The sequence below is a fragment of the Phyllostomus discolor genome, chromosome 8 (genome assembly GCF_004126475.2).
Source record: "Phyllostomus discolor isolate MPI-MPIP mPhyDis1 chromosome 8, mPhyDis1.pri.v3, whole genome shotgun sequence".
In the NCBI taxonomy this organism is placed as follows: Eukaryota; Metazoa; Chordata; class Mammalia; order Chiroptera; family Phyllostomidae; genus Phyllostomus; species Phyllostomus discolor.
This window is the reverse complement of record NC_040910.2, coordinates 41,774,666-41,835,613: the sequence shown is the minus strand read 5'-3', so window position 1 is coordinate 41,835,613 and position 60,948 is coordinate 41,774,666. Positions and strand designations below refer to the sequence as shown.

At 40.9% G+C, this 60,948-nt stretch overlaps 4 protein-coding genes and 1 pseudogene across 4 annotated transcripts; 3 read left to right on the top strand and 2 right to left on the bottom strand.

The window, feature by feature from the left end:
* The first annotated feature begins 3,010 nt into the window (after window positions 1-3,010).
* LOC114503637 (olfactory receptor 7D4-like) lies at window positions 3,011-6,967 on the top strand. The gene has a single exon (XM_036032292.1). The coding sequence runs from the start codon at window positions 3,370-3,372 to the stop codon at window positions 4,306-4,308; it is 939 nt and encodes a 312-aa protein (XP_035888185.1). The 5' UTR covers window positions 3,011-3,369; the 3' UTR covers window positions 4,309-6,967.
* A 5,859-nt stretch (window positions 6,968-12,826) lies between these two features.
* Window positions 12,827-14,691, top strand: LOC114504183 (annotated as a pseudogene).
* Window positions 14,692-18,576: 3,885 nt separating this feature from the next.
* On the bottom strand, window positions 18,577-29,849 carry ZNF317 (zinc finger protein 317). The gene is made up of 7 exons (XM_028520047.2): window positions 29,645-29,849; window positions 24,602-24,724; window positions 23,959-24,098; window positions 23,354-23,480; window positions 22,747-22,842; window positions 22,177-22,262; window positions 18,577-21,700 (listed from the first exon to the last, which is right to left on the bottom strand). Exons 2-7 carry the CDS (start codon window positions 24,630-24,632, stop codon window positions 20,384-20,386), a joined length of 1,797 nt encoding a protein of 598 aa, XP_028375848.1. The 5' UTR covers window positions 24,633-24,724; window positions 29,645-29,849; the 3' UTR covers window positions 18,577-20,383.
* Window positions 29,850-35,958: 6,109 nt separating this feature from the next.
* LOC114503317 (olfactory receptor 7G3-like) lies at window positions 35,959-38,819 on the bottom strand. The gene is made up of 2 exons (XM_036032291.1): window positions 38,571-38,819; window positions 35,959-37,433 (listed from the first exon to the last, which is right to left on the bottom strand). Exons 1-2 carry the CDS (start codon window positions 38,576-38,578, stop codon window positions 36,479-36,481), a joined length of 963 nt encoding a protein of 320 aa, XP_035888184.1. The 5' UTR covers window positions 38,579-38,819; the 3' UTR covers window positions 35,959-36,478.
* A 4,854-nt stretch (window positions 38,820-43,673) lies between these two features.
* LOC114503540 (olfactory receptor 7G3-like) lies at window positions 43,674-51,484 on the top strand. The gene is given in 3 exon segments (XM_028521181.2): window positions 43,674-43,833; window positions 50,367-50,494; window positions 50,497-51,484. Coding segments are annotated over 2 exon segments (936 nt in total). The 5' UTR covers window positions 43,674-43,833; window positions 50,367-50,379; the 3' UTR covers window positions 51,318-51,484.
* The last annotated feature ends 9,464 nt before the right edge of the window (window positions 51,485-60,948 follow it).

The following is a 60,948-nucleotide window of genomic DNA, read 5'->3' as shown; positions in this document are numbered from 1 at the left end:
CTTCAGAGTGATAGCCATCTTCTTGCCTCACTGAAAAGTTTTGGGGAATTTCCTGCTCAATACAAAGGATGGATTAGAAGCCAGGATGAGGGTGGTGGAGTGGGAGAGGAAGACAGCTCAATAGGACAGGGGCCAGGTCGTGGAGGGCTCTGGAGTTTAGGTTCTCTCCTGGAGGAACATGGAGCCACTGAGTAATTTTTAAGATGCATACAATGCTGTCTTTGGAACTATTCTGACATACCCCTCAGAATGGACTAGAAGGGTGCCAGACTATCTGGAGCACAGGTGAGAGGTTAGCAGGACCTGAATTAAAGTGGCATTGGTGAGTGAAGAACATGTCCACTGGTGGTTTATTTTGCTATTTTGATACCAAAGACAGTAAGTTTCTTCCTAAATAATAATGTTCACTTATTCATCTATTTTATGAAAAACTATTGTAGCAACAGCCATCCTCACCCATTTCTTACTTCCCCCATCCTACTGTGGAGCTGCATTTATATCTATCATGGTTTTAAAAGTTGCCTACCGTCATCATTAACCTTCTTTTACAAACTTTCTTTGATTTCCAGCTAAGTTAATGTTCCTTAACTTTGATCAGGTAATATTTCTGATCACTTTCCTCAAGCAGATCATAAGGATCTTAATTAGGATAATTAGTGCAGAGGAGTCAAAGGAAGCAATGTTTCCATGGTACTCAAAGCTACAGGAAGGCAGAGCTCTTGCCTCTTTCCTTTCTATACCAAGTCCGCACTCAGATCTTGGCATACAGTAGGCACTCAAATAACTGTGGAATAAATGAAAAATGAGGAGACAGAATCTTCCAGATGTCCACAAAATATTTAAAGATGATCATGGTAAAGAGAAATGACCCTCAGAGGGAGGAACTAAGACCACATAATTTATAATAGAGACATATTTCAACTCAAAGGAAGGGACTTTTTCTTACATGTGTAAAAAATTAGAGACAGCTGCCCTGGCTGGTGTGGCTCAGTTGGTAGAAGCATCTGTCCTGTAAACTGAAGGATAGCAGGTTCAATTCCCAGTCAGGGAATATACTTAGGTTGCAGGTTTTATCTCCAATTGGGGTGTATATGGGAGGCAATTGATGCTTCTTTCCCTCTCACTCTCTCCCTTTCCCTTTCTCAAAAGTCAATGATCATGTCCTCAGGTGAGGATAAAAAATAAAAATAAAATTGAAGACCGCTGTCTCTGAGTTTATAAATTCCCTCCTATGGCAGCAACCTAATATTTGAACAATGGTCCCCCTTTTTTAATGGAGTGAAATAAAAGATAGAAAGCTCTCATTCTCTTTCTGTTCAATCAAAATACCTTTATAATAAATGGTGTCTTTATTTGTGGTTAAGGGATTTTGATAAGGAATTGCCTCTACCTAGTCCCTGAAATTTTCTTTTAACATATTTATTGTTTCTTTTTAAATTTAATTTAAGTTTTATTGTATTTAAATACATATTTATAGAGCACCTGTTATGCTCTATATAACAGGGTTGGCCCAAAAGTCTGTTCAGTTTCTTCTGTAAAATGAAAGACACATTTTTTAATTTTCACCAATAATTTTATTGATTTAGATATTTTGAATATGTCAGCCATCTTCTGCATGGTAGAAAATTGCTTGTTCTCAATTACCATCTCAATTGCATCTTCCAGTGAGAAATCTTCAGCATGAAACTTTGCAAACCACTTTTGACACATATGATCATTCACAGCACCTTCTCCATACACTGCACAAATCTTTTTTTTTTTTTTGCATTTCAGCTGCATTTTACTTTTCTTGAAATAATAAAACACAATATGCCAAAATGTTGTATATTTCATTCCAGCTTCAATATTAAAATGGTTGCACAAAAATTCACCAATTTTGATAAGGTGTTTTAAATGCACACTGATGACAGCTGTCACAATTAGATCTAACAAAATTGTTTTGAATGAAGTTAAAGACAACTAAGTGCTACTAGAGCCATCATACAGAAAAAAACCAAATGAACTTTTTGGCCAACCCAGTACCAGGTACTGTCCTAAATGCTTGGCATAGAAAATGAAAATGAAATAGAAAAGGTATAGTTCTTCCATCTGAAGAAATTTAAAGAACTACAATGCAAACATTCAGGACACAATGAGAATGAATGGTAGGGGAGTCTGATTGGTCTTTGGCATGGAGGTTCATCGTGGTCATTACAATGGCACAGGGCTAAATCAGGATAGCAATGAATTATCTGTAAAATCATTTCCCAATAACGTTCTCTGAGTCAAACTTGAGACAGAGAATGGTCTATTTCAAGATATTGGTAAATGACATGAGGGCAAACAAAGCACAACATTAGCTCTTTTCTCTCTCCCCCCTTACCCCTCGAGTGTGTGTTCCTAAACTCCAAGGGCCCTTCTTTTGCTTCTGCAACTTGTTTCCTAAGTCTATGTCATATACTGCTCACTTTTACTACCTCTGTAACTTTTTAAATAAACTTTTTAAAATTATGTAAAGTTTTTCTTTATATCTGTGAAAATGTGATATTTTTTCTCTAGTTCTCTACCTACTTTTTCTTTTCTTTTTTTATTGTTGCTCAAGTACAGTTGTCTCCATTTTTACCCTACCACAGTCCTCCGTGCCCCACCTCTCCCTGCCTCCCACCCTCAAACTCACCCCCTTTGGCTTTGTCCATGTGTCTTTTATATAAGTTACTTGACGGACCTTCCTCTGTATTCCCCCATTATCCCTCTCCACTCTCCCCTCTGGTTACTGTCCGTTTGTTCTTTATTTCAGTGTTTCTGGTTATATTTTGCTTGCTTGCTTGTTTTGTTGATTGTACCCTTCATGACAACATGGATGGAACTGGAGACCATTATGCTAAGTGAAATAAGCCAGGTGGTGAAAGAAAAATAGCATATTATCTCACCTATAAGTGGAACCTAATCAACAAAACAAACAAGAAAGCTAAATAAACTTTCTTTTAGAAAAAAAATCACTAAATTCTGCAACTGCCAGTGATTTCCCCATCCTCTACTTTTCCCTGGGACCCAAAGACACCACAGCTACCAGGCAGAAAGGAGATGCTGAGGAGGCTGATTGTCCTTTTACAGGAATTACAAAGAAGTGGACTAGCCAGGAGTCAGGGATAATGCAAAGGAGACCCCTGAATGGCGTGGGACATTCATTTTAAAGAGAAAGTATTCCAGGTAGTAGTGGTGGAAGCATGATAGGGAAGGTACTATTGACGAGATTTTCATCAAATAAAGAAAACAAAACTCTTAGATAAAACATAAAACTTAATGAGCGAGGGAGTTTGAAATGGATGGCACATTCCTGTTTTGTTAGTTTTAACATTATTCTTGCCTCTTTCCAGGCAATTCCCATAAATGTATACGGAAACAGGGAATCAAACAGCTACTTCAAAATTAATCCTTCTGGGACTTTCAGAAGATATGGACCTGCAGGCCTTCCTCTTTGGGTTGTTACTTTACATGTACCTAGTCTGTGTTACAGGAAACCTGCTCATCATCCTGGCCATCATCTCTGACTCCCACCTCCACACGCCCATGTACTTCTTTCTCTCCAACTTGTCCTTTGTTGACATCTGTTTCACCTCCACCACCATCCTGAAGATGCTGGTGAACATCCAGACACAGAGCCAAGATTTCACGTATGAAGGCTGCCTTACCCAAATGTATTTCTTCATGATTTTTGCTGGGCTTGATAATTTGCTACTGACCATCATGGCCTATGACCAGTTTGTGGCCATCTGTTACCCCCTGCACTACTCAGTCATCATGAACCCTTGCCTTTGTAGTCTCCTGCTTGTGCTTCCTTGGCTAATCTGCCTGACATATTCTTTGTTGCAAAGTTTGATGGTATTGAGGGTATCCTTTTGCAAAGAGACAGAAATCCTCCACTTCTTCTGTGAACTTGTTCAGATCCTCAAGCTTGTTGTTACCCTTGCCAGCAACATCCTACAGTATTTTGTAATGGGTCTGCTGGGTGTTATTCCCCTGGCTGGGTTTCTCTTTTCTTATTCTAGAATTATCTCCTCATTAATGGGCATTTCATATGTTGGAGGTAAGTATAAATTCTTTTCCACCTATGGGTCTCACCTCTCTGTTGTCTCCTTGTTCTGTGGTGCTGGCCTTGGGGTCTACCTCACTTCTGGAACAGCCCATCCCTCCAGAAGGGGTTCAATAGCCTCAGTGATATACACAGTGGTTGCCCCCATGCCAAACCCCTTCATCTACAGTCTGAGGAACAGGAACATGAAAGAGGCTCTCAGGAGACTTTTCAGCAGAGGAGCTCACTCTTGGTGAAGTCATGCAAGTTAAGGCAACAGAGATCCAAAGTGCTGATAACTAGTGTTCCTGAATATGTAGTCCAAAGACAGAGAAGAAATGCTATTCATGATATACTAGAAGACATTGGTGAACCAATGACAAACTTGAAGGAGGACACCCAAAAGCCCACCATTCACCAAGGAAAAAGAATGATTCACCAATAACTAAACTTGTGAAAATAAACTATTTTAAAAATGCAGACTCCTGCAAGCATCAAGAGAGGAGAAAACAAGCCAAGGAATGCAGTGGGGGAGAACAGAAAAAGAGTGACAACAAATGTGTAGACAGTATTGACTCATCTTTATCCCCAGGTTATGTTCTAGCTGGAACAAAGCACCATGGACCATGTCTTCCCTGGTCTGTCTGGAACTGTTATCTGGGCTATCATACTGACCTCCTTGACCCCATAAAATTTTACTTACTGTATCCTGCTTTGGTAGTGGCAACTGACTTATTCTTCAGACTTTAATAAGAAGCTTCTTTGTAGTGTCTACTTTAAGAGAGAGAAAACTCTGAACTTTGTTGATCCCTATTCACCAGCAGATCTGAAACAAGAGTCCAAAGCAATCCACTCTCTCTCTTCCTGGCCTGGTTCATGTTTCACCAGATCTTGACATGCCTGGCTTCTTCTCACAAGCTAGGCTTCAAGTCAAAACTGTCAGCTCTTCAGAGGCCCACCCTGGCCATCACCCCCTACTCATTCCAGTTTTCACAGTATCTATCATATTTTGAGGGGCAGCAGAACACAGTGGCTAAGAGGGCTCTGGATTCAGATATTTTCATCACTCACTAATCTTACCCACAGTTACTTCTCTGCACCTCCATACCCTCATCCATAATAATAAGGATGACAATACATCTCCTAAACAGTTCTGGGGAGAGATTAAATGTCACACATGAGGGCGCCCAGAACAGTGTCTGATTCAATAATTGCTAGCCACCACAAGATCCAGGAGGGCCACTAAGGTCTCTGTTGACCACACAAATGTGCAGAGATTGTGAACAATCAGTAGAGTCCAGAAGAGAACTTCCCTGGGCCCAGAGACTAAGGATTGGACCCAGAAAGGACCCCAGACATGGACTCCCTACAACAGGGAACTGGGAAAACAAAGCGTCCTTTATACTGGTTCAGGCCCATGGGGAAAATCTCTTAAACTGTGAGCAAAAATTAAAAACTTACTTAAAAAAATCTGTCCTGGGTTGTCTGGATGACTGTGGAACCCTCTTGGTGATCACTGGATTCAGACTAGGCAGATTCTGATATTTGAATCCTCCCTTAACCATTAGCATAATGACCATCTCTAAGCAGCCTCCAATTCTTTATGAATAAATAGTTGTCAGGGTAAAAACAGAAAATTAGTGTTAAGTGTCTAATATACAAAACATAGTGGGCATCATATTATGAACACAGCATTTAATTATTTGTGCCCCCACCTTGTGCCAGAAATAGGCAGATCGGGATGCTGGAACCCAGAAAGCCCTGCCCAGCCTCATTCTCCAGCAGATGTCTGAGGGTGAGGCAGGTACAAGCTGATTGCTTCTGGGAAAAACAAATCACTTTATTAGGTGCAATATGGTCTTCCTACCAACCATTCTACAGAGTACCTGGCCCCAGTGACCTGGGCAGATCAGATGAAGCCAAGAGATTAAGACCATACTAATGAGCTTAGAGCACTGCCTGATTTGGCCTCCATCTTTCAATTCGCCCCTGGTACAGAAAATTAATTACTCTATCAATTTTTTACCTGGGTATTGTTATCATTTGAGGCCGGATAATTCTTTATGGTGGGGTTATCCTGTGCATCATAGAAAATGTAGCAGCATCTGTGGCCTTTACACTATAGGCCACAGCTTCCCCCACCCTCTCGCCTCAGTCATTCACACGCTAAAACATGTGCAGACATTGCTGATGTCCCTAAGGGGCACAATCACTTCTGAATGGTAACCACCAGTCTACCATGACTCAGCAGAACCAAGGAAAGGAAAATGCAGGGAAAATGAAGTGAGGGGAAGACCCTGGTTTCCCCGAGGCCCAGAACAGACTGGAACTAAGCTACCAGTCTCTAGTCAAGACTGTCCTTGCATGGAGGAAGCCTCAGGTCTGCAACAGAAGCATCAGTGCCATTTGCTGAATAACCAGATGAATAAATTTTAGTGCCCCAAAACTCCGGAGGACGAGACCCTTGCTGGCTCACTGCCTGGGGAATGATTGGGATTCCAAAAGAATATGAGGGAACTTTGGGACTTCACCAACTTGGTTGTGGTGATGGCTTCACAAGTGTACACAGAGGTCAAAACTAATCAAACTGTGTATTTTAAGAGTATAACTTTATTGCATGTCAATTTCATCTATATAAAGTTATTCCCTCTCCACTGGACACTTGCAATACAAACACTGGCCCTGTGGCAACTGCAAAAATAGCTGCCGTTCCTTCACTTGCCTGTGACCCCACCCCTTCTGGGTGACTGAGTACCTGCCCACTTGGGGCTTACTCATGAGTTGCACTGGGCAGTGGAGCACAAGGCACACCTGACACGAGCAGGACTGGACAAACACTCGCACAGTAGAGCCTGTGCTCTTCTGAACCTTCCTGCAGCATGTATCCAGGACTCTCTGGACAGTTGTTGGACGCAACCTGAGTGAGCAGCAAGTAACCCCCACGCCAAACCAGCAGCCAATGGCGGACACGAGTGAGCCCAGCTAAGCACAGCCCAAACTGTCAACCAACAGAATTGTAAAGTAAATAAACCCTGGTTGCATCAAACCACTGTGTTTTGGGTAGGTCGCTATGCAGCAAATATAAATGGGACCCCTTTATTCCAATCTAGTGTGGGGCACAGGTTAACTTTCTCAGCTGCAAAGCTCATCAAATGTCAATGGATTTCCATCAACTTCAATTAACATTTATTTTTTAAATATAAACAATGACTTTTATTTATGACATGAATCACACTGTAAAAAAAATAAAGGGAAAAAACTTTTTAAAAGTCATAGAGGGGGAAGAAAACAAATTCTAGTGGGACAGAAAGCACAGGTTCAATAAGTGGCCCTACGTGTAGCCCTGAGACACGCTCTAGAGTCAGCCTCTCCAGCAGGGAGGCGCGGGTTCTCCAGGCAGGGTCACTGCTCTTATCTGAGGAGATGCTCAGGGCAGGGGACAGGCAATGACCTCACTTCCAGACAACAGAGCCACACAGAACTTGGAACCCTGGTAACCAGGTAGCCATATTCTGAAACTGCCCCTCCCTGGCACACGTAAGTAGAGGTATTTCAGCCAGCAGGATGTTTCTTGTTGTCTGCCTATATCCTGAGGCCAAGGCCTCAAAAGAAGGAGCGGTGACAGCATGTTCTGCCATGGCCGCCCACATCCCCTAGGTCCAGACTCAACCTAGATGCCTGTGGCCCTTTTCAAGCGGAACCCAGAGGTAACACATGGGAAAGCCCAGGGCAGTTTTGTTTGGGACAGGCCAACACTCTGATCCCACCTGAGCAGTCCTATGTTACCTACTTGTATGTGTGTGTAAGGGGATTCAGGTGAACAGGCCCTTCCCTCAGTAGGAATGGACAGAGGAGGGTGAGAAGCCTGGTGGGCCAGTCACATTCCACCCCAGGTCAAGGCTGCCTGGGTGGACATGGAGTATGGGTGGCAGCCCCTGCCCGAGGTTCATCCCAAGCCCAGGAGGTGAATCTCATTTCCCCTGGGCAGAGGTCTGTGCAGACACAGGTCTGGGCCTGATCCTGGAGTAGAAGGTACAGGGGGCAGAAGCAGCAGCAACTAGGGCCCAGCAGGGATTTAGGCCTTGCGACTGGCTGTGAGTCACTGTCATTACAGAGCTCAGCCCAGGTCCTGGAGGAGCAACAGGTGGTTGCCAAAGACCCTGGCCCTGTCTCCACCACTGAGGGGCAGGTGTGCCACACCAGCGAGGGCCAGAGAAGGCCTGTTGTAACAGTAGCCACACAGGGTTCTGGGGGTCTGGTACCCATGGATGGCCAAAAAAAAAAAAAAAAAAAAAAGACTTTTCCTGAAGCCATCCAGGCTCCACAGGCAGCTCAAGATTTCAGAATCCATCTTGGAGCATAGTGGCCATCTTACTGCAAGTGGCCAAATGATGTGGAGGCCAAGGGCGAGAGGGTGGAAGAGGGGGGTGTGAATTGGAGGTACAAGCAAGCATGTGGGAAGGGGTGGTGCCAGACACACAGGAAGCCCCCACAGAGGCTGCCCAGGGGCAAAGCCCCAGCCTCACACCACCATCTTCTGGTCTGTCCATGGGAAGGACATCCTGCAGTGGGTCCTGGGCTGTGGCTTCTCTGGAAGGCTCTGGCTGTGTTTTATCTGTGGGGGACATGGAAATCCAGGCCCGTGGGTGATTTTTCTTGCAACTCCAGTAGGGGCTCAGGAGGCAAAGCCTGCTTTTGCTTCAGCACTTGTCCTACATCTGGAAGAGCTGGATGCAGGGTCAGACCAGGAGGGGTGCCCATCTCCAGTGGTCATGCCACCTCCAACAGCTGCTACAGCTCCAGCGCTGGTGCCCAAGCCGGGCTGTGCAGCATCTGCTGATCTGACTGAGGCCCCACCCTACCTGCCGTGGTTCCCATCACAGGGGAGGAGCTGTCCCTGCAAAATGCACCAGGGCCAATTCTAGAGCCGTGTGTTATTGAACCAGCCCTCCTACACCCACCAGAAGTTGTTTTATCACCCATTTCACCTTTTCCTTTTATATTGTAATACTTCCCCTTTCTCTACAGCATGATTAAGTATTAAATATCGTTCATATTGTAAATTGGGCTATCTCTGAGCATGATGGGCATTCACAACACTGGGCAAGCATCACCACAGTCTAGCTGCTGGATGTCCCATCCCCAAAAAGGAAACCCTGCACTAAAAATGCTCACTCCCCACTCCTCCTGCTCCTGGCAACCCCTGATGAGCTGTCTCTCTCTTTTTAACTTATTTGGGACATTTCCTTAAGTGGGATCTTACAATAGGTGTCTCCTTCTGTTTGCTCACATATTTTTGTGTATTAAGAGGGGAATCCCAGAGGTATCAGAGATGATATAGAGAAAAAGAAGCCCTTTTGGTAAGTTTGTATGTAATCTCAGGGTAGAGACTGCTGTGCTGAGTGTGAGGTGAGGGCCAGAAGCAAAATAGGCAATGGCTGGCTCATCCTGTGCCCAGATGAAATGAAAGAATGCAGAAATCTGGGAGGACAAACCACAAGCTGGACAGCATTCCTCACAACACAAGGCCAGAGGGAAGCGTCACATGCCTGCAGTGCGGCAAACTCTTGCAAGTCTGTTTTCTAAAGGGACAGCGGCGAGCACATGCACTTCCACCGTGAGGCAGTGCACACGTCTCTGCATGTCAGAGATGCCCAACCTCCCAGATGGGGACACACCCACTGTCACCAATGGAGACAGAGCACTGTCTCCCTCAGACTGGCAGGATTCTGTCCTGGTGGCTACCAGCCCTGGAGACACAGTGAGGTAGCAGAAGCCCCAGCTTATCCCCTGCAGAGAAGGGGGAAAGGCCCTCCCCTTGGGAGAACAGTGTGCAGGACCCATCCCAGTTCCACAGATGCACAACTTCACCTGGTATTGTTCATCCAAGAGGTCCCCCCACAGCAAGTCTTGCACAATTTTTCAAAGGTGTATTTTCAAGGTTCCCCATCAGAGCACTGATGAAACTTCCAGGAACTGGGAAGAGCGCTAATGTCTACTGAGAGAGGATGGGATCCACTAATCCTGGTCCACGTGGACGAGGGAAGCTGAGTGGCTGCTAACGTGGATGCAGAGGTCTCTGCATGCCGACAGATAAAGACCTCAGGAGTCTTCTCCGGTGAGACATGTGGACCAGTGGTGTGCATCCAGGGTCCTACCTGTTAGATTACATACATGTAATTTCCTCAGGCAGACACACATGTGACAATTATTCTTCCTGAATAGCTGCTTTTGGGTACTTTTTTTCTCAAGCATCAATGGTTCCTCTCCATCCTCCAAACTGTAGTTCTCAGGCTTAGAAACTGGAAACCACAGGGCGGCCAGGTTCCTATAGTTTTCCAGCATCACACACATCCCTTTGTGCAGGATCCAGCCCACTCCTCTGGGGTGGAGTCCATGGCCACATCCTTGAATATCACGGATGCCTGGGATTTGGCTGTGAGGCACTTCTCCCACTTCTTGCCACTTCTCCCTTTTCTGTGCTCATCTCTTGGGAAAAGGAAGAATCCTGGGAAGACATAGCTCTCTTCTTAGGCATTTTGGCCCAGTCTCTCTCCATGATCACCAATCTTTCTGGTTCTGAAGATCCTGATCTCCTTGCCCTTTCAGTTCAGACCTCTGGACAGGGCGCCTCCTGGCCCTCCTTCCTGCCTTCCCTCTGGGGGATCTGGGGAAAGGCCTGGATCAGGTCGGGTCCCGTTTCTTCCTCAGTCCTATGAGGGTGGCACCTGGAAGCCTGGGGCCGGCATCCCTGACACTGGATCCTCAGATGCCTGCTCCTGCAGCTTGGAGCTGTACCTCCCATCCAGGCTTGACAAAGGCTATGAACTTCTTGGGCCAGCTTGGAGCCCCAACTAACATTTAAATTGAGACTGTTATGTAAAATATTAATGTACGTCGGTGTGTGTTATATAACCTATCTCATTTACCCCTCCAGCTTTACCTCATACTTCTAAGACTGTCCTTTTACATGTCAAAGAATGTGATGCATTTTGTCTGTGCCTTACACACAGGACTGTCATGCTCATTCAACATTACATATAAGCCTTCTACACTTGGCTTGCATCACCTTTTCCATATGGCTTTCCTTGACCGCTCCAAGTTCAACAACCTATCCTGGAGACTTCCTGAATGAATTAACTGTTTCTCCTCCTTGACCTCTACTCCTTTAAGGACAGTACCATGTCATATTGTCTTTCTTCCCAAAGCCTAATTCCATGCAAGGCACTTAGCTGACAGTCACTAGTTCTCTAGAGAGGAAAAAATCCTGAGTGAATTGGCATTATTCAGACACTACACAAGACAGAGCTGCTTACTGCTGAGAGGCCCCAAGAATTGAAAGCCATAGTGAGACAAGACTAGGTAAGAGTATAATTAGAAGTTCCCTCCAGAGAGATTGTGTAAGATATATCTGTGCCAAGAACTGGCAAGGAAGTACAATAAGATTCAAGAGCAATGGAATACTTAGGTGGAGCTGGGAATTCACTTTCCTTCTGTGCTAATTAATGTGACAGAGGGACTAGGCACAGAGGGCATAATCACACTGGATTGCAAGGCTCCTAATTAAGAAATACCAACTTTGACTCAGTGCTGAGAGGCATGCTTTCCTCCCCGTAGGCCTGGCCTCTAGGGCATACACAGTTATTTTTTTCCACACTAGACAAGAGCCAAGCAATGAATGCTATTCCTTCACTAATGAGCCTGGGAAAAGTATGGACCAAGGCCTGCAGAACACTCAGCACCCTTCAAGGATGTAAAAGTACTCCCACGACACCCAAACACCTGCACAGCAGCATTCCGAGTGCAAAGGAAGGGTGGAGGTGTCAGGAAGGCTAATGACAGACAGAATCCCAGTGGCCATACGCCCCCTCCCATCAGGCCCCATCAGCCCAAGTGACTCATCCTTTGGTGTAGGCAGGAAAGGCGGAGCAGTCTGAACTGTCAGCACTGACAAAGGGTCAGACCAGAGTTGATAAGCTGATTCTTCTCACCTGTGTCTTGCACAGGCTAATGACTACCTTACTGTGGTGTGTGGAAGACTGTTATTAACCTACCTAGAAAATATTTAAATCTACCTTGTGTGAGGCAGAAAAACTAGTTTTTAAAAAATAATGATAAATATTAAGTCAGAGCAATTGTTGAGGGTGTGAGTCTGAAACCTGTCTTTGGAAGCAGATATATTTATTTAGATTCCCAAGGAGCATTTGGGTAGGTCTGAAAAAACAATCAGCTTTTATTCTGAATTTAGGAAAGTAGCACTGGGCTAAAGACATAACTTGTGTTCCAGGTGTTGCTTACACTAAAGGGTGAGAATAATTTTCTAGGCCTTCTGTATAGTGGGAATACAATGAAAAGAACTGCTCATCTTGGCCCTTATACAAAGAGTCTGTAGAGGGACCCAAAGAAAACAGGGGAGACAAAAACAAGGACACTAGAGAAAGCTTTAGCCTCTGACCCAATAGCTACAGCAACCAGTAAAAGACTAACTTCTAGCTAGGAAAAAATAAAAATATACCACTAAAGGCCTATCTATCTACTGCCATTCCCTTTTCTCAACACATTATGACAAGCTTTCAACAAAAAAAACTGCAAGACATGTTAAAAGGCAAGAAAGAAACATCTAAAATGAGAAAGCAAGCATCAGAAAGAGTGGAATATAACAGAGATTTGGGGATACTCAGATGGGGAATTTAAAATAACTATGATCAATGTTAAGGATTCTAGTGGAAAAAGTGAACATACAAAAACAAAAGGGTAAATGTAAGCAAGCAAAGGAAATGCTGGAAATTGAAAAAGAAAATGCAAGGAGGAAAAAAACAGAGTATCTGAGAACTGTGGGACAATTACAAAAGGTGTAACATGTAATGGGAGTACTAGGAAAAGAATGAAAGAATCAGAATATTTGAGGTAATGATGAGAATTTTCCAAAGTGAATGAATGAATGGCAGACACCAAACCATGATCCAGGAAGCTAAGAGATCATCAAGCAGGATTAATACCAAAGAAAATCTACATCAAGACATATTATGTTTAATTTGAAGAAAAATCAACATACAATACACCTAACAAAAACAAAAAAAAAAGGCTACCTGGGTAACTAGGTAACTTCTGCACAAAAGGAGAAATACAAACTTCAATTAGATTCTTAAAGAAATGATTATAAAGATATATATATTAGAATCTACGGAATGCATTTTAAAGCAGAGATCGGAGGAAAATTCACTGCACAAAACACTTGTCAATAAAATTAATGATTAAGAAGAAATTAATTACAGGTTAAGAAAAATAGAAAAGCAAAATAAAACAAAAGAAAGCATAAAGAGAAATGGAGATAACAGTAGAAATTAATGGGGAAGGTGCTCGGCACTCAGAAACTTGGTGGGAGCCACCTGCCAGACCATGCCTCTGTCACCCCACCATGGGCACCTCCCTCCATGGAGGGTCCCCAGACCCACACCAATCATGCTATTTACATCAACAACCTCAAGAAGGATGAGCTGAAGAAGTCTCTATATGCCACCTTCTCCCAGTCTGGCCAGATCCTGCATATCCTGGTGTCACGGAGCTGAAGATGAGGGCCAGGCCTTTGTCACCTTCAAGGAGGTCAGCAGCACCACCAAAGCCCTGTGCTCCATGCAGGGTTTCCCCTTCTATGACAAGCCCATGCACACCCAGTATACCAAGACCAATTTGGGTATCATTGCCAAGATGAAGGGTACCTTCGTGAAGCAGGATGGTAAATGGGAGAAGAGGGAAACCAAGAGACCCTGGCTGCTAAGAAGGTTGTGCAGGGTGGGACAGTTGCCCTCCTAGTAGGGCCTGTCCCCAGGGCCTGTCCCAGGCATGCTGCCAATGACTTAGGCTCCCTGCACCATGCACCACATGTTGGATCAGCCTCCCTACATGCCATCCCCTGGCATGATCCTACCTCCAGGCCTCAACCCCCAGCAGACACCACCAGGGTCCATGCCCCCACAGCGGCTTATGCCGGGCCACATGCTACCTACCAGCCTCTTTTAGAATACCTACAGGATCACATCTTGTTCCTCCCCAACCTGCCAGGAGACTAATGAGCTCACACTGTCCATATTTTTCAACCAGTTCCCTGGCTTCAAGGAGGTCTGGTTGGTCCCAGAGTGGTATGACATGGCCTTCATGGAATTTGACAATGAGGCGCAGGCAGGGGCTCCTAGGGACTGGCCACAGGGCTTAAAGATTACCCAGAACAACCCTATGAAGATCTCCTTTGCCAAGAAGTAGTGCCTTTTCCCCCTGCCTGCCCCCATTCTATTGCAGGACTCCTCTTTTCCCCTTGGCTTAGCCCCTTGAAGGTAAATTCCCTGGGGCAGGGGCACCACTTCTTGGAGCCACATGTGAGTGGTCACACAGCACTGTACCTAATCTGTCTGCAGCTATTGTACCTGGCACTGTTAGGCTGGAATTAAAGTTTGGTTTTAAGGTTGGTTTGTTTTTTTATGTTTTGAAAAAAATAATGAGGAAAAGAGAACAACAGATCTAACTAGTCAAAATTCCATTAAAAACAACAACAACAAACCACTAGTTCATTTGATTCAGGAAAAGAAAAAACAAATATACAAAAAAATAGGTGTTGACCATTGAATCAGAAAGCATTTTTAAAATCGTGAGATGATTTTAAAATCATCTTTGACCTCTACACTAGATGAATTGGACAATTTCCTAGGAAAATAGATTACCAACACTAATGCCATTCAAGTTAGAAAGCTTAACACAGAGCAATGTCCATAAAAGAAATAAAAGTTCCTAAGGAAATATCCCATTAAAAAACCACTTGACCCAGACGGTTTCACAGGAAGTTCTACTAAATCTTCCAAAACCAGAGTACTAATGCTGTATAAATTACTCCAGAGCATTGAAAAGGAAATTAAGAAACCTTAATTCCTCTTATGAAGCAAATATAATACCTAAACCAGATAAAGTATAGAGAAAACTACACACCATTTATCACTCATGCATACCATGCAAAATTCAAACAAAATACTAGCAGATTCTAAAACCACATTAATAATACACCATGACCAAGTGAAATTCATTCAAAATGCAAGACTTTTTTTTATTGTTGATGCTATTACAGATGTCCCACATGTCATTCTCCGTTTGCCCCCCTCCACCCAGCCCCTGCCCCCACCATAGCCTTCACCACATTGTTTGTGTCCATGGCTATGCATATATGCATATATGCTCTTTGGCTAATCTCTTTAAGTCATATATTAACACATGAAGAGACAAAGAATCATGATCTTCATAGATGCTCAGAAAAACTGACAAAATTCAAAACCCATTCACGGTAAAAACTTTCAAGAATATAAAATACCTTCACAATATGATAAAATAAACATTTACCTTAGTTCTAAAAAGCATTGTCTTAATTAACAGAAAAACAATAGGGGCCTTAACCCTAGGACAAGGCCAGAATGCCCACTATTTATCACTGCTACTATTTATTACTGTACTAGAGGTACTAGCCAATGCAATTAGGCAAGCAAAAGTAATTACAGGCTTAAAAACTGGTAAACAATTTCCAGATGATACAACAGTATGCCTGGAAAACCCCAGAAAAGCAATAATAAAACTTAAAAAGTAAAAGAATTCAGTAAAATAACAAGTTATAAAACTAAGATACAAAGTTAGTAGCTTTCTTATACAGAAACTATGAAAAAAGTCATAATGGTAATGAAAAATCTCATTACAATAAAAGATTAAATACTTCAGGAAAACAATGAAAACGTGTTATAAGGAAAATTTGTGTAAGAAAAATTTTTGAACATTCCTGACAAACATCAACTAGGCAAACAAATGGAAAGGCATTCCCTGTTCCTGGATAAGACAACTTAACATTATCAAGATGTAGTTCTCCCATCATGAACTTATACATTCAAGGCAATGACAATAAAAATACCAACAAGCTAATTTTAAGAGTTGGACAAGATAATAGGAAAGTATAAATATAAAAAAAAAATACCTAGGGAAATATTTAAAAAGAAAAATCATAAGGGGAAACCAGTCCATACAGACATTAAAAATTATAATAAAGTCTCTTACAACTTAAACATTGTAACAAAAGAATAAAGTTTAGAATAAGGCCAAAGACACATAAAGCTTAGTATATGACAAAGGTGACAGCTCAAATCCCTAGGGTAAAGATGTACTTTTTAAATAAATGATCCAGATTAATGTGAAAAAAATAAAACTCAATCCTACCTCACACAATACACAAAGAAATCAATTCTATGTGGATCAGAAGTGCAAATGTATATATTAAAACAATAGAACTTGTAGAAGAAAACATAGAATATCTTCTTGCCTTCAAGGTAGGCAAATATTTCTACTCAGGAAAAGAGCGCTGTCCGTTAAGATTAAATGACATTAAAATTAAGAACTCATTTCATCAAAAAATACCAATTAAAACACTGAAGACACAAGCTACAGGGTGGGAGAAAAGTATTTGCAAAGCATATCCAATCACAGGGCTCTGGAACGGATATCTGAAATACACAAATTAGTAAGAAAAAAACAGGCAACTTCAGTATCTTATCCAACTCAACAAAATAGCTTCTTGGAAAGCAAATTTGCATAACCACTTTGGAAAAATGAACATATGCATCCCATGTGACCCACAGGTTTCAGTAAAGAGCTCACACCCAAAAGAAATGCCTACACTTGTACACTATCAGAAATATTAAAATATGCTCATAGTAACATTATTCACAATAGAACTAAACTGAAATATCTAATACCCGTCCATCATCACAAACTGCTTAAACGAATTGTGGAATATTCAAAACAATGGAACACAATGAAATGTGCTACTTAGAAATACTCAAAACAATATGCCTCCATTTCGCAAAAATATTAGGGAAAATTAAGACAGACACACACACACACTCTGGCTGGTGTAGCTCAATGGACTGAGTGCCAATCTGCAAACCCAAATGTCTTGGGTTCAATTCCCAGTCAGGGCAAATGCCTGGGTTGTGGGTCAGGTCCCCAGTGCAGGGCACATGAGAGGCAACTGCACATTGATGTTTCTCTCCCTTCCCTTCTAAAAAATAGAAAAAAAAAAAACAGATAGGCAGAAACATAAGAACATATACTGTATGGTTCCATTTTTATAGGGATAAGAAAGAAAAAATCCAAACCATGTTGGCTTTTTCATCTAGAGATAAGGAAGGGTTTGTCATGAGGGTTTGACATGAGACAAGAAGGGGTATCAGGAATGCTGGTAATACTCTTTCCTGCCTGATTACATGTATTCACATGATAATTTTCCTCTACATGTGTGATTTAAGCATTTTTCTGCATTTCCCTACAACCCGTTTTAAATATTATCACACACACACAAATAATCAACACTGTAGGAATGACTTAGACATTACTAATAAACAGAACATGTACAGACTTCATGACCCAGCAATCCCACACTGTGGAAATAACTCACCAGTGCTCCGGGAGACATGTACAAAATTTCATAAAGCAGCATTGCTCATAACTGGGAAAATGGAAACAGTCCAGTAACTAATTATACATCAGCAGTTGAAAAGGTAAACTGGGGGACAATACATAATCTGAAAGTGAAAATGAAACTACATATGTAGTCATTACTGTGACTCTCAAATCACTGCTAATCTGACCACCATGATATGTAACTTGACTTCTGCAATGACCTAACAGGTTTGTTTTAACCTGTCCCTCTACTTAGCCTATAAACCCAGAAGCCACTGTAATCCTTTAAGATCATCAACTGTATAGTTGCCACTCCTCTGTTCAAAACCTTCTACATTGAGAATGAAAGGCAAAGTCCTCCCACTTAAGCCACAGGATGTGCCCATGGATCAGGACCCTCATGTAGCTCTGACCTCATCATCTTCTGTAGCTCTCAAGCTTGATCCACTCCAGTCACACTGGCCCCTTTATCCTATGCACATTTTTTCATGGCCTTTGAACTCCTGAGGGTGCTCTTCTCCACATTATATGACCCACACTTACAGGTCATTTACATCTCTGCTCAAATGTCTCCTGTAACAGGCTCCCCCTACCCACTCCATAGCTCCCCTGAAGGCCACATTTCTCTCCATCATCACCATGCTTAATTTTTCCTCCACTGCACTGCCCACCATCAGACACACAATATATTTACTAATTTTCCAGGTGCCACAACCCTACATAGAATGGAAGCAACTTGAAGGCAAATATCCTAATGCACTCTATAGACCTGGGGCACGGAACAAGCCCTGACATAAAGAGGGGCCTGGAACCAGACACCAGGGCTTAGATACAAGCACTACTCTTATATCAATGTTTCTCTCCCTCTCCTCCCTCCCTTCCTATATCTCTAAAAAATAAATAAGATCTTAAAAAAAAAAGCAAACCTCACCAATGACCAGGTGAATGGTTTAGATAGCATTCACCTGGATGAAGCAGAACCCTCCTTCCACCAATTAAAAAAACAACTAGTAAATAGAAAAAAAAAATGAAACATCCAAAGCAGCTTAAACCAATTACCAATTTTATTTTTTTTTATGTAGTAGGAACTCAGGAAATAACAAATCCAGGGTTGTTAGAGACACTCAAAGAAGCCACAGGGAAGGCCAGACTCATTTGTGAATTTGCTACATGATCCTCCCTAATCTGTGCATTGCATCCTTTTGGTCACAAAATGTATCTTTTAACACTAGATACTGGATGACCTGGGAAGGTAAGAAGTAGGGAGAAAACAAAACAAACATGTGGAGAAGAATTCAGGTAGGAAAGACCTCTTTTTCAAGAGTATTTTCAGAGCCTATACAGTAACATCTGCTTATCTGTTAGTGGCCAGGTTTTGGAACGTGGACAGTACTAGATGTGAGGAAACGTTTTAAGAGATTTAAAAAACAGTATACCTGACAAAGGTACTAACCTGACAAAAAATGGGTTTTCTTGATATAGAAAATAGATACTGGGGAAGCAACTACAAGTATATGCCACATTGGCTGACATCCCAAAGGACACACCTAATGAAGACATCATGCTCTTACCGCAATGCATTCAATTTGGAAAACCATAACAAAAAGGCATTTTTCTAAAATACCCATGTTACACAGTACATAAGATTTTATAGAGTCTACTGGTCAAGTCATCCAGAAGAAAATTAACACATTATTAAGAATAAAATTATAAGATTACTACATACAAACCTTTTGTGATATTAGGGAAATTTAGAGCATAATCTTAAAAACGAACACTAAAAATTTATGAGCTAGTCTGTGTTCATGATGAAAGACAAACACAATCTCCTATTCACTAGAAAAATTCAATCGGGGTGTGAATGAATTCTCATAAGCTCAAGTGGGGGGGCTGTGGCTGAATCATCTCCACAACAGGATTGTATTTTTGAAGTTTTAAACATTCTACTGTAAATACTCAAATTGCATAAAAATTGAGGGGCTGCTATAGGCCAAGGTTTCTCAACCTTGGCAATATCAACATTTGGGACACGTAAGTCTTTGTTCTGGGAGGCTCCTTCCTCTGCATTGTAGGATGTTTAGCAGCATCCTTGATGTCTTCCAACCTCATCAGTAACACTTCCCCCAGTTTTAACACCCAAATTGTCCCCAGAAACTGCAAAATGTCTCCTGGGGAGCAAAACTAGCTCATTGAGAACCACTGCTGTGCAATGGGGGCTAGCAGACTTTTTCTGTAAAGGGCTACACAGCAAGTATGTTAGACTTTGTGGGCCACATACAGTCTCTGTCACATATTTTTCCTTACAAATGTAAACTGTTCTTGAGAACTGTACATAAATAGACAGCTGGCTGTAGCTAGCTGACCTATTACTGACTTTCCCATGTTTATTATTTTATAGGTGTTTCTCTTTTGTGTTACTTCTCTCATGAGGAATACAGTAGGACCAGAAATTGTTTGCCCATTTGATGAATTTACATATTCTCCCTAGTGTGCTTACTCATGTGCCCAGTAGGTACCAGGTGATACTGTAGTCATTTTAACTTTAAACAGCAGGCTAAAGTTTCTCTCCTTAAGTTGTCATGTCTGTGAAGTGTTCGATGTACACTGATGGCTTCTCCACACCACAGATACACATTTTCTCCCTCAGCAGGAATTCTCACAGATCTCCAAAGTGATGAGAAAAAAACTCAGGTCTTTCCAGTCATTACAAAAACTGTATTTCTTCCAAGTTTCATGTCTTCCAAGTTTCATGAACTTGTCTAGTAAGACGAGTTCAGAAAGGCTCTCCTGCCTTCCTTACACTCACGAGGTTTCCTTCCAGTCTGAGCTCCCATGTTTCTTAAAGGTGTGTCATTGGAGCCTTTTCCACACTGACGACACTAAGAGCTTCTCTCCCCGATGAGTTTTCACATGACTCCGAAGAGATGAATGATCACTGAAGGCTTTCCCACAGGCCAGGCACTCGTAAGGCTTCTCCCCAGTGTGTATTCTCCTGTGCACATTAAGGTTTGAGCCTATGCTGAAGGCCTTCCCACAGTGATCACACTCGTACGGCTTCTCTCCTGTGTGGCTCCTCATGTGCGTTTTAAGAGTTGATTGGTTTCTGAAGGCTTTCCCACACTGCCTGCATTCGACACGTTTCTTTACAAGATGAATGCTCATGTGCCTCCTACGAGATAAGTAATCACCAAAGACTTTCCCACAGGCAGCACACTCATAGCGTCTCTCTTGGGTGTGTATCTTCCTGTGTGCAGTTAGGTTTGAGCTTGCGCTGAAGGCTTTCCCACACAGGTCACACCCGTATGGCTTCTCTCCAGTGTGAGAATTCATGTGTGTCTTAAGGATGGACTGGTTTCTGAATGTTTTCCCACACTGCCTACATTCAATAGGTTTCTTTACAATATGAATTCTCATGTGTTTTCTCCGTGATAAGAGATCACCAAAGGATTTCCCGCATTCTTTACACTCATATGTTTTCTCTACCATGTGGTTCTTCTTGTGCAAATTAAAATTAGACTTCCATCGAAAGGCTTTTCCACACAGGGAGCATTCATAGGGTTTCTCCCCAGTGTGATTCCTGACATGCTCTTTGAGATGTGAGGGGTGCTGGAAAGCTTTCCCACAGTCTTGACATTCATAGGGTCTCTCTCCAGTGTGGGTTCTTTTGTGAGCAATGAGGTGGCAGCTCCTGCCATACGCCTTCCCACACTCATCACATTTGTAAGGTCTCTCCCCAGTGTGCACTCGCATGTGTATCTTCAGGGAGGAGAGCGTTCGGAATGCATTTCCACACTGACTGCAGTCGAATGGCTTCTCTGTGAGGTGAGTTCTCGCATGACTCCTAAGTGCTGAGGGGTCATTGAAAGCTTTCCCACAGGCACTGCACTCATAGGGCTTTTCCCCAGTGTGAATTCTCCTGTGCCGTGTGAGGGAAGCACTCGTGGTGAAGGCTTTTTGGCACTGATGGCATTCATGCATTTTTCTCCCATTGTAAATGCTCACATGTTGAGTTAGGTGGGACCTGTTCTTGAAAACTACCCCACAGTCCCGGCGGTGATAGGGCCTCTTGCCAGCGTGCCTTCCCATTTGCTGAGTAAGATGAGCACCCATGCCAAAGACTTCCAATAGGGCATATTCAGTGGATTTCTCTCCAAGATGAGTTCCTTCCTGTTAATTGAAAGATAAGTGCTGACTAAGGTATTTCCACTATTCATTACATTCCTAAGAACTATCCCCATATAAACACATAAATCAAAGCACGTCATTATGTCTAAAGATGTCATAATTCACAGTGCAAAGTACTGTTCCTGCCCCACGTGGGCTCTATCAAACAGAACAAGTGAATGCTGTGTATGCCCTAAGGTTCCATGTGTGCCACCATTACAAAGCTCTCTACATACACTTTGTTAACTGTTTAATTTCTGAACTGAGCCCCAGCACTCAATGACAAACAGTCATAGGAGCATTCATCAGAACTCTAACTGGAAAAATTTGGGGTTAGTAACTGGTAATATTCAGTGTCTCTGACACTGTTTCCTCTTGGGGAATGCCACTGGCCTACTTCTTAAGCTCCTTTTCTACCTCACATTGCCCCAATTGTATCCTGATCTGGAAGATCGAGCATCACGCCAAGGGAATCTTACCATTGTCAAACCGCTGGATGTTTCCTCCCCAAAAAAGATATCTTGCATGAGAATGGACCATCTGGTTTTAGATGGAATCTCCCAATCTGAAACAAATTGGAAAAAGACAAATCTGCTGGTAAGGAAAAAAAATGGTGGCATGCTGGTGACAAAAATGGGTGAATTTTTAGAGAATAACCCTAAAGAAAGAAAGGTGATGTGAACCGAAAGAATGCACATAAGTGAAAAAGACTGAAAAACCTGTCTGTGGGAGATACCTGGCAACAACAAGGGCAGACACGTATGTCAGCACACCAAATAATTCTCCAAGGACCAATACTAGTAATAACAGAGAGAATATGATCAGGAATATGGACTATGAAAGGACAGAAGAAAAAGTCCACATAGACATGTCAAATTCCAAGGTGAGAGGACAGTGAAACCAAAGCACCTATGAGAGAATGGAGGGGCAGCAAAAGACAATGAGCGTCTTCAAATTCCCCTGGATGACCTTTGCTAGTGGCCCTCCCTCCACCTCAGTCACTGGATATAGTCAATACTCAGAAGCACTTGTGTTCGCCTGGTGCTTACCGGGACATGTGCCTTGGAGAAGTCCCCTCTCCTCTGTTCTCAGTTCCTCTTCTTGCTCCAAGTGGGAGATGAGACTGGGTTTCCCCACCTGACACCCTACTCACGGGGAAAGACACATGTTGAGGGAGGATCGTGCAGAGGACATGTGTTCTGAAGTCAAAGCTCTGAAGATGGACAAGACTGACTTAGGAGCAGCAAAATGATGGTGACAAATTTCTAAGGGACACAGTGAAACGCTTTCATAAAAAACAGAAACACAAATACCCACACATTTTGCCCTTCAAAAGATTTTTTAACTCAGAAATTAAGGATTTCTTAGGTCCACAACCTATGCCCATGTGTACTAGAAACCTGTATAATTTTGTTAACCAGTGTCACCCCAATAAATTCAATAAAAAGAAGAAAAAAGAAAGAAGGAATCCTATGCCCAAGCTCAGACACACTTGATAACCTCCACAGCCAATGCAACTGACTTGTCTCAATATCCATGGGGAGATACCAGGAGGACCAGGTCACAATTGTGTTTCAAATCCCCACCCAGCTGCTAGGTCACAGTAAACACTTAAAAACATTTGATTCATAAATGAAGAAATGATGCCAGTCTTACCGACTGAGGCAAGGTTGCTATAGTTCTCCAGCATCACATCTTTGTACAGTTTTCTCTGAGAAGAATCCAGCAAGGGCCATTCCTTCTCAGTGAAGTCCACTGCAACATCCTGGAAAGTCACTGAGTCCTGAAACACACACACACATTTGGGGTCAGTGAGAAACCAACCTGTGTTCAAAGATGACAGGGGCTGGAGACTGGGTATGAGAGACTCAAAACACAGGATTTTCAGTACAGGGTTCTGCTATATCTCAACATTTGCTTCAGAAGCCAGCCTGTAGTTGTCTTGTCTTCCCTGTGAGGTAATCTCATCCTGTCTCATTGTTTTAGATGCAACCTTGACATAAGGCCAAAATCTCTCTCCACTTTTAGCCTGGCCTGAGCCCTTTGAACTATATTATAAGAGAAACATTTGGTACATAAGTCATTTTCCCTAACAACTCTGATACCAGGATGGCCTCAAAACATTCTTTGGCTCTTTCTCTTGATCCCAGATTGGCCTCAATTAGCCCAAATAAGGGTCTAAAAAAATTTGTATTATATGACATTGGGGGTATTCTAGAAAGTGACTCTCCCACACTCAGGGCCCTGAGATTTTGGTGTACCTGGGAACCAACATTAGTTGGCATATGAAGCTCCAGGCCATTGTAAGCCAGTAGGTCCACATCTTGATGACAAGAATAGTCTTTCAAAGCAAATGGAATTTCTGACTCCTGGATATGGGCAAGGTCCTGGGTAGATGCCGCTACAGAAGATAGGATCCATGAGAATGAAAGCTTGTCTGACACTCACAAACCACGAAACTGTACGTGTGCATGCATGTCCCCAATCAACACAAACACACACATTTGGTAACAATCCACAGCAGCCCTGTTCTGCTCAAAGGCAAGAAAAAGAAAGGTGGACCAACACACCATAAAGAAAGTGATATATATTCTGAATTTATGAATGAAAAAATTAAAGCTCTAAGAGGTAGAGCTTTTATTTTTCTCCGATCTATCAAGATAACAAATGTGATAGTGCAGGGTTACACTTGTATTCTTCCTTCCCCACCACTATACACACTCCTTCCCTCACCAAAACTCACAAAGACCCTGAATCGGGCACCTGGGAGGCCTCCCAGGCATTTGCTCCCACTGCTTTCCAGTTCATCCATCCTCCCATGGCAGCCCTCCCTCTGTCCTTGGTGAAGTGGCAGCAGTCACTTAAACTTGATTTCTGAGGGTATTCTTTACCCCAAGAACTTACCACATGTGGGGGAGAGATCAACAGCTGCCATCCTGTGAGAATGACAATGAATTTGCCTGAACAACAGGGCACTGGCATCAGAAAGCTACTCTCTTGCTGGCATGGGACTCTTGGAGCAGGCCTCTGAGGTAAAAGAAATAGATTACTAGGAGAAGTCAAGGCTTTTTATCTCCTGATCACAGGACAATTCTGATTTTTGCTTTCCAGTATTTCCTCTTTTAAGCCGCAAATCCTGTCTGATTCCCAAGTCTTTACTTAGGCAAAACCTCCAGGCAATGTGGTGGAGAACCTTGACCTGCTTCAAATAAGATTCAGATTCATTCCAAGTAATTTGTCATAAAGTACAACTCTGTTAAACTCCCTCACTCATTAAACACTTGGGCTGTAGACGTCTGTTCTTCAACTTCAATGTTTGCTATGGTTTGGGGTGCTTCTAGTATCCATGAAGACAGGCCAGCTATCACTACAAGTTCCCATCTCCAATGCTGTTTGGCTTCATGCTCCATACCAACATACACAACTGTGGGCCTTGTCATCTCTAGTTATCAACTTTACCTCGCAGACAATGATTTAGAAATTTGTTCTGTGGACAAAACTTCCACATAACGTTCTTCTTGCACGAACTCTTTCACTTTAGAGAGGATTCCAGGCAATTCATGCTTCTACCATTTTGCCCCCTAACAACAAATTCTTCTTCTCACTGCCACATCTCAGGCCAAGATTCATCACAATCCATCGTATCTACAATTTATTTGTCGAAATTCCCTTAACCCTCTGCCTATTATAACCCCAAATCAGCAAAGACCATCCCGCACACAATCAGTAGCCTTCGAAACTCAGAGGTGCTACCCCAAGAGGAGTATCTACACTAAAGAAATGCATACGAGGCGACTCAATCTTCTAATCTCCCAGTAGCCAGGTAAAAATCTCAACATTTTTTTCCTGAATAAAAAGCTGTCTTACCATTACCCTTACTTTCAGCAAATAATCTTATATTCCTTTCAAAGGCATATACCATTCTGGTTTTTCACAACCAGAAAAAAAACCAACAATTCCATATATGATAGCATAAAATATATAAAATATCTAGGAATAAATCAAAAGCTGTGTAAGACCTTAACAATAAAAACTTAAGCACTGCTGAAAACACTTAAAGACCTAAATAAGTAGGGAGGGATATCATTTTTGTGGACCCCAAGAGGCATTATTAAAGATTTTGTGTTGCCCAAATTCATCTGCAGATATAATTCAGTCCCTAGCAAAATCAGCAGGGCTTTTTTCAAAAATTGATAAATCAAATCTAAAATGTGTATCAAAATGCAAAAGATCTAGAAAAGCCGACAATGTTAAATAAGAAAAACACACCTAGATGATTCATACTACAAACTTTACCACAGTAATGAAGAGTTACTAGAATAAGCATAGACGGATAGATCAATGGGACAGAACAGAGTAAGAAATAGTCCTACAAGTGCAGAGTTATATAATTTTCAATAAGGAAACAAAGCAATTCAATAGGGAAAGCAGTCTTTTTTACAAATTTATTTTAAAATTATAGTTGGTATTATTATATTAGCTTCGGGGTATGACATTGTGATAAGACACATATAACTTATGATCTACATGATAAGTCTAGTACCCACCTGGCACCATACATAGTTATCACAGTACTGTTCACTTAAAAAGGGATAACAGTCTTTTTCATAAACGATGCTAAAAGACTCAATGGGAAAAAAGGAACTTTGACTTCTATTATCACTGCACACACAAAAATTTGAATTAAAAAATCTGTGTGAAATGAATTGAACACCACAAAATAAAAACCAGATACTATCTTAATGACTTTGAATTACACAACAATATTTTAGACTAGACACAAACAGAACTAGACCAAAAACATCAGTAAGTTAAACTACCAAAATGAAAAAAATTTTAATCATCAAATAACATCATTAAGAAAATGAACAGGTTGGCATAAAAACAGACACATAGATCAATGAAACAGAATTGAGGGCTCCAAAATAAATTCCCACATACAGAGTCAATTAATTTATGACAAAGGAGCCAAGATTAAACAATGGGGAAAGGACAGTCTCTTCAATAAATGTTGCTGGGAAAACTAGGCAGCCACATGCAAAAGAATAAAACCAAACCACTATCTTACATTAGACACAAAAATTAACTCAAAATAGACTAAACACTTGAATGTAAGAACTGAAACCATAAAAGTCACAGAAAAAACAGACAGTAAGATCCTTGACAAAGGTCTTGGCAATGATATTTTTTGATTTGACACCAAAAGCAAACAAAAGCAAAAATAAACAAGTGGGACTACATCAAACTAAAATGCTTCTGTTCAGCAAGAAAGATAATCAGCAAAATGAAAAGGCAACCTACTAAATGGGAAAATATTTGCAAATCATCTGACAAGAGGTTAATAACCAAATAATATATATGTTAAAAAAAAGACCCTCATACAACTCAATAGCAAAAAACCGAACAATCCAATTAAAAAATGGGCAAAGGACCCAAATGGACATTTTCCCAAAGACATACAAATCACCAGCAGGCACACGAAAAGAGGCTCAACATCACTAATCCTCAGGGCAATGCTAATTAAAATCATGAGATACCACCTTACCCCTATTAGAATGGCTATAGCAAGAAGACAAGATATAACAAGTGCTGAACAGGTCTGGGTAGGTGCCCGGGGTTGTGGGTGTGGTCCCTGGTCCCAGGGAAGGCAACCAATGGACGTTTCTCTCTTGCATAGATGTTTCTTTCCCTCTTTCCCCCTCCCTTCCCTTTTCTCTAGAGTAAAATTAAACAATTAAAGTTTAAAAAAAATAAATTCCTACAAAGAAAACTCCAAACCTAAATGCTTTTCCTGATATAGCTCCCTTTTTGGAACTAGTTACTCTATTCTTAGGCAAAATATTCCAGCGTTTAGAGAAAAAGGGGGAACAGCACCACCTCATTTTATAAGGCTGGCATAAATCTGAAAAGGAAAATTACAAGCCAATTTTACTCAAACACAGATCCAAATCACCAAACAAAAATCAGCAAATGGAGGCCAAAAATAGTACAACAGTAAGTATCCTTTCTAAGTAAGTTCTTTTCCAATGCATATTTAATGTAATATTAGAAAACTTCATTGGTATAATTCATTACACTATCAGACAAGTTAAGAAAAGTACATTATTCACTCACTGATTCCATGAACAAACAGTACTAGCGCCTTTCACAGGCTAGGAGGCCAGGCATCCTTTAAGGTGCTGGAAATACATTAACAAACATTTAAAAGTAGATACTAGAAAAAGAAAATAACTTGTAAAAAGCTACAGCTGTCATGAGAAGAGAAAAGCTCTTAAACTAGGAAAAGAAGTGCGTTTTCTTGATCTAATCAATACTATCTTTAAAAGCCTCTGGCAAGCACTAAAGGTCATTCCCTTAAAGTCAAACACAGGACTTTGTCTCCTATCCAAATTCCATTCAGTGCTACCAGAAGTCCCCAGCTAATCCAGTAAAGAAATTTTTTAAAAAGTGCACTGAACAAATAATATTTATAAATATTTACTTATTCACTCTATACAGATAAAATTATCTATGAAAACCATATAGGACACTACATACAATTTAAGAGAATTACATATTTTAGCAAACCTTGTGAAATTCATATTCAATATACAAAGCTGTTGGGCAAAAAACTGTAATTTCAAAGCGTGCACAAACACACACACAAAGTTCCCTGGAAAAAAATCTAACAAAAAACCCCAACAACCCTTCAATTCTTTTTGTTAGTATTCATAAAATTTATTGAAATACATTATAGAAGGTGTAAATAGAGAAATTTTGATTAATTATAAGATTCAATGGCATACTAATGTCAATATTCTCAAAATTAATATTCAACACAACCTGAAAACAAAACCCCAGTAGGCGGAACTTTACAAATTAACTCTAAAATTTAAGCCACGAGGTATCTAAGAATGAATGGGTAGGTGCATGAATTTCATCCACAGGATATTTAGAAATCTCAATGCATAGTTGCATCAATATGGAAAATAGGATTTGTCTGAAAATACTTAAAGAGTGTGAGTCCATTCAAAAATAATTACTAAAATAAAGAAATACATTTTTGAGAAACGTATAAACAGCAAAATCCATACAGAAAATCTTGGGAGAAGAGGAGGATGCAATGTAGGAGCACAAAGGTTTCTGAGGTTTCATAATCTTTCTTGGCCTGATTTGTGGATTTGCTTTATGTTGTCCTTTTAATTGTTTTTTTTTGTGTGTGTTTTCATACTTTTCCCCCCACATATATCCTATAGGAGAAGGGTAAATAAAAAGAACCAAGTAAAATGGTAAAAATCAATGCACAATGTTAGTAATCACAATAACTATTAATGGACCAACTCTCAAGTTAAATTAACAATGTTGAAGTGAATTTCTAAATCTAGTACATGCTCTTTACGGTACATAAGAGTCAAACTTAGTGACATAAAAATAATAACATAATAACATAAAAATATACAAGTGAACCAAAAAAATTAAATATAAAAGGCATTCGAGACAAACGCTGCCTAAAAGAAAACCAGTGTGCCTAGCTTTCTAATATGAGACAAAACTGACCGCAAAAGGGAACTGACCGCAAAAGGGAACTGACCGAAAAAGGGAACTGACCACAAAAGCAAAAGGAAGGTAATTTATCCTCGCGGTCTCCAATTCCTGAGCCACCATAATGTCCTGAACTCATTCGCCGGGCTTTTCCTTCTCCACGCCAAGGTGTCGGTTTTTCGTTTTGTTTGTTTTTAACCAGATCACTAGTTACTGCCCCTGGCCTCTAAATATGGTCCTAAATGTCAGTCCTCGCGTCACCAGCGTTTTATATCGCTCATCATAGGACCTAAAACACACTCCTCGCCCGGCTACCTGACTTCCCAGTCCCAGGTCCCGGCTCCCCTAACTCTTCCTTTTCTAGTGGGCCTCCCGTGTTCTCAGGAAGACCAGGAGTAAAGGGTTAAATGAGGAAAGCGGGCTTACCCAATTGAGCAGGGGTAGCCGAGGACTTGGAAGCTGCCGCCAAAGGTCGAGAAGTTCCAACCGAAGCTCCGATCCGCTCCGGGGACGCGGAGTGTCACCAACAGCTGGGAGTAAACCATAGAGGAGTTCTCTACGTCCCATGTATGGAGCGGCGATCGCCTCCTGAGGATAATGGCTTCCGCTTCACTTCCGCCTTCTAAATCTCGCGGGACTTCAATGGCCGCTATAACCCGGAAGCACTGAGCGGAAAGGATTCTGGAAAATGGAGTCCTCGGGTTAGGGGGCGTGGCAGGGGTGCCCAGGTGGATTCTGATGGTTAAGTACGTGTCCCGAACATAAATGTTTGCAAGTCTCCGGACTCAGTTCTCAGGCGTCTTATAATCACTCTCTGTCGGTGCAACGATTCTCACCTCTTTAAGTACTGTTTCTACACTCACGACCCAAAATGTCCACTCACAGCCTCTAACCTGAATTCCAGATGAAACGAGACATTCACCACTTGGATATTTTACAGACACTTTAACATGCCACAGTTCAATCCCCGAACTCCATCTTCTCAAACGCAAATAATAGGAATCCTGCCTTTCCACCTATAAACCTTGGCAACACCCTCGACCCTTTTGTTTGTCCCATTGATCCATCAGGGATTATTGATTTCTACTTGATGGGCAACCCAGAGCCTGATCACTTTCCCAGAATTGTTTTTCATACCTCTGCATCAACTCAAGAGTGGTCATGACGAGACTTGGAAAAGTCCCCATTAGCATTTTGTGGTCCTCTTTTATAATACCCAAGTCAGACATTTAAGAAGCACATCTTCCAGATGAGGGCGTTTATCTGGGCGGGGTGAGAACTCAGGAAGCACTAAGATAAGTCCACCTCCTAGATAAAGTTTTAACCCTAACTCCACCAAGGCAGCCATCTCAAGTAAATTGTCTACAGCCTGTTTCTCCTGTATAAAAGAGCCATCCTAAAATTGTTGCAAGACTGAAATGGGTAACACAAGTATCTCAGATTATTGTTTTTCAGGGACAAGGAGTTGGTAGAGTCCTGGCTGGGTAGCTCAGTTGGTTAGAGCATCATCTGATATGTCAAGGTTGTGGGTTGGATGTCTGGTCAGGGCATGTTTGAGAAACAACCAATGAAAACATAAGTAAATGGAACGAGTGGATGTTTCCATCTCCCCCCCCAAAAAAAAATCAATAAATTTTTTTTTAAAGTAAATGTTTTTAAACACAACAATCCCACCTAGAGGAGTGAGCAAAGACATGAGCAAAAGTGGAAAGACCTGGGACAGGAAGTGGCTCAGGGTTAGGCAGGGAAAACTCCAGAAGAGGTAAGGGATTGGATCTTCATGATTTGGAGCCAGGACAAAGAACAACGAAAGGAAAATGATTCTCTGGGATTCAGGCAGGACCGGAGAAACTGGGTGGTTAAAATCAGTAAACAATGTTGGATCACGGTCAGAGCTTGTCTTAGCAATGCTAAATCCCAGTGAACTCACAAGGAGGATTAATTGATGGCATAAAAGAAGGGGAAAATACTTACTTAACCATTGAATTCAGAGTAGAATAATTCTGCAATACTTCCCAAACAGTAAAAAATATGACTAAGGTAAACAATACCCCAAAAGGGGATATTGGAAAAACCTCATGCACATCTTTTTAAAAAATAAATACATAATTATTATAGAGAGATAAAATATTGATCAGTTACATACTGGTAAATATCCTGGAGAAGCTATTCATCAATGCTACATCTGATAAGGGGTTAATATCCAAAATTTATAAAGACTCATGCAACTTAACACCAAAAGAGCAAACAATCCAATTAAAAATGGGCAGAGGACCTGAATAGACATTTCTCCAAAAAGAACATAGAGATGGCCAATAGACATATAGAAAGATGCTCAACTTCATTAATCATCAGACGAATATAGATTAAAATCACAATGAGATCTCACTGCACACCTGTCAGAATGGCTATCATCAATAAATTAACAAACAAGTGTTGTCAAGGATGTGGAGAAAGAAGATTCCTTGTGTGCTGTTGGTGGGATTACAAATTGATGCAGCCACTGTGAAAAACAGTATGAATGGTCCTCAGTAAATTAAAAAGAGAACTACCTTAATGATTCAGTAATTCCACTTCTGAGTATTTATCCACAGAAATTCAAGACACTGATTCAAAAAGATATAAACACCCCAGTGTACATTGCAACATTATTTAGGAACTCCCAAAATGGAAACAACCTAAGTGCCCATCAATAGATGATTGGATAAAGAAGGTGTGGTACACACTATATACAACAGCCATCAAAAAGAATAAAACCTTACCATTTGTGCCAACATGATTGGACCTAGAATGTATTATGCTAAGTGAAATGTCAGAGAGAGAGCAACAAATACCATATGATTTCACTTACAGGTGGCATCTAAAGAACAAAGTAAGTAAACAGACAAAACAGAAATAGACTCATGGATATAGAGAATAAACTGATGGTTGCCAGAGGGGAGTGGGTAGAGGAGCTAGGTGAAAACAGTGAAGGATTAAGAAGTTCCAATTGGTAGTTACAAAATAGACACAGGGATGTAAAGTAGAGAATAGGGAATATGGTCAATAATATTGTAATAACTGTATGGTGCCAGGTGGGTACTACAATTATTGGGGGGATCATTTAATAAATTAGGTAAATGCCTAACCACTGTTCACCTGATACTAACATAAAATAATATTGACATTCAACTAATGTAAAAATTAAAAAGTATTTGTTTAATTTTAACAAACATACAGAAAGTCAACACATACAAATTTAAAGTGAATACACCTATGCACAAATCATGAAAAGGACACATGCCTGTGAAAAGGTAGCAGAAGTGGAGCCCTTTTAAAATAGAGCCACCAGGACATTGCCTGCCACCTCCATCCCATCATGTCGTCAAGAAGTTACCATTTATTTTTTCATGGTGAGAACATTTGAGATCTACTCTCCTAGCAACATTCAAATATAAGATACAGTATTATTGTCTGTAATCACCATGCTATACATTACATCAAAGTTGTTAATCAAAGTTGTTAATTTGATAACTGTAAGTTTGTGATTTTGTTTTCAATTGAGCTCACTCTTCCACCTCATATTTGTGTGTGTGTGTCTGTTTTGTTTTGTTTTTTATTTTGTCAAAGACAAACAACAAAAATTGAGCAAGTAAGGAGATTGACTTTATTCAGGCTATTGCAGTAGGGAAAACAGTCCAGATCTGAAGATCAGAATGTTTCTGATAGGTGGTTTTGCTTTAGACTTTTATAGGGAAAAATAGGCAAATTATAGGTGGGGAGTTGTAAATTTGGAATTGTTACTGTGACTAGGGGAGTCTGTTTGCTGAACAAGAAATATTTATCTCTGTGCTTTGCTGGTTTGTCAGGGAAGAGGATGAACAGTTCACCTATTCATTTATGAGACAAAGGAATAGGAATTTGGAAGGGGTGTGTCTGGCTTTGTTTTGGGTAAACAAGCTGTTCATCAGTAAGTCTTACCCTGTTAAATGGGGCAAGGAGGTTCTTTGTAGCAGTCAATCATTTCTGGACATGGTTTTCCAGCAGCACAGGGGAAGTTCGATATGGTTACTCTGCTTTATTTGAACCACAGACATAAATGCTTAGTTTACTCTAAGACACCTTACCCATCTTCAATTAAAACTTTTTATTTTGGTCCTGGCCAGGTAGCCCAGTCAGTTGGAGCACTAAGGTTGCTGCTTAGATCCCCAGGCACTGCAAGAATCAACCAATGAGGGGGCAGAGGGGTGGGGAAAATCAACCAATGACTGCATAGTAAATGGAACAATTCCAAGTCTGTCTATCTCTCTCAAATCAATAAATTAAAACATATTTTATTTTTGAGCAGTGGTTCTCACTGGGGAACATTTGGCCAACCTGGAGAAAATTTGAGGGGGGCTCATACTGGGTTTTGGTGGGGTGCTTCTGGCATCTAATGGTGGAACCCAGAAATGCAGCTAAACATCTCAAATGCACAGGACAGCCTCCCACAGTCAAAAGTTAACCAACTGCAAAGCAGGGGCAAGTCAGGGGACCATAAATTCTCTGCCCACTGCCCCTTTGTGAAAGAACCAGGGCTTTGGAAGCTAGGCAAAAATGTCTGAAAACTGAAATTCCTTCTATTGTGCATAAAAGAAGGCTCAAAGGATTTTTAAATGCACTTTGATTTTCCTCTTGGAATTATTGATCATTACTCATATGTTTGTTACCTATTATTTGAAACATGGCAGCTCAACTTGCAGGATTTTTACATAAAGTTTGTCAAATTTTAGTTGTAAAAATTTGGGGAAGGAAGAGCCTTGAATGTTAGTTGAGAACCATGGAAGGGCAGGAAGCAAACTTTTTCCATAATGAGCCAGAGAGTAAACATTTTAGGCTATGTGAAACTAAAGAGAAACTCTCTCTCCCCACTGTCTCCTTTAGTTTCAGGCTATGCTTAATACTTCACTGCTGACACTCTGGCTACAAATTTCCCTCACACTGAATAATTATCAGATTCCCTGGATAGCAGCTGGGTGTCCAAGTTAACTCAGTCTGACATTACTTGCCCAGAGACAGCATCAGATCTGACAGGTTCTGGCCTTAGTCCCACAAGATTGCACTCTCTCCACTCTCTGCTGCAACTTCAACTGCCAATGGCAAGTCCAGGTTGTCACCTGTGCTTCTGACAGCTATAAATTGGAGGCTCCCATGACCCCCTCCTTGGTTTAATGAATTTCCTAGAGCAGCTCACCAAACTCAGGAAAACAGGTTGTTTACTAGATTACTTCTTTATTACAAAAGATATAAGGGTGGGGTCCATAAGGGTCCTGAGCACAGGAGCTTATGTCCTGTTGCGTTTGGGGTGCATCGCCCTCCAGGCACACACAGGTGTTCTTGTTGAAATAAATCACTTCACGGAGACTAGGAGAGGGCAGGGCTCCAGAAAGGTGAGCCAGACCCTCGGCTGGCTTTTTCCTTGAGGTTGTCTAGAAGAGGCAGCTGAGCAACTAATATGAGCTTTAGGTATCTGCAGGCTCAAGAGTGAAGGGTGAGAGGCAGGGGTTCCTCGCTGTGGGCTGGCATCCCAGGGGAATGTCTGTTGGAAACAGGAGAACTAACTGGAGGCAACCCCATGACCATACGGACTGCAGCCTGTTTCCCGTCGCTGGGAGGCCCAGAAGAAGCCCATGCACCTGCAGCACATTACTACCGGACAAAGCACACTCTAATGCAGAAGCACAGCCAGAGATAACAAAGGTGACTTCATAAACATGAAAGATTCAAGGCACCAGAAGACAAAACAATCCTGAATATTTGTACTTAATGGTTCACTGATGGAACTATAAGCAGAAATAGACAAATTCAGTACCACTCTGGGTGATTTTAATATATATCACTCCATGACTGATACAACAAGGAGACCAAAAAAAATCAGTCAAAATAAATAAGATTTAAACACAATTCAATAACTTGGCCTATTGAATATATATAGAAAATGCACTGAATTTACAGAATTACACACTCATCAAAATACCCATTTCTCTTTTAGCACAGACTATATATTAAGTTTGACCACAAGTGCTACAAAAGGCAAGTCTCGATAAATTTCAAAGAATTAAAATTATACAAGATATACACAATGCAATACATTAGAAAACAATAAGAAAAGCATAAAGAAATCCCCCATCTATCTGGACATTAAAAATGTACTTCTGTGCCCTGACCAGTGTGGCTCAGTTGGTTGGGTATTGTCCCACAAAGGAAAATATGGCTGGTCCAAGTTTGATTCGTGGTCAGGGCAAATGCCTGGGTTGTGAGTGTAGTCTCTGGTTGGGGCACATACAAGAGGCTACCGGTAGATAGTTCTCTCTCTCTCTTTCTCCCTCCCTTCCCCTCTCTCTAAAAATAAATAATAAAAAGCTTTAAAAAATAAAAAATAAAAATGCACTTCGATATAACTCATGGATTAAATTAAATATCTCAAATAAAAATCCCAGTTGATGTTATTCAAATATATTTCTTTGTATAGATTCCAGCAGAAAGGAAGACAAAATAAAGAAAAAGATACCTGGCTGGCATAGCTCAGTGGATTGAGCTCAGGCTGGGAACCAAAGTGTCCCAAGTTCAATTCCTAGCCAGGGTACATTCCTGGGTTGCAGGCCAGAACCCCTAGCAACTGCACATTGATGTTTCTCTCTCTCTTTCTCTCTCTCTCTCTCTCTCTCTGTATCTCCCTCCCTTCCCTCTCTAAAAATAAATAAATAAAATCTTAAAAAAAAAAGAAAAAGATGAAGATGACTCAAAGGGGAGGGTGAGATGAGAATTGATTTAATTAGCATATTAATGTGCAGGCAAATGAGTAGCCACTACAAGTTTACTAACACATGGAGTATACACTTGATAGTCATTATTTTCCCCAAGCTTTATTGAAATATAATGTACTTTTCAAAACCTGTAATTATTTATTAAAATTTACTAGTGCTTAATAAACATGTATATTAAATTATCTCATATATCCCAACATAAAATAAATTCCCAATATCACTGTCAAGTGTGTAATTAATATTATTCTGCCCATTTTGTAGATGGTGAGCTGAACTCAGAGTTAAGTTAGCTGATAAATGACAAATAGTGAAACACAGGGCAGCAGGATTTAGTACAAAGCTGTTTGACTACAAAGCCCATGATTAACCACCGTGCTAGGAGGGCTGAGTTATGAAGAGTCCTGATTCTGGTATATGCAGTATTTCAGTCCCTTTGACTCATTCCAGAAGCTCACACCCAAGGCAGATGGCAAAGTCATGAAAAGAAACATGTTCTAGAGATAAGTTTCCTCAAAGCTCCCTTCATGTCTCTGTTCCTGAGGCTGTAGATGAAGGGGTTCAGCATGGGAGTGACCACTGTGTACATCACTGAGGCCACTGCCCTATTCCTGGAGGAGAAAGAGGTTGTAGAACTAAGGTAGACTCCCATACTAGTCCCATAGAACAAGAAAACCACCAGCAGGTGAGACCCACAGGTGGAAAAAGCTTTATACTTGCCACCAGCTGATGGGATTCTCAAGATGGAGGAGACAATTCGAGTGTAAGAGAAAATTATCCCCAAGAGGGGACCCCCACCCAAAAGGCCGGTCATTAAATATACCAGGATGTCATTGACGAGGGTATCAGAACAGGCAAGTTTGAGGATCTGAGCAAGTTCGCAGAAGAAGTGGGGGATTTTCAAGTCTGTGCAGAAGGACAGATGCAACACCATCAGGCTGTGGAGCAAGGCGATCATAATGCTAATGAACAAGGGAAGGAGAACCAGCAAGCCACAGAGGCGTGAGTTCATGATGACGGTGTAGTACAGAGGGTGGCAGATGGCCACATAGCGGTCATATGCCATCACGGTCAGAAGTAAATTGTCCGTACATATAAAAACCATGAAAAAATATACCTGAGTAAGGCAGCTTGTGTAGGTGATGGCTTTGGTTTCTGTCTGGATGTTCACCAGCATATTGGGGACTATGGTGGTGCTGAAACAGATGTCAACAAAGGACAGGCTGGAGAGGAAGAAGTACATGGGGGTGTGGAGGTGGGAGTCTGAGCTGACGGCCAAGATGATGAGCAGGTTCCCAAGCACAGTAACCAGGTACATAGTCAGGAACAGTCCAAAGAGAAGGGGCTGCAGTTCTGGGTCCTCTGAGAGACCCAGGAGGAGGAATTCTGCTACACCTGTTTGGTTTTCTGATTGTATGTTATTGATGAGTCTGCTGAAAAATAGAGACATGAATTACAATGAAACAGACATCACTTGTTTGACACAATCTTTTAGCTATTCCTTCAATTCTACCAGTGTTTAAAGATTTTATTTTTTGATTTTTAGAGAGAGGGGAAAGAAGGGAGAGAGGGAGGGAAATGTTGATATGAGAGAGAAACATTGATTGGTTGCCTCACACGCCCCCAGCTGAGAACTGGCCTGCAACCCAAGCGTGTGCCCTGATTGGGAATAGAACCAGTGGCTTTTTGCTTTGTGAGACAATGCCCAACCAACTGAGCCATAGTGGTCAGGGCTCTAGTAATATTTAAACAATTCTTCCCTTCAGGTTTCCCTACTAATTCCTTCCTTCACCAAATAATTTTGGAGTGATTTGTACATATCATGTACTTTTCTAATGCTATAATTAAAAATGAAAACATATGCTGTTTTATTTTTTTTAAGGAACTGTCATTCTCACGTGCTATTTTAAAAATCTAGAATTAAATTCTAGCCGTTTCTTCATATAACACGAAACCTGTTTAGATGACTTCATTTTGTTCAGAGAATCTTAACTCTGTAGTTAATTAGAAACTGAGTCTGCTCATTAATTGTAAGTCTCAGGGATTGCTGGAAATGTCCCACATTCTCTATTGCCGCAATGTGAGAAATAACATCATTAAGTCATTCCTTTAAATATTCTATATTTTACAGTTAGATCAAACCACTTTATGGGACCCATCTATTTCAAGGGAATTGTTTGTGCTGGGTGGTGATTTGTCATTTGTCATGTGGCATTATTTGCTTATAATGAAGGATATTATAAGAAAAGGTCGAATGAGTCTCTACTGTGTCTATTGTAGAAATGTCACACCTGTATCCATCCCTTTAAACAAGAATACTTAGTGCTTTCTCTGAACAACTGGTTTGCTTTCTCTTGTAATCACATGTTTGTTTCATTTCTTTGGCTGCTAGGAACCGTGTAGCTACATATGTGGACCACGTCTGAAAACTCAGGGTCACTTTATAAGTAACCAAGTAATCATTGCTTTTGACTAATTTTTCCTTGGCAGTCACCTTCTAGGTTATGTCTATGTGGGAATGGTTTTGTGATTACCCTCCACCCTCCAAGCACTCTTGAGTGCATTCGAACCTGTGCATCTTTGAGGAGAAATCTTCCCAAAAGTGCCAGTGGAGGTCCAGCCACCCCTGTGGATCACTTCGGCGGCATGCCACGCAATAAACCCAAGTCTTCACTCTGACTTTCAAATTCCTCCGTCGCCTGGCCCCTGTAACAATCGCACATGAGGTGATGTACTTTCAGCAATTGCCGCCTCATAAAACTAGCACTCCACATCATGGCTGAGTCCAGAAACTCTCAGGAGAGAAGTCTAAGGTGTGTAAATACCAGCACAAAAACTCAGTTGATGAAAATATGTCATTTCCTGCTCTCATCAAAACTGAACTACTCATTTCAGGATGTGTGCTTTACACATATTGTTTCTTTTTCTTTTTAAAAGTTATTTTGGGGGGCAGAGGACACATTCTTAACAGAAATGAAGGGAGGATGGAAGCATGGAGACTTGAGCAAGCAAAGGAGATGAGTGAGCATTTTTTCCTCTGCCCTCATATGGGGTGGAGTGGGCAAGAACTGTTCAACTAGCTAAGGTGATCATTCAGGTCCCTTTACAGGATCACTGCTCAATCCATGGTTTATGAGGAAGGAAGGACACAGTCTAAGAGGAGAGAGGGAAAAGAAGCTAAGTGACATTCAAAGAACATTTGTGTCCTTCAAATAAATAAGATGCTTTGTGCATGAAACAAGAAAGGGTCTCAATACTGGGGACATAGTGGATACTTTAGAAATATTTCCTGGCTGGCGTAGCTCAGTGGATTGAGCTCAGGCTGCGAACCCAAGTGTCACAGGTTCAATTCCCAGTCAGGGTACATGCCTGGGTTGCAGGCCATGACCCCCAGCAACCTCACATTGATGTTTCTCTCTCTCTATCTCCCTCCCTTCCCTCTCTAAAAATAAATAAATAAAATCTTTAAAAAAACAACCTAAACAATATGTACCTTTATTGTTTAAAAAAAAGAAATATCAGCTCTAATTATTGCCTTTGTGATTACTTTTATTAATAATAACATAGTTGTTAGGGTAGTCCGAATGGGAAATGTTGAGCTCAGTTTAGGATGTTTCTTTTCCCTTCATTTCCTGACGCACAGGCTGTCATCTGTTTCAACAGTCACTACTTTGGAAATATGAGGGAAGGTTATATATTTGGAAAATTTTTAAATGCAGGAAAAAGACTTGATAATTTTTCTGTGTTAGAATGTTAAAGAGTTTCTCAAAAAGTTAATAATTGAATTAGCGTACGATCCAGCAATTCCACATCTGGGTGTATATCCAAAAGAAGTGAAAGCAGGGTCTCAAAGAGATATTTAAACATATGTGTCCACAGCAGCTTCTTCACAATGGCTGAAAGATGGAGCAACCCAAGTGTATGTGGCAGATGAATGGGTAAGCAAAGTGTGGGGTATGCATACAATGGGATGGTAAATATCATTCAGCCTTAAAAAAAGGGAAATTCAACACATGCCACAACACAGATGAACCTCCAAAACATCACACTAAATGAAATAAACCACAAAAAGACAACTACTGTATGATTCCATTTGTGTGAGATACTTAAGAATAGTCAGATTCATAGAGGCAGAAGGGTGGTGGCCAGGGCTGGCAGGCAGCTGAATGGGCAGATAGTGTTCCAGTTTTGCAAGATGAAATGCATTCGGGGGTGAGGGGCAGTGATGGCCACAGAACAAGGGGGAGGCGCTTAATACCACTGAACTGTCACTTCAAAATGGTTAAAACAGTAAATTTTGTGTTTTGCATATTTTTCTGTAATTAAAAGGTGAATACTTAATACAAATGTGGAATGAACTCTTCTGGTTTGCCTTAGCTGTGCTCCTGTCCTTCTCGGTGCTTTGAGAAATCAGCCGCCCCTCACACTTCAAGGATGTTCTTAGGGACACAGCCCCATGCTCACTTTTTTAAAAAAAGTTTTCTCATTTCACATATTTATTTCAATCAAACAGCCTTCATTTTTTTTTTCATCCTCACTCAAGGACACGCTTCTTGATTTTAGAGAGACGCAAATGGTGGGAGCAAGAGAAGGAGAGAAATATTGATCAGTTGCCTTTCATATGCACTTCAAAGGAGGACCGAACCTGTAACCCAGGCAGGTGCCCTGACCAGGAATTGAACCTGCAACCTTTTGGTTTGGAGGACGACGCCCAATCAGCTGACCCACATGGGCCAGAGCCATTCTCACTTCTGTCTCATCCTTCCCCCTCAGCCAGGGAGTCCCTTCAGATCAGGGACTACTTAATGTCTTTCATGGAGAGTCGGGTCTTACCTCCTTCTGTGCTTGGTAGGATCATAGCCAATCTGACTCAGTGAGCACTGTCTCCTGGAGAATCCATGGCATAAGCAAGGCTTAGATCCCCACCAACTCTGTCCCCTCATTCTGCTTCAGGATCTTGGATGGTGAGTCCTTGGGCCCTTCCAACAAGACTGGAAAGGAATTATTGGGTGGGTGGGTCTCTCAGTGCCTTCCCATTGTCTGTGGAAAGCTCTTATTCCAGGAACTGGAATGCCTGACCATGTGACTCCAGGATTTCTTACCTCACAAGAGACAGGAAAAATCACACCAGGGAAAAGAAACCCTCTAAGTGGGGTAAGTGTGGAAAAGCCTTCAGGAGGCATGTCCCTCTCACACTACACATAAGAACTTACACTGGAGAGAAGTCCTATGAGGGTAATCAATGTGGGAAAACCTTTAGTGTGAGGTGGAACCTTACTGTGTACAAGACAGTGAGTCCTGGAGAACGCCCCGTCAATGCAATGTCTGTGGGCACACTCTCAGTAAACTCCTACACCTCTGGTGCCATGAGAGAGCTCAGGGTGGATGAAACCCCTAGTGATGTCCACTCAGAACGGTGTCTAGTGAACATACAAGCAAATATTGACTGAAGAGAAAATCGGGTGTGAAGGAGGTGAGAACGCGTCTAAATAACACACGTGTGGGAGAGACCTCAGCTACAGACGACCATGAGCAATTCTCTGCTCATTCATCACCCCTGAAATTTCCATGGCAGACACTCAACACTGAGGAAGAGAACTGGCAGTATCTTTAAGACTTGTTACTTGAGAAAAATAAAGACCTAGTGGATTAGGCTACCATGTTTTACCAGTGTGTTTGTTGGGGGGTGTGTGTCGGTGTTGGGAGGAAGGTTGTTTCTCTTTTTTCTCCCAACTGACTGCAATCACTAACCAATATAGCCCATGGCAGTTTGGTTTTAAATAAATAACATATGGTAAAAATTTGAATAATTACTTGCTATATAGGGATGTGTGTTTAATAGATGTTTATCTATTAAATAAAGCTTTTAAGCTGCACTTACAAATTATCTATATATTTGTCCATTTCATGTCTCTTGACCTGCCATCTTCTGAGAGACTCATTATAGATTCAATCATCCATAATGAATCTTTCTATAAAAACTGTGGTTAGTTAAATTCTCCTTGGAATTCTGAGCTTTTTACAACACATTTTATTGTTTATACTTAACATGTACAAAAATGTATAACTGCCCTGGCTGGTGTGGCTCAGTGGGTTGAGCACCAGCCCGAAAACTTAAAGGTCACTGGTTCAATTCCCAGTCAGGGCACATGCCTGGATTGCAGGCCAGGTCCCCTTCTGGGGATGTGCGAGAGATGTTTCTCTCCCTCTCTCTCTCTCTCTCTCTCTCTCTCCCTTCCCCTCTCTCTAAAAATAAATAAAACCTTTTAAAAAATGTATAACTCCATGAATTTTTACAAGACAAAAAAAACTGTATTAACTACTCCCCACACTGGCCAAAAAATAGATGATCAGACCCCAAGAATCATCCTTTAATCACCCTTTTGATCACTAATCACCCTGATTCCTACCACCAGAATATAAATACTGTATGAAACCATATGCATTTTAACATCTTATTGAGATACCACTTGCATACCATAAAGTTCACCCTTTTGAAATGTAAGATTCAGTGGTTTTTAGTACATTTACAGAGTTATAGTGTCTGACAACACATGTTATCATGTGTGCCTGTTTTCTGTTCATCACTGTTTATGAGATCCAGCTGTATTGTTGCATCTAACGGAGTTTATTCTCATGCTGTGTCGTTTTCCCTTGGGTGAATATGTTACATTTACTCATTAAATTGTTGGGGGCATTTAAGTTGTTTATAGCTGGAGTAGTTTACAAATAGTCCTGCTCTGAACATTTTTGTACATATTATTTGGTTCACAGTTGTCCATATTTTGTTGGGTATATATCCAGGTGTACAATTAATGAGACACAGGGAATATATATGGTCACATTTTTTCAATACTACCAAACAATTTTCCAAAGTAGTTTGGAAACCAACCAACATATAATACAATTCTGCCTTCTTGCCAATATTTTATATTGTCTTTTTCCTTTGGGCCATTTTGACAAGTACACCACAGTACCATTTTTGATTTTTTAAAACTTTTACTGAACTACTTTACATCAACAGAAAAGTTGAAGTAATAATACAGAGAGTTCCTGTATATTCTTTAGTTTCCTGATGTTAACACAGTCATTTTGTCAATTGCTTCCTTTATGGATAGTGTCTTTTTGTGATGTCTTCAAGAGTGTTGGTTTTGGTGTATATTTTTCAGGGAACTTCTAAAAGCCTGGCTAAGTAGCCAGTGAATTGGTTTTTCTGCTACCCCTTCCCTATAATAATACCAACCTCATTTGTCAAGGGACTTTGATTAAGAAAAGAGAAAATTTTCTCAGAGTGGCCTCGTGGAAGTGATCCCATGACACATTCTCTGCATCTCTGAGTCTCTGTCCCTGTGGGGACACACACTCTGGTTCCCTAGTCCTTCAGTGATGATCTCAGAGAAAGTGGGAACGTGTGTAAGGAGAAGCCCACTAGTTCCCATAAAGTCAGACCCAGGAATCCTGGCATGAGAGACTCTGGAGGTAAGAGGAAACACACAGGAGGAGAAGGAGAAATATCTGCCTTCTTGGGGTCAGGAAGTCAGTCACCCCAGAGTTCTCTTCTGTGAGCTGTGCTCCTTAAGGATTCCAATGGCCTTGGGGAAGAAATGAAAGTACATATTTGGCTGATGGGGAGCTCTGGGAATTGAGACCCCAAGGCCACAGAGACTGCAAATAGTTTGCCCGTGACCACTCCACTCCACCCATTGGCAAGTCAATAAACTGCACGTCCGAGTCTCCTGAGATGACCCTTCTTTCCCAGAAGCCCAGTTGCCTTGCTCAGTCCTCCTGCCCTTCTTGGGGATAGATTTCCCATCTCCAGTTTCCAGAGGCAAGGTGAGTTAACTCACCAATGGCTCCATCGATGGCTCCGAGGTAATCTGCAGTGCCCAGGAAACGCTGTGAGATACTGAGCAGTTTTTAAAAAACTGTTCTACCTGAAGGGCATCCACGAGGCAAGAGAAAGTTCAGTAGGATTAAGCTGTTAAGTGAAATTCAGAACTAATTTTTGACTCTCTTCTTCCTATATCTACTTTCTCTTTTGCATCTAATTTGCATTCAGCTTTCATCATTTTTGGCTCCTACTCTGTCTTCTAAATTCCAGGCACTCTTTTCCTACCGAGTATGAGCTAGCCCCTCAAAGACCAGACAGATATTCTATAATTCTCTGGTGTCCCTCATTTGTTTGGTCTGGAGTGGGGCTGGAGTAGGGTAAGTTGGGCTTCCCAGTTTTACCATACCTTGATCCAAATTTCATTCTTAGAGAACTCAGGTCTCATCCCTATCCCTTAACTGGGTGGACACTGGGATTGGAAATTGAGATTCACTTGTCTACAATTTCAGTCTTTCTTTGAAACTCCCCTAAACAAAACATGATTTTAAATATTTTAAATAAATATGTTAAACCATCAGAACAGCATATATGTAAGCAGTAAAACAAACAGCCACTTTCCAGAATTAATGCTTAAATTTTGCCATATTAGTTTCAGGCACCTTTTTAAAATAATGAAGTATCACACATACACATAGAAACCTTCTCTGTTTTTTAATGCTTAACTGCATTTCAGATATCCAAAATCTACATAGAAAGGCCTTTCTTTTCCTTCATCCAGGGATGACTTTATGTCATCACAAGAAAGTCCTCTTTATTATTGTTTATTCCCCTCCATTCCTCCCAGAGGGTGCGACTCTGAGGAATTTGGTGGGTATTTGCCATGATTACTTTAACACTATTATTACATGTGACATGTCTCTACAAGTACTTCTCTACTATGGAAAAAAAATGATAACAAACCCAAATGTCCATTGATGTGAGAAGTATGTTAAAATTAATGAACCAGACCTGCTTGTATCAATATCTTGTTAAATATAGGAAACACAGTGTTAAGCCAACAATAAGCTGCCGAATTAAAATGGAATGTGATACCATGTATAACAAACACGAACGTGTGATATGTAATGTTACATAGACAGAATGTCTATGGACACATCATTATTCATGTGAAACACTTCAGGGAAACGACACAGATGAAGTTCAGTGTCCTGAGGAGGGAAGGCTACATTAATACTGAGATTGTGCAGGACGGTGCTGGGGCTTCAAGCAACTCTGCATTGTTTTATCTGTTTTGTTTTGTTTTTTTACTGAAGCAAGTATGACATATATTTGAATTTGTATTTGATCATGCTGGTTGGTGGGCTTAAAGCCCTCCACTGTTACTCTGTACTTTTGGGGATGTTTCAAATATAACATTATAAAACTTTATAGAAATAAACAATAGCTAATTTTGAAGGGACACTTATATTTACATAAATTTCAACATTCTATAGCTGTCATTGTAGAAATGCATTTCTCCTTTAATATTTTTTCAGTTTAATTTTATGTGTCTAGAAATAATATAAATATTTTTACTTCGATATGTAAAAAACTAATGTAATCAACCATGAAAACATTAAGTATGATGAAATAGTGTTAAAATAATGCACCGTAACATGGCTCTGCCATAACTTGAGTGTTTACTCTCACAGTGGTGTTTATGGAGGTTATTTTCTCTCTCTGTGTTACTGTTCCTGGGGGGTATTGAGCACGTTCCTCCTTGCTCAGCCCTGACACAGGATGCTTGGGTGTCCTCCCTTTGCTCTCCTTCCCCTTCTACCCTGTCTCACCCTCAAGTTCTCTTCCAGGCTCCAAGACTAGTCCACAGCTAAAACCAGAAACGATAGGAAAAAGCACTGCAGGGCCCCACTTGCTGACTGTTATGCCGGCTGCTTTTTGTTTATTCATCTCTCTCCCCTGCAACACCCCTGCACCTTTTGTATAGTAGTTCTCATTACAGAACCGCTGAACCTGCTCAGAGAGGGGCAGGGAACTTCCTATGTCACAGTTCACGTGATTAATTGGAAGGATGCACGATGGAGCCAAGGAGTGTGCGAGTTCAGGTGGTTGACGTTCCTGGGATCATTTGTCTTTCTCCAGGAAAAGCCACCTCTGCTCAGGGTCTCAATTTGTGAAGCAAAGGGCTTGGAGTCAGAGGGCTCGCCACACCACTCAACTCTAACCTGTTGTGCTTCTGTGATATTCTTGCCTGAGGCACCATTACAGAAATTTTTAAAACTCGGTTTATAAGAACATAGGCAGATGTTTTGACAATGCTTGCATGTGATGACCTTTTGTTGCTTCTTTATGGTTGCTAAAAAACAAAATGCAACTGAGTAAATCTGAAGATCTAATTTGCTTTATTAAGCAGTTCATGAATTGGGCAGCCTCCCATCTAACAACCAGAACGGTGTTCCAAGGAGATATACAAAAAAGGAAAGGTTTTATAGGAAGAAGGGTGGAGCAAGGGAGCTATTAACAGGAGAAAAGAAGGGATTATTTTTAGGCCAGACAGCTTCTTTTGGAGGAAAGGGAATGGCACCTGTTTTTATCATGCAGATCCCTTGTTCTAAGGGGTGGAGGATGGAGGTTACCACATTGATTACCACACTGAAGTTGACCAGAAAATTCCAGACTGGTTAAGATTATGTATCTGGGAGAGGTTAAAACAGCAGTTAGATCAAGTATAAGTCTAGGTTTGTTATCATGAGCTTTAGCACCAGGACATTTTGGGCCTGTGGTTTGTCTTTAACAGGGGGCTGCAGTACCAACTGCTCAGGCATCTGGATAAACCCTCGGGGGCAGAGGGCGGGTGGTGGCTAGGAGAGGCCTGAAGCTGGTTCTGAGTTGGCCCCACGTGGTGACTCCTCCCCACACCCAGGGGCTGAGAGGGCCCAACCAGGAATAATAGGGTGGGGGCCAAATTGATGGCTCATTGATATTTTAAAAAATGTTAATGTAATCAGCATATTATATTGTGTTAGTTTTAGGTGTACAATATATTAATTTGACATATGTCTACATTGTGAAACAATTGCTGGAATAAGTTTAGTTAACATCCACGGTGGTACAAAAATGACATTGTTTTTCCCTTGTGATGAGAATTTTTAAGGTTACATTTTCTTTCTTGTATTATCTGATAGGGTGGTCTGTGACACGAGCTATGAAAGAATTCACAAAGAGAAGAAAGAGCAGGAAGTGAAGGTTTTATTTACTTTCTGAGAAAGCAGAGGGCCCTAGTGTGGAGAGATAATCCAGCATTGAGGGGTGGGGGCCTTGAGCTTTTATTGGTTTACAATTGGATTAAAAAAGGGTGGGGGGGTTGCTGTTGTGTAACCCCTGGGCTGTCCGGGTGCTTTGCAACACTAGAGGTTTTAGGTGGTTTGCTTAAGCTCTAATGTTACCTTTTGCCTGCAGCTATAGGGTGGGGCGGGGATAGTTATTCAAGTTCTGTTCTTGCTTTCCAGTCTTTTCCAGTCCTGGGGACCTAAGCTCAGAAGAGTAAAATGATGGTCATGTTTAACAAGGTGGAGGGCTTGCTCGGCAAATGGTGCCAAAATAGCAATCGGCGCTGGCTTTTTATCCTTTCATTACCTGTAATACAAATGGAACGCATGGGTTATGACAAAAAAACGAGGGAGCAACCTGTGCTACTGGATAAAGAGAGATTAATTTTCATTTCACACACTGCAGTAAGAAAGGGAAACTGATGGGAGGGAAAGACATTGATGAGATATCTGTAAAGGAAGAAGGAGAAGGGCAAATGAATCTATCTAGACTATTAAGTATGCACAGAGATTAACTGCCGTGACTCCCATTAACATTTAAATATTTTTTCAATTAATTTCTCTCTCTCTCCCTCTTGCTTTCCCTTCCAGTCATGTGTTCAAAGACCATTAAGCAGAAAAGATCACTTGTGTTTGTTTTAGAAATTTCCAGTTAAGAAGAGATAAGAAACTTCCCAAATCAAGTGTCTTATTTTTCCTCTCAAATGTAAAGACAGGCGCAAAGTACTGAGGTTTTACTATTTGAATATACTGTGCCAAACACTGCATTTATTACTGTAAGTCCAATCATTACCCTGAAAGTATAATTACTCAGGTGTATCTGCTATTTCCCTTCTCTCTTCATCAGCTTTTCTGGGGAGCTGTTATGTGACATGGATATCAGGGTTATTTAATTGAGATACTTTCTCTCTAGGATTCTGAGGGGACACAATAATTATTTTATTTGATTGACTTAGAGCCTCTTATATAAAAAGTGCTTCACTCTAGCTTCAGAAAAGAATATTTTAGCCTTCAAATGACTCTGAGAAGCCCTGGCTGGTGTGGCTCAGTGGGTTGTGCACCAGCCTGCAAATGAAACAGTCACAGGTTCAATTCCTAGACAGGGCACATGCCTGGGGTGTAGGCCAGGTCCCCCACTGGGGGCACATGGGAGGCAACTGATCGATGTTTCTCTCTCACACATTGATATTTCTCTTCCTCTTTTTCTCCCTCCCTTCCCCTCTCTCTAAAAGTAAATAAATAAAGTCTTTAAAAAATAATGAAGAAAAAAGAGAAATGTATTTTCCTAACATATTTCTCCTTCTCTCTTTCCTTAAGAGAAAGTATCAGAAAATTATATCCACACATTATATCCACCACATTCGTGACTAAAAAGGCCACATGTTTCAAATGATACAATGACAAGACTGTGGAGCCCCATCAGCGAGGGTCCCTGTGTGACCCTGTGGAACAGACCGCCTGTGCCCAGTGTCTGTTAAAATAAACTACCTATGCCCACACATCTGGCCCATGCCAGACCCACACAAGCCTCTATCTGACCAGGCAGCATTTTCTAATCTTGACCTCAGGCGCTACAGATGTGCGCTGCTGTGATGGTGTTAGTCAATCCGCACTAACTGTGGGGTCATGGGAGAATGGGAGACTGAAGACCAAGGAACAAGCTTGGGATTTTATTTGCTAGGATGTCATTCAAGTTTTTCAAAGGGAAATGACAGAACCAGAGTGGTTTCATAGGAGATCAAATTACAGAATTGTTCAGGGCATTACCACATCATAGTTAAGAATACCAGCCCTGGAGTCAGACTTCCTGAAGTCAGTTCTTAACTCTGCCACCCATTAGTTAGCTATATCTGTATATATACCTGTTAGCCATCTAAACATCCTCTTGCCTAGGTTCCTCAAATATAAATGGGTGTGAGTGATGCCTATTCTTTAGATTTTATGAAAGAATTAGATAAGCTAATATTTTAAAAGACTTATTTTCAGACTCTGCTCACTAAGAAGGACTAAAAACAATGACCAATCCAGTAGCACTGAAAGCCCTTAGGGGCTAGATTGTGATTTCTAGATACCATTCATCATGTAAGATAGCCAGCACTCCTGGAAAAATGGCTGGTTCCAAGCCTGGGATGGAAAGATGGGCATAGAACATTTTTCATGCCAAGTTTAAGGTAGATGTGAGACTGCTCAGTTCATTTCAGAAGGACTCAGGAGGCAAGCTGAGGAGTTTTTCACTGGCCAACAATAAGATATTTTGAGAATCAAGATGAATAATAATGGCAATAAATTAAAATATATCAAATGTATTTAGAACCCAGAGTTCAGGATGATACAAGGTTCATCTCTGGATAATGCTGAAAGCCAAATTATTGTTTTAAAAAGTGATGAATCCGGGCATATTCTGCTTTTTTAAAAAACAAAACCTCTGCTTCAGGGTGACCACCTATCTGATTAGGGAAAGTTCCTCTTTAATGCAAGTATTTCAGCCAATAAGTGAACAAAGAATTAGGATGCCAGCTTTTTGTAACTCTGGATAAATTAGTGGGTCCAGGCAATAATTATTACAAGAAACAGGACAGGCAGACAGTGTGTGCTTCCTCATGAAAATACTTAAGGGTGTTTGCCAAAAATCGAACCTATATTTAAGCAATTTTCTGGACTAAGTAGAGGTAGGCAAACTTTTTCAGTAAGGAGCCAGATAGTAAATATTTGGTTTTGAGGGCTGTATGTCTTCTCTCACAAGTACTCAACTCAGACATTGTACCATGCAAGCCACCATGGACAGAGCATAAATAAATGGCTGTGTTTCTGTAAACTTTTATTTACAAAAATAAGCAGTAAGTGGGATTTGGCCCACAAGCTGTAGTTTCCCAAACTGTATTCTGGAATACAGACTCAGTAATTTTATTCTGGAATTATTATTTGCTTGGAGGCATCTTAAAGGAGAGGACAATGTTTCATTCCTATTTTCTTCTCACCAAGTACCCCTTCTTGACAAAGAATGGACAGAAAATAAAAACTTGGGACAGAGGCTGGTGTGGGGATAGGTTGTGTGGGAATGCAAAGCAGGGAAGGAAGAAGAAAGGAGAAAGGGGAGTGAAGAAAGCAGGAGAAAAGATCTATAACTGATTTGGTCTCAAAAGCATAGACAAGTTTAAGGAAGTTTCTCTTAAGCTGTGTTTTCTGGTTGTCTCCATCTTTTCTATCAGGACCATTCACAACATGAAATCAGGAAACCTCTCAGATACTATGGGATTCCTCCTCCTGGGACTGTCAGATGACCCAGAGCTGCAGCCCCTCCTGCTCTGTCTGTTCTTGTCTATGTACCTGGTCACCATGCTGGGAACCTGCTCATCATCCTGGCCATTATCTATGACTCCCACCTGCATACCCCCATGTACTTCTTCCTTTGCAACCTGTCCTTTGTCGACATCTGTTTCACCTCCACCACCATCCCAAAGATGCTGGTGAACATCCAGACACAGAGCCAAGCCATCAGTTACCCAGGCTGCCTCACCCAAATCTGCTTTGTCCTGACTTTTGCTGGATTGGAAAATGGAATTCTGATAATGATGGCCTATGATCGATTTGTGGCCATCTGCCACCCACTGAGGTACAACGTCATCATGAGCCCCAAACTCTGTGGGCTGCTGGTTCTGCTGTCCTTTCTAATCAGTGTTCTGGATGCCCTGCTCCACACTTTGATGGCACTGCGGCTGTCCTTCTGCACAAACCGGAAAGTTACCCACTTTTTCTGCGAATTAGCTCATATTCTCAAACTTGCTTGTTCTGATGTCTTCATCAATAATGTCTTTGTGTATTTAGTGACCAGCCTGTTGGGTGTTGTTCCTCTCTCTGGGATAATTTTCTCTTATATCCGAATTGTCTCCTCCATCCTGAAAATCCCATCAGCTAGTGGAAAGTATAAGGCGTTTTCCATCTGTGGGTCACACTTAATAGTTGTTTCCTTGTTTTATGGGACAGGTTTTGGGGTCTACCTTAGTTCTGCAGCTACTCACTCTTCCAGGAAAAGTGCAATAGCATCAGTGATATACACAGTGGTCACACCTTTGATGAACCCATTTATCTACAGTCTGAGGAACAAGGACATGATTGGGGCTTTGAGTAAGCTTGTCTCTAGAATAACATGTATTCATTGATAGGTAACTGTTTTGGGATTACACTGTTAGAATATGACAGAGAGAAATAAATAGAGACCTAGAAAACCTAACCAACTTCTTTGAATACACCAAACCAGAGGTCAACAAGTTAAGGGTAGAATTTTGGAATCAGACCCTCTGAGTTTAAATTCTCCCTCTGTTAAGCCGTAGCTCAGTGGCCTTTGGCAATTTATTTAAATTCTCTAAACTCAGTTTCCTCATCTATAAAATTGACATAGTTACATAGTTCACATGTTGGGAAGGTCTGAGATACATACTTCAGCTCTGCACTTCTATCAGCTATGGACACGGGGATCTCTGTGAGGTCCCTGTTTCACTTCCTTTGGATAGATACGCAAGAGTAGGATTGCTGGACCACATGGTGCATTATCAGAAAAGATGTCCAATGCCTCCTCTGTCCTCACCAAGTAGTGAAATTTTCCAATAGTGAGGTTTTACTTGGTATTGTTTTTCCATCTGTTCCAGAACCAAAGCACTTTCATTACTATAGCTCCATATTATCTTAACATTTGGAAATAGTTTACTTTGTTATTTGCCTTTGAATTGAATAATCTTTCTCTATTGTTCTTTCATATAAATTTCAAAAATCAGCTTCTCAAATACAATGAAATCCCAAGATTTGTCTTTAATTTAAAAAGCTATTGGGGGAAAATTGACATCTCTTTGATATTGTGTATATCTGTTTAAAATTAAAATATTCGTTCCATTTTTTTAGGTCTTCTCTTGTGTCCTTCAATAAAACGTTATCGATTTTTCCACAATGTGCTTTCACATCTTCTCTTAAACCCCTTTCCAGGTATTTATCTAACATTTTATTAAAAGTGTCTTTTAGCCATGACCAGTGTGGCTCAGTTGATTGGGCAATGTTCTGCAAAGCAAAAGGTCATGGGTTCAATTCCCGGTAAGGGCACATGCCTGGGTTGCAGGTTCAGTCTCAAGGAGGGCGCATGAGAGAGGCAACTAACCAACATTTCTCTCTCACATTGATGTTTCTCTCCCTCCCTATCCCTCTCTCTAAAAAATAAATAAAATCTTTTTTAAAAAATTGTCTTTTAGAAATTACACTTTCTAAATAAATTTTGCTTTGTAAAGCCATGCAGTTAATATTTGTATAGTATTTTGATGCCAGTAACCTAACGCCATTTTCTTGTTCTTTCTAATAAATTATCTATAGATTCTTTGGCACTCTCTACCTAGCCATTAATATTATCTGTTAATGGTTGCATGCTTATTTCTTCTCAATGACTCAAACCTGAACTATGTTGTCTGAATAAAAGCAGTGTTAGTCAGCATCTGTTATGTATTGTTCTTGATTTTCAAAAGAATGCTTTGAGTATTTGACCATTAGGTATTTCATTTACTGTACATTAGTTCTGAAATACCCTTTTTGGACTTAAGGTAGTTTCTTTTATTCTCACATCACTATTTTTATCATCATGAAAGGATGTTGCATTGTATTCCAATGTTTTTTCTCCATCTATTGAAAAGAACTATATGTTCAGCTATTTACTCTATGGATGTGTCAAATTTATTATTTAGAATCATATTTAAGATTCTAATGCACACATTTGGTCATTCATTCACCAAATATGGAGAACACACTGTCGCCAGGCCCTGTGCTGGGTGCGAACAGCCCTTCACAGTCTGCCCCCTTGCCAGGACTGCATAATAATGAGTGATCAGTGCAGGTGTTAAGACCTGGACTTCTTGCCCCAATTTTGAACAACTGAAGCAACATTGCAGACACAGAACTTCATGCAGAGTCAGGGGAGTTTGGCATTGGAACTCCATTACATTTCACTTTGTCTCTGCCCAGCCCTACATTTCTTCCCTTTCCTTCCACAGGGACTAGTTTGAGAACTCCCCCAATAAACCCTTGCATGCTAATCTCTGTCTACATGTCTACCTACCACAGAAAAATATCAGCTGAGAGGTGGTAAGAGGTGCTGTGGAGAGCACACTTCTCCATGGGGCAAGAATATGTGAAGGTGTTGCAATTGTACACAGAAGGGCAAGGAGACTCACTGAGAAATTGACATTTTAATGAAGGCCTTAAAGAGGCGTGGAAGTAAACAACGGGGTTACACACAACAAAAATCAACCTTGCATTCCTCAAGAAAAACTGAATTTGCCAGAATGCAGTATCCATTTACATTCTTGGTTAGATTTGATTTTATGGAGTTTTGTTAGTCATTTTATAGGAGTCAGAGTACTTGCGATTTTCTTTTCTTCTGCTAAACTCCTATGCTTTATGAGATAGAGGGTTTTCTTTCCCTTATATTTTCTAAAATCAACCTTTAATATTGAAACAATTCTTTTTAAAAAATTTACTTTCTTTATTTGATTTGAGAGAGAAAGGGAGAAAGACATAGATTTGCTGTTCCACTTAGTTATGCATTTATTGATTGATTCTTGCATGTGTCCTGACTAGGGATCAAACCCACAAACTTGACATATTAGGCCAACATTCTAACCAATTGAGCTGCCAGGTCAGGGCTGAAATGTACAATTCTCAAACACTTGAAAGAACTTTTCTGTGAGTCTGCTTAGTTCAAGCTATGTTTCCTGGGAAGTTATGTTAATGAGCAATTTAATTAGCATAATGTTCCCCAGTAATTGTCTTTTTTTTAAGAGAAATACATTCTGTTGTATTTGCACCTAATCAAGGTCAACATATCCACTTCTGTTAGAACCAAAACACTCTTGCCTACTTTGGAACATAACTCTAGTAATTCTCCCATCTCTCCCTGTATCATAATTTCCCCTTTTGATTAATTCATTTTCAATAGCATTCAATACATTTGCATTCCCTAATCTTAAAGAAATCAAACTTCTCTGGCTCCTGCATCCTGCTCTAGCACCAGGCTCAGTATTTTTTCTGCTCCTTTCATGGCTCCATTCAATTGCTCTTGAAGAGTCGTCAACGTTCTCTACCTTGAGTTCAAGGTTTAATGTTTCATCCTTCTCTTACTTAAATTGTCAGCAACATTGACTCAGTTTACTATGTAAATGAAGCACTTTCTTAGTTGTCTTTCAGCACCATATATTATTCTGGTTTCACTCTGCTTCACTGACTACTATTTTTGTCTCCTTTGCTGCATCTTCCTGGTCTCTCCAAGCTCTGTGCCCAAATACGTATTGGTCACCATCTTTGTTTCTTGCCTTGTGTCAAGTGCTGAGACTAAAACAAAGAAAAAAACATGACATTTCTTTCAGAAATATTTCTTTGCCTTGAAACAAACAGAAAGATGAGAATGAAGTTAGTCTCGCCTGTGGTGCACAGTGCTCAAACTTTGACATGCTCGGGATCATTTGAAAGGCTTGTCAAATTAGCAATGAGTTAGACCATGCTGTCACTCTATTTATCCATTGGGAAACTGAGGAGAAATGAGGTTGTCGTGGACATGAAGTGACAATGGTTGGAAAGATAAAGACTTAGTACATGTTACCTGACTGCTGAGTTAGCTGTTTGACTAATCATTGTTAATGCCTCTGGATAATAGAGAATCAGAATTTCTAAACCATCACCTGGACTTCATAGTTTTCCTTTAAAATTTTAATATGTTCATCTTGAGGAATGCCTCACTATTCTTCCCTCCCCTGAAAGGCGCATTCCTTGTACACATTAAATAGTGTGTCAGGTTATGGCATCTACCCAAGTATATTCTCTTCCCCTGAGCACAGATTTTAAAGTGTTGCCCATCAGCATACAGTTCATAAAATTTCCCCATGGATACGCCGCTCATCTGCATTATGAATTTATTCTAGAAGGTAGACAACCATATTGTTCACATTGTCTATCCCCTCCTAAAGGACTTCTTCCCCTAAGGTGATAAATGGAATATCATTCAGAACAATAAAAACAGCTATATTAGACAAAAAAATAAAATGATCTTAATAAAACAGACAAAAATAGCAACAGTTTTTTGGTCCTTGGAGACAGAGACGTCTCACTTACAAGATGATTTATAAGATACTAATGAAATAGTCAGGTGTCCTAACAAGATTGTCTCTGCAGAACGGCAGGTCTCCCTCGCTGGGGAAGGCAGAAGAAGGCATGACAGCCTTCATTATTTGGTGTACTGATTAGATTCAAATGCTTTAAATTTAATTCAAACTGGTGCTTGCTTTGTGAATGGAGAAAGCTGTTCAACTACATGAGAAGCCTGGTGCCCTCTTTTGTCTCATGGGAAATCTCATAAGCCTTATGGGGCTGTTGCAGTGCTGAGTGATGAGTAATGATGAGGCACGGACAGAGGAGAAGCAGCCGACACAGCCCTCAGTCCGTGGGATCCTCGTACAAACACCTCCTATTTTGTGTGTGTGGTCTTTTTTGTCTCTGAACGATAGTACCTGGCATATTTTATTTCTCAGAAAGGAGCAATGGGTGGGCAAGCTGAAAAAAAAAAACAATAGAAAGACAGAACATTCTTAGTATGGGCTTATGAGAGGAAACTCCAGCTGGAATCTTTATTGTGTAGAAAAAGAATGAAGTAAACATTAACAATATCAAAATTCATTTGGCATGAACATATGATGAAATGTATGTCAATGAAAATGAGTTAATAACAAAATGAATAGATGTTGAGTCAATATAAATAATGAAAACCTATATAGGTTTCTATATAAGAAAAGATTTTGTATGACTAAAAGTCTGCAGCCTGAGAATATTAAAAATATATATGAGATTTGGAGAAGGAAGATGGTGGCTTTACTCTAGGCAGCGTTTTCTATGAAGAGGAGGGAAACACGCAGATCGGTGGAGAGGCAGAGCAAGTGGACTGGGTTACCGAATCACTTTTGAAAGCAGGACATCGGGGATTATTGCAATCACTGGAAAACCAGATGGTAGAGAGACTGCTTCAGGACAAAAGGGACCAGGGGATCAGCGCGGGGTCTGGGGGTGTGCAGTCCCCAGGCCCGGTGCTCCAGGGTCTGCCTCAGGGCTCCCAGGAGAGGGGAGCTGCTGCTCCCTCCACCGATACGGGGGTTGAGCAACTCCAGGGGAGAACGTGTTGCTTAAAGGAACAGATTGGCCAGTTGTTCTGGGAAAAAATCGCCCAGGGACTATGAACACCCACCCAGAGACCTGGGAGAAGCGAGGGCCCCCAGCCAACACAACCGCCCCTGGTCGGGAAAAGCACCAACACCCCTGGCCAGGTTGGGGTGTAGATCGGTGGAAAACAAAGAGCTGGGAAGGATTCCCCTCGCGCCCCATTGGGAGGCCTGAGTCGCACGCTGTGAACCCACGGGGGTCGTGCACTCCATCGGGGAGCCTGTCTCGCACTCACTGTGAACTCAGAAGAGTCTTGGTGTGGCGCTTAGGGCAATCCTAGAACCCGAGTCTCAAAAGTTTGGTGGAGGGGCGCACACTTTTATGATTCCCAGGGAGGGTACAGTGAATCCCAAAACATCTCAGGTGCCTTCTGAGATCATAGAGCTGGAATCCTGCAGGACCCCAGAGTCTGGAAGAACGCGACAGTGAGCTCTAGAGAGCCAGCATGCTCGGGAGCACCCAGGGTACATGACAGTCTTACTGAGATCTGGCTGGGAAGAGAGAGAAGCATTTCAAAGGTCCCTCAGCAAGCTGAAGCCAGCAAGATCAGAAAAACTGGTCTGGCCAGTTAGAAACCAACAAGAGGTTTTTCTTATTTTGTTTTGTTTGGTTTTGTTTTGTTTTGTTTTTGTGGCTGTTGTTGGTTGATTGATTTTATCTTGTGTTTTATGTGACATCTTATTTTTCAATTCTTATTATTTTTATACCTCGCAATTCCTTATGTTTCTCTTCCATTCATCCTAATATTATTCTTTCCATTCCAAATTTATCTCTCCTGCACTACATCTTCTGCTTTTCTTTCCTTTCTTGTTTTCAATCTTGCAAGTTACTGTAAATTTGTATTATCTTTTTCTCACTTTTCTGACATTTTTTATTTTAATAGTATTTTGGTATTCTTTTCCTTTCTGTATAATCTTCTTTGCTTGGCTGATTATACTGTCATTTGATAGGTTCCCCCTGGTATCTCAGTCACAATGTGTTGATAATTTACTATTCTTCATCTGTGTTCGATTAATACACCTCTCAAGGTTCTATACTCTTTATTCTTGTTATCTAGACCTCATCGATTCTGCCACAAGACTGTCACTTTACTATTACTGTTAATAATAGTAATAGTAAAGTTCATACAATTGTAAATACTACTCAATACACCTACCTGATCTCAGCCCACCTTGCAATTTTCTGAACTATACTATTGTGGGGGTTGTCTCTATTCTTTTACTCACTACTCCTATATACTAATCTTTTTTTATTATTATTATATTTTAATCATTGTTCAAATACAGTTTTCTCCTTTTTAATCCCAATCCTTTCCCCCCTCCCAACCTCCCCACTTCCCTCCCATTACCACCCTCCCCTTAGTTTATGACCATGTGCCCTTTAAGTTGTTCCTGTGAGCCCTTCCCACTGACCCCTTAAATTCCCTCTTCCCTATATACTAATCTTTAGTCCAACCCTACCTTAGAATCTGACCTCCCACAGCCTCACAGCTTTCTAGATCCAACTAACAATCCTCTCATCCCCAATAAGGGTCTTACCCTCTTTCCATCCTTTCTAAAATGTGGATAGTGGGGTGGAGGATCACAGTTAACACTATAAGGAGCCAAGGATAACCCATCTCTTCTCTACTGGCTGCTAATGTAAATATCATAGTAGATTGTATTGCTGTCTTAAACCATTTTGCTTCACTCCTCCAATTGATCACAAAAAAAGAGTAGGGGGAAGCTGTGAACACCAGGATACATGAAGGAGATTGCACCACTGAATCTCACAAATATTCTACCACAGAAGTTCACACCATAATTTCAGGGAATCAGAGCAGATCAATTTAAGAAACAAGAAGAAAAAAGAAGAAACCCCCGAACAATGAGAAAACAAAGAAACAACCCCCAATTGAAGGGAAAAGAGGAAGCCTCAGGAGAAATGCTAAATGAAATAGAGGGAACTCAACCATCTGATAGTGGGTTCAAAACAATGATTACCAGGAAGTTCAATGAACTCACCATGAGCTTTCAGAAATTAGAGGGAAACTACATCAATCTCACTGCAAACTATATAAACATGAAAAAGGAAATAGAAACTCTCAACAAAGGTCAAGAGGAAATGAAGAATACAATTTCTGAACTGAAGAACACAGTAGAGAAAATGAAAAGCAGGATCGATGAAGCAGAAGATCGGATTAGCGAGCTGGAAGACAAAGTAGAAAACAACACCCAGAAAGAGCATGAAAAGGAAAAGAGGCTCAGAAAGAATGAAGAGGGATTAAGAGAAATGCAAGACAATATGAAATATAATAATATCCGTATAATACGGATACCAGAAGGAGAAGCAGAAGAGCAAGGGATTGAAAACCTAGTTGAACAAGTAATGAAGGAGAACTTCCCTAATTTGATGAGAGAAAAAGTCACACAATTCCAGGAAACACAAAGAGTCCCAATCAAGAGGAACCCAAAGAGGCCAACCTCAAGACACATCATAATTAAAATGGCAAAATTTCAAGACAAAGAGAGAATCTTAAAGGCAGCAAGGGAGAAAAAGGAAGTAACATACAAGGGAGCCCAAACAAGGCTAACAGCTGACTTCTCAATGGAAACACTTCAAGACAGAAGAGAATGGCAAGAAATACTCCAGGTAATGAGAACCAGAGGTCTGCAACCAAGGCTACTATATCCACCAAGGCTCTCGATCAAGATAGAAGGCCAAATAAGAAGCTTCCCAGACAAAAGAAGTCTAAAAGAATACACCTCCACCAAACCAGCTCTGCAAGAGATCCTAAAGGGACTGCTTTAAGGAAGGGAAGGAAAAGAGAGAGAGAGAGAGAGAGAGAGAGAGAGAGGAACACACGTACATAAAAGAAAATGAATAAGTACCTATGAATAATAACGTTAAACATAAATGGATTAAATGCTCCAATCAAAAGACATAGAATAGCTGAATGGATAAGAAAAAATGACCCACATATCTGCTGTCTACAAGAGACCCACCTCAGGATAAAAGACCTACACAGGCTGAAAGTGAAGGGCTGGAAACAAATCTTCCAAGAAAATGGACAGGAAAAAAAAGCCGGGGTAGCAATACTCATATCAGACAAAATAGACTTCCAAAAAGGCCACTTCATAATACTCAAGGGAAGAATCCACCAAGAAGACATAAATATTGTAAATATATATGCACCCAACATAGGAAGCCAAATACATAAAGAAAATCTTAGAGGACTTCAAGAAAGATATGGACAGCAACACAATTATAGTGGGAGATTTTAACACCCCACTATCAAAAATGGACAGATCTTCTAAACAAAATATCAACAAAGATATTGTGGCATTGAACAATACCCTTGATGAAATGGACTTTACTAATATATACGGAGCCCTCCATCCAAAAGAAGCTAAATATACATTCTTTTCAAATGTACACGGAACATTCTCAAAGACAGACTACATATAGGACGCAAAACAAGCCAAAAACACTCAAAAACCAAAAACACTCAAAATCATGGAGATTAAATAGCATGCTATTAAACAATGAATGGGTCAAGAATGGTATTAGGGAAGAAATCAAAAGGTTTCTGGAAACAAATGAAAATGAACTCACAACAACCCAAAACTTATGGGACACAGCCAAGGCAGTCCTGAGGGAAGTTCATAGCGATACAGGCCCACAAAAACATTCGAAACAAACAACCTAACGCTATGTCTACAAGAACTCGAGGAACAACAACAAAGGCATCCCAGAGCAAGCAGAAGGAAGGAAATAACCAAGATCAGAGCAGAATTAGATGACATAGAGTCTAAAAGCACAATTCTAAGGATCAATGAATCCAAGAGCTGGTTCTTTGAAAAGATAAACAAAATCGACAAGCCTTTAAGCAGACTCATCAAGAAAAAAAGAGAGAAGACCCAAATAAACACAATCAGAAATGAAAGAGAATTTACAACAGATGCCACAGAAATACAAAGGATTGTAAGAAATTACTACAAAGAACTGTATGCCAAGAAATTTGAAAACCTAGGTGAAATGGACAACTTTCTAGAAAAATATAATCTTCCAAAACTCAATGAAAAAAAAAGCAGAAAGCCTGAACAGACCAATAACAACAAAAGAAATTGAAGCAGTAATCAAAAAACTCCCAACACACAAAAGCCTGGGACCAGATGGTTTCACAGGAGAATTCTACAAAGCATTTAAGGAAGAGCTAACCCCTATCCTTCACAGACTATTCTAAAAAGTCCAAAGAGATGGGAGTCTCCCAAACTCTTTTTATGAGGCCAACATCATCCTAATTCCAAAAGCAGATAAAGACACAACAAAGAAAGAAAACTTCAGGCCAATATCACTGATGAACATTGATGCTAAAATCCTCAACAAAATACTGGCAAACTGCATCCAACAATACATTAAAAAGATCATACACTATGACCAAGTGGGATTCATTCCAGGGATGCAAGGATGGTTCAATATTCGCAAGTCAGTAAATGTAATACATCACATAAACAAAAGCAAAGACAAAAACCACATGATCATATCAATTGATGCAGAAAAAGCGTTTGATAA

Bases quoted from the DNA above. Each gene is read 5' to 3' on its own strand.
- LOC114503637 (XM_036032292.1), top strand. From the start codon at position 3,370: ATGTATACGGAAACAGGGAATCAAACAGCTACTTCAAAATTAATCCTT.
- ZNF317 (XM_028520047.2), bottom strand. From the start codon at position 24,632: ATGGCAGCTGTTGATCTCTCCCCCACATGTG. The intron at 23,481-23,958 runs GTACACCAAAAT...TGTGTGTTTCAG, and splicing joins CAACTAATGTTGGTTCCCAG to GACTCAGTGACTTTCCAGGA. The intron at 22,263-22,746 runs GTAAGCACCAGG...AATTTGTTTCAG, and splicing joins TCTCCAAGGCACATGTCCCG to ATTGGGAGATTCCATCTAAA.